At 37.5% G+C, this 60,795-nt stretch overlaps 4 protein-coding genes and 1 non-coding gene across 6 annotated transcripts in view; 2 read left to right on the top strand and 3 right to left on the bottom strand.

The window, feature by feature from the left end:
- LOC109230808 (cell differentiation protein RCD1 homolog) overlaps nt 1–4,236 on the bottom strand; it is a 16,824-nt gene extending 12,588 nt beyond the window's left edge. The window contains exons 1-2 of the mRNA XM_019396245.1: nt 3,972–4,236; nt 858–929 (exon numbers count right to left, since the gene is read on the bottom strand). Coding sequence (XP_019251790.1) covers nt 858–929; nt 3,972–4,160 — 261 coding nt within the window. The 5' untranslated portion in view covers nt 4,161–4,236. The remainder of the gene's footprint in view (nt 1–857; nt 930–3,971) is intronic.
- LOC109230807 (proline synthase co-transcribed bacterial homolog protein-like) lies at nt 8,099–12,092 on the bottom strand. Its single transcript, XM_019396244.1, has 7 exons — nt 11,799–12,092; nt 11,388–11,454; nt 10,467–10,513; nt 9,984–10,071; nt 9,559–9,692; nt 9,053–9,151; nt 8,099–8,539 (listed from the first exon to the last, which is right to left on the bottom strand). The coding sequence occupies exons 1-7, from the start codon at nt 12,066–12,068 to the stop codon at nt 8,465–8,467; spliced, it is 780 nt and encodes a 259-aa protein (XP_019251789.1). The 5' UTR covers nt 12,069–12,092; the 3' UTR covers nt 8,099–8,464.
- LOC109230806 (splicing factor, suppressor of white-apricot homolog) lies at nt 33,429–38,384 on the top strand. 2 transcript variants are annotated; one of them, XM_019396243.1, is made up of 5 exons: nt 33,429–33,819; nt 34,742–34,908; nt 35,061–35,152; nt 35,396–36,229; nt 36,520–38,384. In XM_019396243.1, the coding sequence occupies exons 3-5, from the start codon at nt 35,129–35,131 to the stop codon at nt 38,254–38,256; spliced, it is 2,595 nt and encodes an 864-aa protein (XP_019251788.1). In that variant the 5' UTR covers nt 33,429–33,819; nt 34,742–34,908; nt 35,061–35,128; the 3' UTR covers nt 38,257–38,384. The 2 variants fall into 2 exon arrangements, with proteins under 2 accessions (XP_019251788.1, XP_019251787.1); XM_019396242.1 differs by lacking the exon at nt 35,061–35,152.
- Nucleotides 44,807–51,567, bottom strand: LOC109231457 (zinc finger MYM-type protein 1-like). The gene is made up of 4 exons (XM_019397119.1): nt 50,708–51,567; nt 50,246–50,596; nt 45,910–46,001; nt 44,807–45,066 (listed from the first exon to the last, which is right to left on the bottom strand). Exons 1-4 carry the CDS (start codon nt 51,565–51,567, stop codon nt 44,807–44,809), a joined length of 1,563 nt encoding a protein of 520 aa, XP_019252664.1.
- Nucleotides 48,274–48,346, top strand: TRNAF-GAA. The gene has a single exon. It is a non-coding gene; the product is annotated as a tRNA-Phe (tRNA).

The following is a 60,795-nucleotide window of genomic DNA, read 5'->3' as shown; positions in this document are numbered from 1 at the left end:
GGATCTCCTCCTAGTGGTGTTTCGGCTCCCTCTTCACCATCTACCTCCGCAACAAACAAGGAAAAGCACGTTAGGATTCTACTTTTAAATCTCCCTGTATATTCATTCATGTTATAAATAGAGTTTTATTTAAGGTGAATGTCTATATATTAGAGAGATTTTAGGGATTTTACTTGGTGGCTAAGTCACTCTTTCCCCATAAATAGAGGGGTCCTATTCCATTGTAATTCATCTCAATGCAATAAGAATTCCACAATCATTTTCATTTATATCTGTTCCTACCAATAATAATCCAATCCAACATATACAAAGAAAATGTCATACATTGTCTAGTTTCAGAAATTGCTATGAGCTGAGTCCAAATACAATGGGGGAAGAAACCCATGGGCCGATGAAGGACTAGCTCCCACTGCCTCCCCAGCCAGAAAATTTCACAAACATCCTAAGACTCTACAAGACACACACCCCCCCCCCCCACACACACACACACACACTTTTTTTTTAAAACTAAGCGCCTAGGATTTTACAAGATATTTTAAATTTTAACAATTTGAATTCCACACTAAACCCCAATCAAAGGTCATTAAGATGTTTTATTGATAGCTTTGCTGTAAAAAGTCATTCAGATGTTTCCTTCCGTCCTCACTTTTTTTTTTATAAGGTAAATTGTATTAATCAAAAGGGGCCAGTCCTCACTTTTAATAGTGCACAGTGTGAAGCATTTGTAATCACTGAAGAAATATGCACAAACAGAGAAGATATCTGGAATTACAGTACGGACTGGTACTTTTAGCATGCATGTGCATCTGAGAAATGAGATCAACTCTAGAAATATGATGAAACAATTCTCGGAATACCTGTAGAAGTGCAGCGATAGTACCAAATGAGTTCCACAACAAGGGGGCCAAATCCTGGAACAGTTCCCTCTTCTGGAAAAGGAAAAGAAAAATAACAAATCTTTTTAGGTAAATCTCAATACTACCAGTAGAACAACAAATTGGTACCCAACCCGAAATGCCAAATTATATGGTGTCCCGCATATATACAAATATGAGCACATTTCTGAAGAGGATTGAGCAACAAAGTAGAGTATTGAGGCAGAGACCAACTATTCAACCATTGCTCCAAAAGAAGAATTTATAATTCTCCCCATCCATCAAATGAGTTATGCAGCCTGAGGGAGAAGACTGAGTTAAAAAATCCCATTAGGGCAGATTGATAAAGTAGAATATAACCGCTAATCCACTAAATAGCATGAGGAGAAGACTGAGTTCAAAAATCCCATTACGGTGGCTTGATAAAGTAGAATACAACCACTAATCCATTAAATCAGTTATGCAGCCTAAGGTAGAAAACTGGATTGAAAACCAGGAACTAATGCTGTTTGCCAGGATTCATCACATAGAACCACCAATTCGGCAAAATTTCTCATAGTATTTGACAGTTCACATAGCCAGCAGGAAAGGTAGAAAAAACATTGCCTTTGTAAGCACATCTGCAGTCGCTAGCAAAGGTAGAAAGAATATTGTCTTTGTAAGCACATCTGCAGTAACTATTCCAGTAAGAGTGATAGTAGGAGCAAGATGGTAATTCCAAGTTTATTTACTATACAGCGGTAGCAAATTTTCAACTTTCTAATTTTGAAGCTATCGGCATTGATTGGTTTCCTTTTCTCCAGAATTAAATCTTCTACATTGTTAAACAGATAGATACTGATGCAGATTATTTTTGAACCATTGTGATTATAAAATGGATGTCTATATTGCTAACTAATAGCACCAGCTACTTAACTGTAAATATAACAAAGGGAATTGCTCAAACCAGTGCGAGAAATATAGCATGCAATAGGTAATTCTGTTTTTGGACTATGTTAACACGATTAGAATTTCCTTCCTTTTTTCTTTGGAAGGTGCAACTTCTACCTACAGTTCTTAGTTGTTCTTCAATTTGGTATCTATCTTCTAATATTACTATACTTAAAAATAATATTGATATACCAAAGAAAAACATAAGGAGATAATTGGAGTCTTTTTCCGAGCACCATTATCTTTTGCAGGATGGAAACAATTGAATGCTTCTCACTGCACTAAAGGTAAAGGGATTGAGTGAGGTGACTGCTTTCTGAAAAGTTGGACAAGGTCACCTCCTCTGTAAAAATTGTGGCAGCAATCTCCTCTTTTCAGGAAAACAAAGCAAGGACGTATGGGATCTTGTTGGTTCTTTCCAGAAAAAAAGGAAGAAGCGAAAGCCGTAAGGCTCGACCTAGCTGGGAGAAAGAGAGCTAATCCAGGACTTTTACCAAAGTTGCGCAAGGTCTTTCTGAAGTTTAACAAACCCCTCTTCCATCATATCCATCATTCAGAATTGTAATGGTCGTTATTCCTTATGAATGAGTGAGTTCCATCAACTTGAATCAACATTCACAGAGTTAAACTCGTTAGATAGCTGTGAAATGACTATAATAGCCTAATTAGCACTCACGTGATCTGGAATCTTAAACTACCAAAACAGAAACTACTTTTAGAGAAAGTGTGCAATGACTATCATCTGAATCGAAGAGAAGAATATACAAAGTAGGATAGTTTATCTGCTAACCCCTACTAACAAAAAAATTAAGAAATATCCAACAATACTCATGACCCCAAATTTGGTAGCCTGACAACTGTCAAATTGAGCTACTGAAGCTAGCAGCCATGTAGATGCTATTTGAGCTGTGAAAGAAACATATCTAAGTTAACAAAAAAACTAACAGCTTGCACACAACAAAATGCCTTAAGGTACATTTGGCAGTCGCTTGGTCATTTGGCATCCGAAATTTTCCGAATCCAAATTGCTCACTTTTTACAATTCGACCAGTATCTAAAAGTTATCAAAACCTACTATTTTTGTTCTACTAATATTCTCAACAAGCATCTAATAAGTACATTTGGCAGTTGTCGACATTAGTTACTATCTCAAATTTCCGGAATCCAGAAGATCAAATGCCTCATAATTGAATTCAATTCTCTGAAGCGACAAGCATCTATAAGTTACTAAAACCTACAATATTCATCCTTCAGCTACTATCCTTAACAGGCATCTAATAGGTAGAATTGACAGTCAGCGACATCAGTCCCTATCCCAAATTTCCCGAATCCAAGCTCATTTTAGAATTCAATTCTCTGAAGCTGCAAGCGTCTATTAGTTACCAAAACCTACAGTATTCCTCCTTCAGCTACTATGTTAACAGGCATCTAATAGGTACATTTGGCCGTCAGCGACATCATTTCCCATCCCAAATTTCCTGAAGCCAAAAAACTTAAATACCAATTCCAACGTTTTAAAATTCAACTTTATGAGGCAACAAGCATATATATTCAGGGGTGAATCTAGCAAGAGAAAAAGGGGTTCAACTAAATCCTTCCGTCAAAAATTATACCAAGCAAATAGGGTAAAAATAATTTATTTTGGTTATAAATAAAATTCTAGCGTAGTGGTAAAGGGGGTTTCAATAGTTGCTTTAGGTTACATATCAAATCCCAACTAGTATTTTTTTTCTCCGTATATAAATTCCTCACTCCGCCACCACGTATACTCATCAAAGCCTACCATTTTCTTTCTCCTACTATTCTCAACAAGCATCTCATAGGTAAATTTGACAGTCATCAACATCTTTTCCATCCCAATTTTCGGTGAATCCAAAAATTCCAGTTGCTGTTTTTTTTTCCTTTCCATTTTACAACTCAACTCACTGAAGCGACAAGCATCCAGTATTCATCAAAACCTAGTATCTCCATTCTCCTACAATTCTCAAACTTTAGCCCTAGGACATCAAAAAAAAATCCTAAGCTCTTAAGTTATATAGAATTTTACGGTTTTCCAGAACTGAATTACACAAAAATCATGCCACGGAGTCGATAGAATCACACCATATGTCAGTACAACGAAAACATAAAAGCAAAAACTTTTGAAGTGAGAAAAAAAAAATAAACCTTGGAAAGTTCTAGGAGAGCGTTTTCTCGAAGATCAGGATTGCTGAGATCAAGCACAAGCTGTTCAGCGGATTGCATTTTGCGATCCTTATCCGCCGGAGCTCCGACTGCAGAGGAAGAGGATGCTGCCGCTCCGCCGCTACCGAAACCGCCAACGCCGATTGAGAAAGACTGAGGTAAGTTTGCCATATCAGAGGCTCAACTGAAAGCTTTTGTTGTTTATGTTTTGCCTTTTTCTTCTGTTCCGAACTGAACGAAGTCAGAATTTCACCGTTTGATTTAAAACCGTGGCATCATATTATGAAACGTGCCACTCACGTGCTGCTTCCCTACTACCTCTAAACATTTTAATTTTCTTTTTCTTTTTCTTTTTATTATGACGACGATGTTCACGCTAGCTTTATCATTCAATATTTCATAAATTGTAATAAATTTTTGTAAATAAAGATTGACTTGAAATTAAGTTTGTTCTTATGAAACTTATAATGGCAGTTATTGTATTATATTTTAATCATGTTTGACTTAAATCTTCAAACTATAATAACGAAACGTAAAATGATCGTGTTTAGATTTCTCTTTAATGTTGCAATAATGATTGTAAGTGTGTATTATAGATAAAGTTTAAACATGAAGGTTGAATTCTCTTATACAATCAAAGTTTATTTCTTCTTTTTATGCATTTCTTCTTTCTTTTTTAAGTTTTCTTGATCATATCGCCTTAAAATTTCAAATTGTCGAGAAAAAAAATTACTTGTATTTGATATTTTATTTTTATATTTAAAAATAATTAACCCAAGATTACCAAGATACCCCTAAGCCACTAAAACAATGGATATAGGCCCAAAATTATTTAGGCCTCAATATTATTCATATTACATAATATGTATGAAATTATTTACTTGTGATAAATGAAATCTTTTTAATCATTTGTTGCCAATTTTCACCAGTCATTAAGCATATATTTTCAAAATTTATGCTATTTTGAAATATGACTATAGTAATTATGGTAGGCAATTAAAATTACAACTACTTCCTATCTTTTTGTGTGATTCACTAAATATTGAATAAATCTTGTTAACAATTCTGATTTTATAAGATTTTCTTCATTCTTTGAGTGCCTTTGTAAATATTTTTCAAGCTCACGTTAATTAGATTATTAAGCGATAATTTTGTTAAAGCATTTGTCTTAACCTTGAATATTTTCTCAAGGGCATTTGTAACAACGAGATTGATAGTTATAGCTTATTATTGGAATTGATGCGCTAGGAACAATTATATTTCACTTACTTAATCACGTAAAGTCTTAATTATTTTTCTAAATATTTTCATTGCTTATTGAATAATTTTAATAGCTTTTTATTGTAGTTGTCTCATTTGGGAAAAAAAAGATTCAAAATAAATTTAACTATAATATGTATGAAATTATGTACTTGTGATAAATGAAATCTTTTTAATCATTTGTTGCCAATTTTCATCAATCATTAAGCATATATTTTCAAATTTTATGCTATTGAAATTTGACTAAAGTAATTATGGTAGACAATTAAAATTACAGTTACTTCTTATCTTTTTGTCTGATTTACTCCAAATAGAATAAATCTTGTTAACAATTTTGATTTTATAAGTTTTTATTTTATTTTTTGAGTGCCTTTGTAGAAATTTTTCAAGCTCACACTAATTAGACTATTAACCAATGATTTGTTAAAGCATTGTCTCAACCTTGAATATTTTCTAAAGGTCATTTGTAACCATGACATTGATACTTATAGCTTATTATTGGAATTTAAGCGCTAAGAATAAATATATTTCGCATACTTAATCACGTATAATTTTAATTCTTTTTCTAAATATTTATATTGCTTATAGAATAATTTTAATAGTTTTTATAGTAGTTGTCTCAACTGAAAAAAAGAATTTTTCAAAATCAATTTAACAAAATCTTACCTAAGATAAAGAATATCTCATGGAAGATTACATGAATTGACTATTATCAACTTACAAATAAATTGACTACAATTATATTAATAAAATACTTTATTTTATATTTTTTTAAAAGCCATAAGAATAAACTTAAGATAATATATAGAATTTTATTATTAAACAAATTTAAGTCCTCTTTGTAAATCTTGGCTTTATGCCATGTATTCAATTAAATTGCCCCTATTAGATGATATAGGCTTTAGTTGGAGATGGTAAAAAAATGTTGAACTGTGTTTTAAAATTTAGGGATTTTTTCCTTCCTATATCATATATGAAACTTTATGACGAAATATGTGTATAGTATCTAAATTACCCGCCTAGTCCATATTTTTCCTACAATTTCTGTACCATTCGTTTATTAGGAATTAATAGGGCAGAATCTTCCCTGATGAAGCTACAGTGTGTTTCAACTTAAAGCTATGAATCACGATTGATCTTCAAACATCCATACACTTAGGCAAACTTCACGTTACAATATGGCAGTAACTTTGAATTTGGGTAGAGAGAAGACGTCGCTACAGTAAGTCTTAAAAACGATTTTAAGATCTGTTGCAAATGATTGTAGATTTTAGGGAAAAAAAACAAAAGGACATTGTTAACAATGAGAAGGGTGTTCTTTTGGGACCAATTTTGAGATGTTACCTTACCGGATGCCGGAATTATGGCCGATCCAGATATTTTCCACCATTGATAGCCATTAAAAAGCTTGAAAGCTTTGAATTCAAATTTGAATTTTCAAAAATCATTATTTGTTTGGATTGGGTGTTGTTGAAAATAATCGGGAATATGGTTTGGAGTTTATATCTCAATTTTGAGGGGTTTTGGTGAAGATTAGACTTGGTTTTGACTGAATTTCAGTTTGAAACTCGAAGAAGAAGAAGACGACATATTGCAGAAATTGTAGATTATTTGTATTCTGATTGTAGATGCTTTATTTTCTGTTTTCACAAATAAAAAACGGCTAAAACTTCTACAAATCTTCTGAAAAATGCAATTATGTCAAAAATCACAATTATGCTACAATTGAATGGGAATTGGGATATAAAAATTCAATGTACCCAGTTTGTAGATATTTTGTAGATAAATTGTAGATTATTTGTATTCCAATTGTAGATGCTTTGTTTTCTGTTTTCACAAATCAAAAACGACTAAAACTTCTACAAACCTTCTGCAAAAAACGCAATTATGTCGAAAATCTCAATTAAACTACAATCAAATGGGAATTGGGATATTAAAATTCAATATACCCAGCTTGTAAATATTTTATAGATGAATTGTAAATTATTTGTATTCTAATTGTACAATCGAGATGAAATCTTTTTTGTCTAACGTTTATGCGTCACACAATTATGTACTACCATGTGGGTGGGTTTTCGAAATGCAAGATGGTAAAACTCCTCCCTGCTACATGTTTGAAAATACTGTATAAACAATAATCAATTACTATTACACTAAATATTGTATACGTGATGTTCATCTGTAAAAATAACATGACAATGCTAGGTTTCAATCCTGAATGAGGGAATTGCCAAGGGATTTAACTTATAACATTTATATGGTGAAAAGTTTTTTTATTTTTTACGATCAAAGTAAATTAATCGGTTATAGCCTAGCTACCTTATGTTTCGGATTACTATATAATTCCATTTATTTTCGAGAATATGAACGTATATGTCCAATTGAAAAGCAGCAGTCGACTCAATAATGCAAAGCCTGATCAGTGGCAAAGCAAATACACTATGGTATAGAATTGGTAATTTGGTATGTTAAATATAATTATATCAAACCTTAAACATTGAGGGTAATAAGGTTTGCTATATGGCATAGGAATGTAAAAATTCCTAAAATTTAATGAATTGTATGTGATTTTATGTGTGTGTATTCGCGCGCGTGGCAACTGAAGTACAAAATAAAAGGACAAATAATGAATTAACAACGGCAAAATCTTCATATTTCTCCCTTTTAATTCCCTCAGTCAAGCAGAGGCGGACCTATGTATTACCGTGAGGGGTCATCGAATCCCGCAAACTTCGGTAGTAATCTTATATATATAAAGCACTTGGCACCCTAAACACTAAAAGCCTTTTAGGAGACACTGGTGGAGCAGAATATTGTGCTCCCGTTGTGCAAAAATTCTGGGGCCACCTCAGACTCAAGGATGGTAGTTTTATGTATTATATAACACATACAAAGCTTCAAAACAAAAGACTAAGCGGATCAAAGCAATTTAAGAGTAAGGGGCACTTAATTAATCCTGTTGTAAAAGTATGTTAATAGAGAAAAGAAAAATGGAACATAGTATAGAGCAATTCACCGTAAAACAATTTTGACATAACTTTCTGGTAGGGCGGGCTTCGAATTTGAATCAACAACATCCTTCTCTTGTCGTTTCTGCTTCATTCTTCTCCCTCATTGCACGAAAATTCAGAAAGGCGACACTATAACTCCCTATTGCTTTCAGCATCACAAGCATGTCGCGCAAATGGCTCTACGCGATGAAGTTCATATTGATATCATTGTCTCTTCGGATACTCCCTCGGTCCAAATATGGTGGATCCAATTCTCACATTGGTGCTGCCCATTTCTATCTGCAGCATTACCATAGACAATCAACATATTACACACGTCTACGTTCTTAAAGTCTTAACAACCAGTTTCTTAATGCAGCTTATATATTCTTGTATGAGCAAAATATAACCAGCTCATTTTTTTTCAAAATTCATGCTTATTTCGGGAACAACACAGACTATACAAATAGACAACAAAATATATTCGGAAATCCATTGGCAGAAAAGAGAAAAATGAATTACATGGTCATCTCGAACATTTGCAACTGATTCATAAACTTCTTTCGTCATTTCTGTTGAGATTAAGTTGAGGAAAATATATTTTTGCATTAGCATGCTAGAGGCCTTAATTTAAACTCAAAAGGCAATCAAGAAGATTGATGGACTATCCGCTTTCACATGATAAAAGCGGCAGTAAAATGAAACTAGCAAAGGAAATTAATCAGAAGAAGTGATTCTTTCAATCAGAATTATTACTTTTTTGGATGAAAGAGATCAGAGATTTATGAACAAGGTAAGAGAATAGCAGCTTACCGCTAGCTCAAAGTCACTAGACATGCCCATTGATAACTCACATTGAGACTCCCCCATCCCAAGCACCTTGCAAACTTCAGTTCTACAGTTCAGTAGTGTCTATTGCATTAAAACAAGAGAAACGATGATCAGCAATATGAAGAAATTGGCAAATTAGATGAAGGTCTTAATATAAGATTTTTGTCATGAAGCTTCCAATATGCATGACTCAAGGCATACGATAACAAACTTCTTAAGAATTCCATATAAAGATATTACTTAGCACAAGAAAAGCATCCCTCTATTATACAAAAGGTCAAAAAAAGGAAAAAGAACTTCCGATAACTATGAAGAAAATTTTTATGGTGACTATTATCATTGACGAAAAAGATCTGCTTTCAGCAGTTTACAAATGTTCTTCCTTTGCATCTTTCAGTACAGGGTGGGACGTCTTCAAATGGCTTAGAGAGCTTGGAATTTTTACATGTCATTTACAACTAAATTTCGGATTAATTACAGAGTATCACCTTGAAGTTCTCTGGGGTTGAAGTGTAGTCGGGCCTTCCAATTGTCATTAGGCCAGAGAACTCAAGGTTTGGGCAATCCAGCTTGACATGTTTGGCAAGCTCTACGCAATTTGATGGATCAATACCAGATTTTGCTGCAGATAGTTAATTTAACTAATTCGTCAGTTCCTCTGGAAGTACGAAGATCGGAGACCGTCCTTCATTGGCCTTGGACGTCATAAAACAAGCTTTGTACAGTTCGATCAACATGCATTACTAGCAGTGAGAAGGAAATTAAAAAGCTAAAAATTCAAAGTTTCAATGTTGGTGAGATTTCATCTGCATTCGGCACGTTTAACCAGTAATCTGAGGACTCAAAGCAATGCGTTAAAACCTTTCATAACCTAAACCGAATCGCTCCAGAAATGAGGAGGAAATATACTCACACTCTTCTCCACTGGTATTTACTTGAACCAAAACTTTCAAAGGCTGCCTGCCAATGCTTGAAACCATACGATCAAGATGATTTGCAAGCTGTAGATTAGAAAAAGGTGTTGTATGATTGATCAATTTTGTTCGATTCAAATAATAATAAGCAAAAGACTATAATCTAACAAAACAAACTTATTAAAGCTTCAACTTGTGTTTGACAATGACCAGAATGAACTCAGGAGAAAAAGAATGAAATAGCACACTCCTCATTCTTTTGATGATAACTATGAGGAGCTAAGTTATATTGATCTCAATTCTTGTTATCTTGCTGAACTCTGAAAGTAAATTAAAAATCATATTGCTGATAACTTGGTGAAATTAAAAATCATATTGCTGCTAACTTAGTGGAAATAGAAGAGGCATGTACAATTTTCGAGATTAAGTGGAGAGAATACTCCTCAAGTTCATCAAGCATTAAAAAAGCAGGTTGTCTTTACCTTCTGATTATCAACACCATGAACCATGGCTAGATTGGGAACAGCACCTGCAATAATGGAGGTAAACTTTACACAAGTGATATGATATTCTTATCCCATTTACATATACAAGCAGAAACGCTTCCTGAGAGTAAGTCGTGCGGGGGGTGGGGGGGGGGGGGGGTCTTGTTCTGTCAGAATACTAAAAACAAAAACTTTAATAGTAAGTAAATTCTTTCAGTTCCTTAGCAAAAACATTCTTTAAGTAAAACAAAAACATTCAACTCTCATCTTTCAGTTCCTTAGCACTAAATAACAAATTCTTAGTCGAAAAGGTAAAAGTAAGTAAATGACTCTCTTATAGATATAAGACAGAAATTCAAGAGCTTCAAGCTTATAGATTGAGAAGATCGACTCAAGAACCACTTTCATTCTGAACTTGATTGTAGAATTCTGATAGAAGATAATACACTTGGGAGAAAATATGCACGGTTTGTAGTTCACCAAGTTAAGCATCAAAATGCAATTTTGGACCTGTTAGGATACTGCAAAAGAAAAGCTTTTTATACTCGAGTCAGACACTTCGACCTTATCTTACAGGAAATTAGCACAAACTAACAAACTTTTAGTTGGAAACAGTTAGAATATAATACACTGACGGACAAAAATGCAGACTTGTATTTTATAAACATCACAACTGGAAAAGAATCAACAACAAACAACAACCCAGTAAAATCCCACAAGTGGGGTCTGGGGAGGGTAGTGGGGAGTAGAGAGGTTGTTTCCGATAGACCCTCGGCTCAAGAAAACGAAAAGAGGCAGTATATCAGTATCAATCAACAGAAACAACTGGAAAAGAATCAAATTAACTAAATATAAGATCCTATGGAAGCTGGATAATAACAAAACTAAATTCGCACATATATTTGAATAAGCTCGTACTCAGGAGTTGCTTCACTTTGTTGCTCTGCAAATGCCCAATATAATGCCATTCAATGTCCTCAGGAAGCTGCATTTCAACAACACATACTCAATATTGCAACCCAAAAAAAATCAACTACTCAATTACTCCTTCTATATTACTAGAAAAAATTTAATTTTAATAAGATGATTTATAGCCACGCAAATATATACAACTTATTTTAAAACACAGTTTTATTTTTTCGTGCTCAGTCAAACTATGCCACATAAAATGGGAGGGAGGGAGTATGTCTCAATCCCAAATTAACTCAGCTATATGAATCCTTTATATCTATCCAGCTCAATTTACATCCAATTTTTTTTCTGGAAACAATTTGTCACAACCTAAAATTCAATTAGCGTAACCAATACTGAAATGGAGCAGATGAGTACCTCGGGAGCCTTCTGGATAATCTCTTGGACATAATTTTCACCGAAACAGCGGTGACCAGCATCATAAACTTGGTTAATTAGAGAAATAGGTTTGGTCTTGCTCACGGCCACCACTCTCACATCATCAGCACGGCGGCCGGACCTTTCCGCAGCTTGCCGGACCCGGTGTAATACCGACCGGAGCGCCGTAACGGCCAGACCCTCGGCAGCCGGAGCAGCCATCGCTTTGCTTTCTCTATTTGACTCCTGATTCTCTCGCGCGCTAATCATTGTTTATTATAGTTTCTGTTTATAATCACCAAAGAATGGTCGGTAATTGTTTACGTCAAGAAACGGAAGCCACACACGATAAACAATAAAACCTCACCATTTTTTTTCCCTGTTATAGATTAATTTGCATTTGAGAAATAAAAATTATTTAAATTTGTTTATTTTTTTAATGTTATAACGATAAAAATAGTTTAGATTAAAATTACAAAATATATTCATCTTATTACCAATTATTTTTTAAAAACTAATATAATATTAATAAATTCATAACTAGTTGTACGAACTCGAAGGCACATAGATTACTTACAAAATTATTGAAGTTATGTCTCCAACAAAATAATTTAGAGAGTGATACGATCCGAGATAAATAAAATAGCGGAATATGAAAATAATAATAATTAAAGCAAAAGTATGATAGGTTTGATTAAGATAATCAAAAGTAGTCTAAACGATGATATATTGAAGAAAATCTAGAACCCTAAGTGAACGTCTCAAGCAATAATCGAAATACTATATGATCGCCTCCCAAGGACGACAAATCAGAAACCCTAGATATAAAGAAAGGAGAAGAAGATTACCCTCAAGAACCCAAGTCTTGTCAGGTAATCCAAAGTTGAACTCGAACCAAGAGGTTCCAAATCCCTCTCAAGAGTTTTCTTATGTCAAATTATGCTAAGTTCCTAACTAAATAACCCTATGGAGTAAAACATGAAGTAGAACTTTCGTTAGAAGCTCTCTTTTTGGAAGGCTTCCATGCTTTGATGTTATTGGGTAATCAAAAGAAACAGATTTTCCTCTCCTGTAAGCCTCATTCTTCTTGTGCCCCATATCTTTTAAACTCAAAGGTGCAAACTTGCTTCTCAAATGAAACTACTAGCCCGTTTGGCCAAGCTGCAAAAATCAGNGTTTGGCCAAGCTGCAAAATTCAGCTTATTTTGAGAAGTTGACTTTTTTTCAAAAGCGCTTTTCTCAAAAGTACTTTTGGTGAGAAGTAGTTTGTGTTTGGCTAATTAGTTTGAAAAGCACTTCTGAGCAGCAATTAATGTTTGGCCAAGCTTTAAAAAACTGCTTCTAAGTGTATTTTTCTCAAAAGTGCTTCTCAAAAAAAGTATTTTTGGAGAGAAGCTACTTTTTTCTGCTTCTCCTCAAAAGTACTTTTTTTCCTTCCAAAAGCTTGGCCAAACACCTCAATTTTTGGCCAAAAGTGTTTTTGGCAAAAAAAAAAACACTTTTGGCCAAAAAGAAGCTTGGCCAAACAAGCTATACATTGTATTCGAAGCTTCAATGGATGGACAGGAAGTGCCTTTAAAGGTAGTGTTTACCCTAAAAACGGATAACAATTAAATTTATACTGTGGTGTCAAGGACACGTGATTTTACTTGGCAAAAACTGAGACAAACGCAATATTGTTATTGAAATTAACTGCAAATAGAAATAAAGCATACCAAAGGAGATGTATAGTTTTGATCCTCGAGCTAGGTCGCCTTCGAATCAAACAAGTACTTCACTGTAAAGTATGAACAGAATAACAGAGTATTGAGAGCTTAAGAAGAAGATAATATATTGCTTTATGTAACGTGAATATGATATCTTTTACAAATGATCAGACCCCCGTTATATAGTAGGGGAGTCCTACTCTTGGTACAATTCTAAATATGGTAAGAAATCCCATGATAAGCTGATTAATCGTCCTCTTGTAGATAAGTGCCGAGAATTCTGCCGTGATCCTCGCTTGATCGCGGATATCTTGGCTTTCCATTATTTGGCTTGGCAGGCTTCCCTCGATCTTGCTCGATCTTTTTCCCACTCGGTCTCGATCTTGGCTGGTCTCGATCTCGATCGGTCCTTGAGTCATGAGTTTGGCCATCTAACTTCGTGTCTCGGTCCGGAATGACATGGGGTCGAACCCTGGCCTGTTACACCCCGGTCTCGATTAATCATAAAAAGGGGCAAGCCCAAGATAGTCCCCTCATTTTTTGGAGAGTAATGACAAGAAACGATTTGAGACCTCGATCTTCACCATGATGTAAGCAACAGAGGTAACCGATACGTCTCATCGGTACAGTTTCCCAGGCATTTAATGCGTGCCAGTCGACGGTCGGGCATTATCGGATTTTAACCGTCATTTTAAACCCATAAATATATCTTTCTTCTTTTGCCCAAACTTTACTTTCAATTCTTCTTTGCTCTAATCTTCAAAATCCTTTGCCTTCCCTAAAGCTTTGTATTTTCAGATCTCTGGTGTTTCTTCGCCTGTTTCATCACAAAATACCAAGTTTTTCTTCTCACTTTCCATTCTTCTTCATTCGCAAAAATTTCTAAGACTTCAAAAACTATTCCGCAAAAGGAAATCGCTTCTTCATCAAGGCCCGCCGCCGACGGAGCTGTGGTGGAACCTCCCCTAGAGGACTTCGTTCCGACAAAGTGCCCCACTGCTGTTGATTTTAAGGTAGAGAATACACCCTCGGTACCGGGTCGATGCAAACCGATCTCGAGGTACATATGCACAATTACCAATGATCTCCTCAACCAAGTTAAAGAGGACTACAACTGGGTTAACAAGTACGTGGTGGTGCCCTCGCCTGTGGAATCGATCACTACCCATGTGGAAGGATTTCTAAATATTTACACTTACCCTTTCATATTGGGTCCTTTAGACCCCATGATCGTTGCCTTCTGCAAGAGGTATGATGTGACTCTTGGCCAGATCCATCCATCTTTCTGGAGGATTGTGATCCTCCTCCGATTTTTTGTAAACAAGATAGAGGGGTGTCCTTTTACCCTCGATCACCTTATGCGTCTTTACAGTCCCCGGCTTTATTAGGAGGATTGATAAAGCTTTACCGTCAAGCCACCAAGCCCCCATTCTCGAGCATAGACAAGACCCGAGACCGAGGTTGGATGGGCCGATTTGTCCGAATAAGGACTTCGGATCTAATCCCTGCTGAAGACATGACGTTTCCTGAAAAATGGAACATGAATCGTAAGTATCACTTCGCCTTAAATGTCTGACTTTGTCGTTTTACTTCTTATCTTCTTTCCTCATCTATGTTTTTTGTGTTGCAGTTGTGGCCCATGTGCCGGAAGTAATCCCCGATCTCAGGCAATGGGTCGAGGGCTTAGTGTCGCAGAAGTTATACTCCTAGCATGCTTGGACGGAGTTATCAAAGGGTCAACGGGAGGCCCGTAACCACGGTAATTTTCTTTCTTAGAATGGTTATTGTTCGGATCTTGTATCGAGCTTACTCGTCTTTTTCATTTGTAGGGCTCGGGAAGGATGTAGCAATGAGGCCCCCATCTGCTGAAGAAGAGGCACTTCCCTCTCCATCTGCCCCGAAGTAGGCCAAAGAGAAGAAAAGAAAAGGGACTCCGAGCTCTCCGGGCCGGGAAAAGAAAAGACCGTTGATGAGGCCCCGTAAGCCTAAGGGGGACACCGGTGCTATGCATCCGGACTCGATCCATAAACTAAGAGATGAGTCCGAAAAGGAAGAAGGATCCGATCTGATAGCCCGTGTGCGGGCTGGTGTTTCGATACAAAAGTCCCCCGAACCAGAGGAGGTTGAGAAGGGAGCTTCGGCCAAAATTTCGGAGCCAAAAAAGGTCGAGGCCGCTCCGTCCCAAACTGAGACGATCGAGGAGGGAACTGGAGGCAAGGATTCTCGAATAGTTGAAGATTTTTCGAGGGGACGATCTTGGAGTGATTGATATCTCCGAGTCCCCTCAATTTTCGGATTCCATGATCCGCAAAGCTGCTAACTTGGTAGGTCGCCCTTGCGAGGGTCTTTAGGGGCCAGTTGACATCCACACCTTCCTGGATGGAGTGGAGTTTGAAGTTTCGGGTGATAATACCGGTTTTTGTGACTTATCGGTGCCGAACAAAACACCGTCATCGGATGTCGTTGGGTCTTTATCGAGCCCGAAACTAGCGGATCGGTTCCCAGCCCCCAGTGCTAACCCCGATCGTAGGCGTACCATAGTGCTTACTGTCCCGGAAGACGCTCGGGTCTTCTCTCCCCCCGTGGGAATCGCTAGCTACCCGAGATGCTTGGTGACCAAAGAGGACCAAGACGCGATGGATGCGGTGGGAGCCGCTTGTTTGTTCAACGAGGCTCGGCATGCTCTGAATCGGGTAAGTTCGAGGGCCATTCCATTATCTTTTTAAAACTTTGAATTGTAGACAATTCTAACATTTTCTTCCTTACTTGTAGGCTTCAGTATTGCATCACGAGGCCTTCCTTCGCATCCGAGAGGAGCGCAAGGCTGAGGTTCGGGGCCTCACTAAGAAAAGCGATACCTACAAGCTTCTCAGTGAGAAGCTTCAGGCAGATTTGGTAACGGCTCGAGATGAGCATACTGAGATGGCCGAGCAAGTATTCTGAGTGCATCATGATAGTGAAGATAAGTTGGAGATAACAACTAACGATCCGATTTTGCAGGTTCAATAGAGGCTCAAACGGATCAGGGACCTTCAAAGATAAATAGATGAAATACGAGCCGAAGCTGAAAAGTTCAAGGGGTGTATGGACATCTTAGCTTCAAAAAAGGAGGTCGTCCAAGTAGAGCTGGAGTCGGCCGAGTCTCAGCTTCGGGCTTCAAGGGACAAGACCCCGGTACAAGCAAAGAAAATTGAGGAGCTTCAGTCCAATTTAGCCAACTTGGCCAAAGAGCTCGAAGTGGCCAAATTTGAGGCGGTAGTGGTCAACACCAAGGCCCAAGCTAATGCGACCCAATACAAGGTCGATGTCGAAACTTCCCAAGCACAGGCCAGGAGCATGGTGGATCATACTAAGTGGCAAGCTTGAAGGGAGGCCCTCGAGGGAACCCGTGTGAAGGGTTTCGATATATTCGCTAAAATCGAGATTGCCAGAGCAGAAGAAACAAGGGCTCGAAAACTGGCTTTTCCTGAGGAAGACTCCGAGAGTTTGAGTGAATCCGGTGAGGAAGACTCCAAGGGCGAAGATGCTTCCTCCGATAAGGACCATGTTGCTTAGGCTTTGTATTATTTGCTTTTATGTTGAGGCTGATCGGCCTTTGTAAAGAATTCTTGATCGGGCGATATGGCCCTTGTAAAAAGGCTTTTGTATAATTTTTTCCCTTCTATGGTTTCCGAATCTGTTGCCTTTTCATTAATTCATACAAAGGTCAAAGTGCCTTAGCATGAAATAATGGGGTCGCATTCGAAGCTTTGAGATGGTAAGGACCGATGGTAAGTACTGTCCTCGACCATTTCTGATCGGTAGTCCTCGATCGAAAGCTCAAATTCGAACTGAGGCAATTTTGTGCCAAGTGAGATCATTTATTTGCACTTGGATTAAGGTAACCCTTAAGCTTGATAGCTGAGTGAGAGTGGTTTCTCGGATTTGAAAATAAAAATAGCCCTTAGGCTTTAATAGTCGAGTGAGGTTTCGCTTGAACTCGAAATAAGGTAGCCCTTTTTCTAATCGAGAGAGAATGATCTCTCGAACTCGAAGTAAAAGTAGCTCTTAGGCCTTTGTATTTTGCTTTCTTTTCTTTTTGGCCGATCCGGCCTTTGTAAAAAGATCCTTTATATATACATACATATATATATATATATATATATATATGTATATATAAGACTTTATACCCTTTTCGGCTCTAAAATTTTTCCTTTGTTTTATTGCTTGTATTCACAAAGGTTGGAATGCCTTAGCACAAAATAATAAGGTTGTGTTCGAGGATTCGAACAAACCTTGCCCTTCTGGGTTAAGGAGTTATCGGGGTTCGGTGTTGCCGAAGTTTTTTCCCGAAAATATCTTAAGTTTAAGATTCTGCCGTGGGTAGCCTTAAGAACCGGTTGTGAAAGAATTTTTCTTTTCCCTAGGCCTATATTTGTTACAGATTTCGGACGTCTCCAAACTGCGTTAAATTGGCCGTAGCCTTTTAGCTCGGGTGTAGCCCGGTGAGCTCGCTTTATCGAGTTATCCAGGCTTGCCTAAGATAACGGTCCCCGAGTGGGTATGGCCGTAGCTTTTAAAATTCAAGGGTTGCCTAAGAGGTCTTATGCCCTCGACGTTCAATAGTTTGATCTGTTCGAGTTTATTTTATGGGCGGCAGTCCTCGAGTGTGGGAGTGATTATCCGAACTCTGATTACAATCGATCCTTGGGCTCGTTTCCATAATAGATCAAAAGTATAGGGTTGTAAAGTGGAAATCTTTCCAAGATAGTAAATAGTTGCAAGGAAAGTACTTCTCTTTATTCTTGTCAAAAATAATCACACATGCATACATGTTTTATGTCAGGGCTCGAGCAATCTATGTGGGCACGGTTCGTTTTGACCGTTTGGCCTTACAATAAATCCTACCTATTAAGACCCTTTCATTTCGAAAATAATTTTCTTGCTAGAACAATTCAATATCCGAGGGTAATCCCCCCCCCCTAGTATTCGAGGTTGATTGTAGAGAAATCTCGGATACTATAAACATAGTCTTTGATACCGATTCGTGATCGGTCTTCAATTCTAAGGTAGCACGATCAACTGTTGTCTCGTTAAGAACCTTGCCGGAAACCCCAATTGGTACAAAAACGGTTCAAGGGAAAAAGAGTGCAATGTGTGCTTTTAGACCTTAAGGCTTCGTGTCGTGTTAGTCAAAAATAGAGAGAATTGAAACAGGGTCGTACCTCAGCAGTAATACCGTTTGAGATGAGTTACATTCCAATTGTTCGGTAGTTGTTCTCCGTCGATCGTTCCGAACTTATAGGATTCTTTCCCTGTGATCTCGAGAATCTGGTATGGCCCTTCCAAGTTCGGACCCAATTTCCCTTCATTTGGATTTTGGGTGTTTAACATGACCTTCCTCAGTACAAAGTCCCCGACACTAAAATATCGAAGGTTGGCCCTTCGATTGTAATACCTTTTGATCCGTTGTTTCTGGGCAGCCAATCGAACAAAGGCAACTTCACGTCATTCATCTAATAGCTCCAGGCTTGTATTCATGGCCTCGTCAATCGATTCCTTCATTGCATATCAAAATCTGATGCTCGGCTCCACGACTTTGACCGGTATTAAAGTTTCGGCGCCATAAACCAAAGAGAATGGGCTGCCTCGGTACTGGACTTCGAAGTTGTGCGATACGCCCAAAAGACTTCGGGTAGGATTTCTCTCCATTTTCCTTTGGCGTCGGTCAACCTTTTCTTGAGGTTTTGTATTATGGTTTTGTTGGTCAATTCGGCTTGCCCATTCCCACTAGGGTGATAAGGTATTGATAAGATTCTTTTGATCTTAAGGTCTTCGAGAAATTTGGTCACCTTGCTGCCAATAAACTATTTTCCATTGTCACATGCAATTTCGGATGGTATTCCGGATCGACATACGATGTGGTCCCAAATGAGGTCGATGACTTCTTTCTCCCTGGCCTTCTGGTAGGCCTGTGCTTCAACCCACATAGAGAAATAGTCGGTCATAAATAAAACAAATTGAGCCTTACTTGGTGCCGATGGAAGAGGGCCAACGATGTCCATCCCCCACTTCATGAACGACCATGGGGATAAAACCGAATGCAGCAACTCCTCGGGTTGATGAATCATCGGAGCATGTCTTTGACATTTATCACATTTTTGCACAAACTCCTTCACATCTTTTTCCATATCAGTCCAGTAATAGTCGGCTCTGATTACCTTTCGAACCAGTGATTCGGCACCTGAGTGGTTCCCGCATGTGCCTTCGTGGACTTACCTCAAAACATACTCGGTATCTCCTGGTCCCAGACATATTGCTAGCGGACCGTCGAACATCTTTCTGAGTAAGGTTCCATCTTCGGACAGGCTAAATCGGGATGCCTTTGTGCGCAGGGCCCTCGACTCCTTTGGATCTAAGGGAAGCTTTCCGTTCTTCAAATACTCTATGTATTTATTTCTCCAATTCCAGGTCAAGTTTGTGGAGTTTATCTCGGCGTGTCCTTCTTCGACCACTGACCTCATGAGTTGTACGACAGCCCCCGAATTGAGTCTGTTGTCTTCGACCGATGACCCTAGGTTTGCGAGGGCATCGGCTTCGCTATTTTGATCTCGAGGCACATATTGCAAAGTCCATTCCTTGAATCGGTGTAGAGTTACTTGTAGCTTATCCAGGTATCTTTGCATTCGTTCCTCTCGAACTTCAAAGGTTGCGTTAACCTAATTCACAACGAGGAGGTAGTCGCATTTGGCTTCGATCACCTCTGCTCCCAAGCCTTTGGATAAAAGTTCGAGACCTGCAATCATGGCCTCATATTCAGCCTTGTTGTTAGTCAATTTTACAGTTCTAATAGATTGTCTGACCACGTTACCTGTGGGTGGTTTTAGCACGATGCTGAGTCCGGACCCCTTTACGTTCGAAGCACCATCCGTAAAGAGGGTCCAAATCCCCGAAGATGTACTCGAGTTGACTAATAATTCTCTTTCAACCTCGAGCATTAGGGCCGGCGTGAAGTCAACCACGAAGTCTGCCAAGATCTAAGACTTAATGGCTGTTCGAGGTTGATACTTAATATCGTACCCGCTGATTTCTACGGACCATTTGGCCAATTGTCCAGAAAGCTCGAGTTTATGCAAAATATTTCGAAGAGGATAAGTTGTTACAACACATATGGAATGAAATTGAAAGTATGGTTTTAGTTTCCTAGTTGCACTTATCAAAGCGAGTGCTAATTTTTCTAGATGAGGATACCTAGTTTCGGCTTCACCTAGGGTCCGACTAACATAATAGATAGGGAATTATGTACCTTGTTCTTCTCAGACTAGGACTCCACTTACCGCTTTCTCCGATACTGCCAGATATAAGTAAATTGTCCGTCTGCCCTTGGCGTATGAAGCAGCGGCGGGCTCGACAAGTACCATTTAAGCTCCTTCAAGGCATGTTGGCATTCTGGAGTCCATGTGAAGTTATTATTCTTCTTCAGCAACGAAAAGAATAGATGGCTCTTAATGGAGGACCTCGAGATGAATCGCCCGAGGGCGGCTATGCGCCATGTTAACCTCTGCACGACCTTTACGTTGTCTACTAGCGTGATGTCCTCGATAGATTTGATTTTTTCGGGGTTGATCTCGATTCCTCGATTGGATACCATGAAGCCGAGAAATTTGCCAGAGCCGACCCCAAACGCGCATTTTTCTAGGTTGAGCTTCATGTTGTATTTCTTCAGTATATTGAAAAGTTTCCTACAAATGCTTCAAATGGTCCTCTGCTCGCAAGGACTTAACTAGCATGTCATCAATATAAACTTCCATAGATTTCCCTATTTGTTCTTTCGAACATTCGGTTTACTAGGTGTTGATAGGTTGCACCAGATTTTTTAATCCGAAGGGCATTACATTATAGCAATAGGTACTATATTTAGTAATGAACGAGGTCTTTTCCTGGTTTTCCAGGTTCATCTGTATTTGGTTGTACCCTAAATAGGCGTCGAGAAAACTGAGAATCTCGTGGACGGCCATGGCATCGATCATGTGATCGATATTAGGCAAAGGAAAAGAATCCTTGGGGCATGCTTTATTTAGGTCTTTGTAATCTACACACATTCTAAGTTTGTTTCCCTTCTTAGGGACTACTACTACATTCGCTAACCATTCGAGATATTTTACTTCCCGGATGGACCCTATTTTGAGAAGTTTGGTTACCTCGTCTTTGATAAAAGCGTGTTTGACCTCGGATTGGGGCCTTCTTTTTTACTTCACCGGACGGAATTTCGGGTCCAGGCTCAGTTTATGGGTGGTAATTTCCGGTGTGATCCATGTCATATCGAGATGGGGCCAAGCAAAGTAATCCATGTTAGTTTTATGGAATTGAATAAGTTCTCTCCTAAGCTCGGGGGCTAGACCCGTGCACAGGTATACCTTTCACTCGGGCTGATGTTCGACTGGTATGATTTGTTCCAACTCTTCGATCGTTGACTTGGTGGCGTCGGAATCATCTGGGGCTATGAAGGATCGAGGAACCCCGTAGTCATCATCCTCGTCAGTCCCCTGCTTCTCTGATTGGGTCGAGGTCAGTGTTTGTGGTTGCTATTTGACCTCCTGTTTTCCCTTCTAATTTGACCCTTTCGTTGATGAGATCGCATATTGGTATCACTTCGTCGACGAAAAACATTTCCTTGGTGGCGGTTTGCTCCCCGTAGACAGTTTTAACTCCCTCTGGCATCAAGAACTTTAGAACATGATGAAGGGTCGAGGACACTACCCTCATGTTATGGGTCCACGGTCTCCCGAATAAGGCATTATACCTCATATCGCCCTCGATCACATGAAACTTCATTTCTTGGATGGTCCCGCCTACGTTTACCGGAAAAGTTATCTCGCCTTTGTTGGTTTCAAATGCCATTTTGAAGCCGTTTAGTACTCGGGCCGCGGGCACAACCTGATTCTGTAGGCCGAGTTGTTCTACGACCCTCGATCGAATAATGTTGGCCGAGCTACCTGGATCAATTAAAATACGTTTAACTTGAGTCTTATTCATAAGTACAGATATTACCAGTGCGTTGTTGTGGGGTTGTACGATCCATTCTGCATTATCGTCATTGAAAGACAAGGTTCCTTCTAGTACGTAATCCCGAGTTCGCTTCTCCCTTGTGATCGACACCTTGGTGCATTTTAACACTGGTCCTTGAGGAATATCTACCCCTCTAACGATCATGTGAATTACGTTCTGTGGCTCTTCTAGCTCGTTCTGTCTATTTGAATCTTTGTTTTTGAAGTGATTCTTGGCCCGATCACTTAAGAATTCCCGAAGGTGCCCCTCAATGAACAATCGGGCTACCTCCCCCCTTAGGTGTCTGCAATCTTCTGTTTTATGGCCATGAGTGCCATATACTTGCATATTTGGTTGGGATTTCTCTAGGCCGGATCGGTCTCCAGAGGTCGAGGCCATCTAGTATCTTTGATACATTCGATGGCTGATACGATGGCGGATGCATCTACGTTGAAGTTATGTTCTAACAATTGCGGTGCTTCTTTGAAGTTTGGTGTCCATGGTGGGTGCCAAACTGTTTACCATAAAAACGGATAACAATTGAATTTATACTATGGTTTTAAGGACACATGATTTTACTTGGCACAAATTGAGAAAAATACAATATTGTTTTTGAAATTAACTGCAAATAGAAATAAAGCAAACCAAAAGAGATTTATAGTTTTGATCCTCGAGCTAGGTCGCCTTCGAATCAAACAAGTACTTCACTGTAAAGTATGAACAGAATAACAGAGTATTGAGAGCTTAAGAAGAAGATAATATATTGCTTTATGTAACATAAATATGATATCTTTTACAAATGATCAGACCCCCTTTACATAGTAGGAGAGTCCTACTCTTGGTACAATTCTAAATACGGTAAGAATCCCGTGATTAGTTGATTAATTAGCCTCTTCTTGATACGTGCCGAGATTTTCACCATGATCCTCGCCTGATCGCAGATATCTTGGCTTTTCGTTATTTGGCTCGGCATGCTTCCCTCGATCTCTATCCAGCTCGGTCTCGATCTTGGCTGGTCTCGGTCTCGATCAGTCCCTGAGTCACGAGCTTGGCCATCTAACTTCGTGTCTCGGTCTAGTATGACATGGGGTCGAACCCTGGCCTGTCACGCCCCGGTCTCGATTAATCATAAAAAGGGGCAAACCCAATTTTGACCATATACAGGTAGTTTCACGGTTGTACCACCACAAAGAAGCATTCCCATGAAGTGCTTTAATAACCAGCTCAATCTTTTTACTTTCCAAACATGGATATGATGCAACGTCATCGTCCACCTTGCTCTCCCAATTAAGGTAGGCATTCAGACCATGAATTCCTTTAAAGAATGGTATTGATATCTTATAGTTTCCAAGGATCAAACTTACCTCACTACCCTTGTAACTTATTTTTCCATGTTTTTCTTTCAAGTTCCTTGATTCAACTCCATATATTCCATGACTAGCATGATGGTTATCATACTTGTTAGTAACATACTCGTACAAATCATAACAATATGAATTATGATAAAGAACATACCATGTTTTGTCATCACTTGATTCTTCACCTAAATCATGACAAGGAATACACTCATTGTAATCCCCACAAGAATTGCTTCCTCCATCATCTTCATCATAGGAATCTCAATATTCGTCATCACTATATTCAACCATCCTTTCACCCCAATCACTTGAATCTGCAGAAGACGTGCTTATAGAAAAAATAATTGATTAGTAATAAGAGGATCCCATAATAGCACACCTCCTGTAGTTTGATTCAAGCAAGCTCACTCAACGTTTTGTGTTTTATCTCACATTTATAATATAATTCCTGCCTCATTCCTTGGAAATCCTTAAAGTTCGAGCTCAATTCATAGATCACCTATCCAAGAATGAGTTATTCTTGAAAGTAATTTAAGAGTGGAGTTTATGTAATCAAGAACGGACTTTTAAACACTAAGGACGGAAACCAAGAAACTTCTATGAAAATAACGAGAAAAACGCGAACGAATTGGCACGAAAGAAATAGTTAGTTTCAAATATTAAGAACGATTTATGCGAACTAGCACTAGTTCGTCCTTAACAAGAATCCCCAATGAATCTTTCTTACCCAATAGTAATCTTCCTCCAACAATCAACAAGAACACTTCAATAATTTCTTTTCTATTTTTTTAAACTCAAGAAAAAAAATAAAAAATAAAAAATCAACTCGACTTGGATTTAGTCGAAAACAAGAAGTATATATTTTTGCCTTTCTTTTACTATTTCGGATCTTGATTTCTAGACTTGGGAACGCGGGTTTGTTAGAACAATACCCGAGCCTTCGCTCTGATACAAACTGATATGATTCGAGATAAACAAAACAACAGAATATAAAAATAATAATAATTAAAGCAAAAGTAATGATAGGTTTGATAAAGATAATCAAAAGTAGTCCGAATGATGAGATATAAAAGAAAATCTAGAAACCTAAGTTTACTTCTCGAGCAACAATCGAAATACTGTCTGATTGCCTCCCAAGGGCGAGAAACTAGAAACCCTAAATATAAATAAAGGAGAAGAAGATTACCCTCAAAAACCCAAGTCTTGAAAACTAGTAATCCAAAGTCGAACCCGAACCAAAAGATTTCGAATCTCTCTCAAGAGTTTTCTTATGTCAATATATGTTAAGTTCCTAATGAAATAACCCCAGACTGTTATGAATACTCAATGGGTAAAATAGAAAAAGTTTCAAAGTTAATTTTCCAAAAACAATCTCGCCAGGCCAAACCGTAGCCCCAACCGTAACGAATTCCAAAAGCTTATTTTCTTCAGTTCTTTAGGACCCACTTAAACCGTAGCCAACGGTTGGTGAAACCGTGTCACACGGTTTGACTTGGGGTCTTGATTCTTCAATTCTCAAGACTCCAAACATGGTCTCTTTGCATGAATCCTTCAAGTAACTCTCCAAACATCTTCCAGTCAATTGTTGAAGATCATGCAGCTCCTTAGCGTGCATCCCTTGGACGTTATTGGACTTGGAGCGGGTTAATGGTTCACTAGATAATTTGGGGTCATTCTCAATATTCTCTGTTTTACCCGGACTATCTAGATCATATCATAGAGTAATTTTTTTTAATTATTGTTGTTATCATAAAGTAATAAATATATAGATATTTGAGTAAGACTATTATAAAGGCGTATTCAAATAGTATATCATTATAATGATAGTTATTACTGTTATATATGAAAAGTTAATAACAAAATATGTTTTAGAAAATTGAAGATTTATTGCTTATTTGTAGTTGTAATTGGTGATTAATATTCCGTTGAACTTGTATTGTCTATCCTTAACGATTTGAATTGGTTTGGTTGTAAAAAAATAAAATATATTATCGTTGAGTTTTATTGAGCTTGTACAATATTATTGAAGAAGACAATATTGAAAATTATTTGTATTAAAAAGTTGCATATCAAATTTGGAGTTGATTTGAATCAATTATGAAGCAAAAACATGTTGTAGATCTCTACCCACGTGTTATGGTGCTCACTAAGATTTTCGCTAGAAATCCTAACGACCACTAGGATTTTCAGCAACAAATGTTGAAAAATCCTAGTGATCCATCGAGATTTGTGTTAATCACTGTGATCTTGAAATTTTCCCCCAATTATTATCAAATTAAAATTGTAGTAATCGCTAGCAGTGTGCTTTAAAATGAGAAATTTATAAGGACTACCTATTAAACTTAAACTAATTATCCGGTTGTACCTACTTGGATAATAATTACTATACATACATATTCCTTATAAAATTATTACTCGTCCATCCATTAAGAAAAGTCTTTAAAGGCTTCAGGGGCAATGAACCTATACCTAACCCACACGTGATCTTCCTTCTTTCAACCCAATCGATTTCTCTCTTTGTTCTTGATTTTATTTTCATAAGTAAAATTATTTATTTGATAGAAAATATTTTTATAATATTCACAAAATAAAATATTGACAAATTAATGGGTGCAAGGAGTAGCAGTTTTTGTTAGTTATGTGATGATTTTGTGTATACAACAAAAGAGGTTTGCTCAATATTTACAAATTACAATTCAATTAACTCACTATGCGCATGTAGTTTAATTTCTCTTGCTGAATGAAATCTTCGCCTATTGAATACCTTTCATTGCCAGAAAACACTCTCCCCCTCCCTACAAATTATATATTTTCTCATCACTATTTGTTCTAGTTCGGGTCATTTCCCAGAATCTAATTTGATTTCGGTGCTATTAAATATTGGTTACAATACCTTTTAGAAGCTTATACTGAAATTTGATCGCAATTGGAGCTGATTTGAAGTGATTGAGATCGAAATTTTCAGCCGAAAATCGAAAAAGAACACAGTTACCCAATAATATACCACTATGGTATACAATATGTTGTAGAACCTAGCTATACTGTAATAGTATACAATATACTACAACGGTGTACGAGAAGAAAAACACAATTACCTAACAGTATACCGCTACGATATACAATATACTATATGAGTATATAGCTATACTGCAACAATATAGTGTTATAATATACAATATACGGTAATGGTATACTGTAATAATATGCAATATACTGCAATAATATGTTGTAATAGTATACAATATACTATAATAATATACTCGACTGCTATTTGTTGAATCATATAGGTGTTATTTTGCAAAGCTAAAGTCATGGTTTTAGTAACATTATACCGTTATAGTATACAATATATCATAATAAATAAGTTATTATTGTTTTTAAATTTTTCCACTAGGTCCTTGCAAACATTTTCTTAAATGAATTTTTTGATAAAGTTCCATAAAAATAATATTCATTGTATAAAAAATAGGTGTTAGAAGACATAAAAAGTAATATGGGAAAAAAAGGGAATTTAAGAAAAAAGTTGAATGAAATTAGAAAAGGAACACAAAATTAAAAAAATAAACAAAAGGAAAGAAAAATAAAAAAAAATGAAAAGAAACGAGCCAAATTGAGTATATAATCAGAATATGGAGAATAAAGAAAATAAAGAATAATACGTTTATGGAAAAAAATATATGAACAGAAAAAGAATAAAAAGAAAAAAATAAATAAAAACGAGAAAAAATAAAAGGAGAAAAGAAAGAAAAGAAAAGAAAAAATAAAGAAATAAAAAAGAACATGAGAAAAATAAAATAAACAATCACCCACAAAAGCTACAATGGGTAGGAAATATAATTAGTTTGGTGGGTAAAAAAACCAATGGGTAGGCAAGGGTAATTAGTTTTGTTTTTGTGGGTAAAGCTATGAAACTCCCCTTTAAATTTTGGTGCAGGGTAGTTATTAGCTCATAAAGCATATATAATTTTTTCTCTCAGCGCATGCTAGCGTGCTCTTGCTAACATACGCTGAACAACAATGGGGAGGGAATGACCGAGGAAAAATGCAACGAACTGTACGGGAACTGGTAGCTCGCAAATTACGGAAACGCAGAGCTTGGAATCTGCAGATGTAACGAGAATTTCAATGGAATAGTGGCCACCATTATCAGTCGCAAAGGAAGGTTTGAAAACGCCACATGCAATGAGTCCTATACCGATGATTGAGAATGCAAAGGTAATTTCTGGTAATCAACTGCAAATCGGAAGACCTAGCTTAGGAGAAATTTCTATGCATGCAAACAATTTAGGAACACAGACTGGTAATTAGAGGGCAAATGGTAATACTAGTGTAGAGAAAGCTAGATTGATTGCGAGTATTTCTGAAGAAATTGTTGGTAATAGTGGAAAAATTGAGGATAAATTGGAAACTGATAACAGTAAGGTAAAATTAGCAGATGAGAACGCAGAGGTAGGTCAGAAGAATTGGGCTAACTTGTTTGTGGGGAACAGATTGGCGGCAAAAGGCATGGATCTAAGTTTCATTGCACCGACCATCAAAAAATGGAGAAGTAATGATTGAATTGTGTAAGGAAGAAGTAAAGGAAGAGACAAGGAAATGGAAGCAAGCGTTGATCCTTTATGTTGTTGGAACAACTCCAACAATAGGAGCTATGGAACGGTTTATTGCCTCGGCATGGAATTTTACACTAAGCCAAAGGTCTACTATCACAATGAGGAATATTTTGTAGTAAGATTTAACTCCATAGAAGACAGAGATGAAGTATTATACTCAGGGTCACATATGCTGGGTACTAAGCCAATAATCATGAAGCCTTGGTCAGAAAAGTTTGATTTTAGTAAGGACGTTCTGCAAACTATTCCTGTGTGGGTAAAATTTCCTAACCTTCCATTGAATTGTTGGGGAGCTAAGTTTCTAAGCAGGATAAGTAGTGGATTAGGGGTTCCACTATATGCAGATGCTTGTACTATTCAATTGGAACGAATCACATATGCTAGAGTGTATTGAGACGGATATAACCAAAGAGCTTCCTAAGGCCATTAAGGTGACAAATCCAACCGGAAGAGAATTTGTCCAAGGAGTAGCTTATGATTGGGTTTCGTAATTTTGTCAAGTTTGTATGCAAGTTGGACACAAATGTGGTAAAGATGAGCAACCTATGCAGAAGACTAAGCCCAAGTAGCAAAAGCAGAAACAAGAATGGCAACCTAAAGATAGAAATAGCGACAAGGTGGAGCAAAAAGATGTAGCACCTGCAAAAAGGAGTCAAGTAGTAAGGGGCGATGAGGAAACTAGTAAACCTGCTCAATCAACTGTAAGGATAGCTAGAGGAGAGGAGGAGCAGAATTGGAGAAAAGCCACATGGAAATCAATAGCTCGAAGCAAGAAAAAAGCAGGGGAGGGTTCAATCAGCATCATAAATGGGTTCAATATATTAGTAGAATCTGGATTGCAGCTCATAAACCCAAGGCAATTACGTGAAGGCTCGAGTAGGCACAGAGGTCAAGCTGGTAACGTGGAACATTAGGGGTCTGAATAAGCTTCCTAGGCAGAAGGAGGTCAAGAGGTACATAAGAAGCAATAAAGTAAATATGATAGCAATACTTGAACATAAAATAAAGGAGCAGAAGGTTGATCAAATAATAAGGAAAATCACTATAGGGTGGCACTGGCTAGCAAACTATGAGCACAACAGCAAAGGGAGAATTTGGTTATTATGGGATGCTAATGAGATAGAATGTCTGGTGATGGGGAAGTCTTCCCAACTTATTCATGTTGCAGTTCACATCAAAAGCATGAATATGAGGTTTGAATTCATTGCAGTCTATGGCTTGCATACACTGGATGATAGGAGACATCTATGGAGAGACTTAGCATATATTAACAATAGACAGCAAATACCATGGTTAATCATGGGTGATTATAATGCCATAAGATCTGGGGAGGATAGACCAATTGGTATTCATGTCCAAGATGTGTAGGTGAAAGACTTTAATAGCTTTATAGATGATACTGGTTTGGTTGAAATGAGACTAAGGGAAGAAATTTCACATGGACATTTAGGCACACATATAGCAGGATAGATAGAGCATTGGTTAATGCAGAGTGGATACTGAAAATGCCTTACTTAGTGGGTAATGGATCCAGGATGTTCTGATCATTCACCTTTGAGTGTTACACTTAAAGGAAAGGAAGAGATAGTCCCCAAGCCTTTCAAGTTCTTGAATCATCTAGCTGAACATAAAGATTTTTTAAAGATAGTCAAAGGAGCATGGAAAGGGAATAATGAAGATATGTAATGAAAGATGTATGGAATAAATTGAAAAAGGTGAAACAAGCTATGAAAGAATTAAATACTAAAGAGTACAATGCTGTAGGGGATAAGATTGCAGACTGTAGGAAGCAACTATGTAAAATGCAGGAACAAATGAGGAATCCTAGACAGCCCGAGAACATGGTTATAGCAGAAAAGGAATTAAAGATGCAACTGGAGAAATGCTGAGGGTGGAGGAAAGTATCATGAAGCCAAAATCGAGAGTAAAATGGCTAAAGATAGGTGATGATAACACTGCATACTTCTATGCAAGCATGAAGAGTAGATATTCCCAGAACAAGATTAAGAGCTTAACAAGAAGCAATGGGGAAGTAATACAGACAAACTAGGATATTGAAGAGGAAGTAATTGGGTTTTATAAACAACTAGTGGGATCAACAGCTGAACGACTTCCTACTATCAATCCAGTGATCATGAGAGAAGGTCCAATGGTAAACAGACAACAGTAGCTGCAGTTGACAACAACAGTATCTGAGGAAGAAATACACAGGGCTCTAATGGGGATCAGTGATAGCAAAGCACCTGGATGCGATGGATTCAATGCACTCTTCTTCAAGAAAGCATGGTCTGTGGTTGGGGATAAGATAACTGAAGCAGTACTGGATTTTTTCTCAAAAGACAATTTGCACCAGCCTATCAATAGTACAACAGTGACATTGGTTCCTAAGTTACCAAATCCATCTAGAGTTACTGATTTCAGACTAATTTCTTACTGCACTCTCATCTATAAAATCATATCGAAGGTGTTAACTAATAGATTGCAAGATATAATGGATGACATAGTAGATAAAAGCCAATCCACATTTGTCCCGGGGAGATTGATCAGTGATAACATAATAATGAGCCATGAGCTTGTTAAAGGATATGGTAGAAAAGATATATCACCTAGATGCATGCTGAAAGTGGATATGAAGAAAGCCTACGACTCTATTGAATGGAATTACATGGAGCAAGTGCTGAGGAATCTGCAAATGCCAGGGAAGTTTGTAAAGTGGATTATGAGATGTGCGAGGACTGTCTCATATTCCATCATTATAAATGGGCGGCATTCAGTACCTTTCAAAGCTAAAAAGGGGTTGAGACAAGGTGAACCATTGTCTCCGTACTTATTTGTATTGGCTATGGAGTATTTTACTAGGCTGCTTAAGACATTAAAGAGGAACCCAGATTTCAACTTTCACCCTAAGTGTGCCAAGATGAGCATAATTCAACTAATTTTGCTGATGATTTGCTACTATTCTGTCGAGGTGATACTATATTAGTAAAGCTATTGTATCAATGTTTTCAAGAGTTCTCACAAGCATCAGGATTAGTGGCCAACAATGACAAAAGTTCAATCTATTTTGGAGGAGTCAGAGATGATATCCAGCAGGAAATTCTGCAAATATTGGGTTTCTCCAAGGGGATTCTTCCAGTGAGATATTTGGGGGTACCCTTGAGTACTAAAAGGATGTCATTACTGCAATGTCAACCACTTCTTGAGAAAATGACAGGAAGAATTCAATCTTGGACTACTAAGTTCCTATCTTATGCAGGAAGAGTCCAACTTATTAGAAGTGTGTTACTCTCCATCCAAGTGTATTGGTCTCATATATTCTTATTACCCAAGAAACTAATCCATTTGATTGAAAGTATGTGTAGAAGATTCTTATGGACAGGAAGTGTTGAGGCTACAAGGAAAGCACCCATAGCCTAGGACAGATTATGTTGGCCAAAAGCAGCAGGTGAATTGAATTTGATGGACATAGGCTTATGGAATAAAGCTGCCATATGCAAGTTATTGTGGAATTTATGCAAGAAGAAAGACAAAATGTGGGTGCAATGAGTTCATGTGTACTATAAGAAATATAATCCAAGGTGGGGAGATAAGCCAAAGCAATCATCTTGGGTGGTTCAGAAGATTTTTAAAGCCAAGAAATACTTTGAAGAAGCTGGGTATACAGAGGAAGATGTGCTTAGACTGGAAACATTCCCGACCAAAACTATGTATCTGAAGCAAAAATGACAATTTAGCAAAGTTTCATGGAGAAGACTTATTTGTAACAATATTGGACTACCCAAGTGGATATTCATCATGTTTCTGGTTGCTCATAGGAGACTCCAAACAAGAGAAAGGTTGAAAAGACGGGGCTGTGTAGAAGATGATACGTGCCCACTATGCAACACAGAAGTAGAGACTACTGGTCATCTCTTCTTTACATGTTCATTCTCTACGCAAATATGGACTGCTATGCCGGAATGGCTGAGGATCTATAGACAAGTGATGACATGGGAGCATGAGCTGAAATGGGCTGAGCAACACTGCCATGGAAGAAGTGCAAATGTTGAAATATACAGGATGATGCTAGCTGGGAGCATATACTACATATGGCAAGAGAGGAATGCAAGAATTTTTCAGGCAACGCAAAGAAATGCTGAAACTATTACTAGATTACTAGCACAAGATCTGCATTGTAGAGGGAATGTGAAGCAACGATTGAAGGGAAGATTACTAGAATTGAATTACTATCCTATTGTTCATTGAAATGTATAGAAAATTGTTTTAGGAGGAATAGAGATACAGAAGAAATAGCTTAGTCTGGGGCTTATGTCCAGAACAAGCTATAGTAAGAAACTGCGTGTAAAATATTACTTGGTAATAAAATTGTTTATTACCAAAAAAAAAAAAATTCTGGTGCAGGGCTAGGGGTGGCAAAATGGTTCAAAGAAAATAGTTAACCACCCATATTATCCATTAAAAAATGGGTTGGTTAATGAACTATTTAAAAATGGGTCAAATATGGATAAAAACCATATTATCCATTTAGAAAATGGATAACCAACGAATCTAACTTTTACATTTGTAAATCCTCAAATTGTGAGTTCTTCAAGTTAGGGTGACTAAGAATTCTTCCAAAAGTGATCATATGCAAGAAGTCATGGATAATATGGTTACCCATATTATCCGTCGGTTAACCCGTTTTTTATCCGTATTAAATATAGGCCGGATCGGATAATTTACCCATTTTTTCATTACCCATTTTTGAACCGAACCATATCCGACCCGACCTACCCGTTTGCCACTCCTATACAGGGCTATTTTTAAAAAACTGTGCTTAGTTGATCAAAAATTAAAAGGTGGCACTAGTCCTATTTGTGCAAATCTCCCTTTAGTATTGGCCCAAGTCTGACCGACGTGCCAAATTCAATGGACTCAGACAGCTAATTGCTTCCAATTCGCAAATTTCACCAAAGGGTCCTAACCAACTCTCTAGGGTTTCTCAGTCGAACCGCATTGTGAAACGGACGAGTAAAATCGAGACCATAGAGATTAAGCCAAATTCGGCGGTTTCCGATGGATCTAGAGGTGGTGGGCCGCCATGCCCTCCTATTCGACGACGACGCCATGGCGGCGTTCGTCAACTCCAGCGACGCTCTAGTCGAATGGAACTCTCTCCAAATTGATCGTTATGATGTCCGCCACCTTCTCTCCGCACCTCCACCTTCCCGCCGACGGTCTCACTCTTCTACGTCTTCGAATCTCGTCGATGCTTCGATTCAGTTCGAGCTCGATCATGAACGTTACCTCGATCTTCCTTCGCCTTCAGATGAACCAGGTATACTTAACTCTTGTAGTCTTGTTTCCTTCTTTTTTTATTCTACCATTGCGTGTATAATTTTTCATGTATTGTATTATTTTTAATTTAGCGTTAGTAATCAGGAAGCTAACAATCCGATAAAACGTAATGATTCGCTAGCTGATTTTAATATTATCAAGTGGTTTATTGTGCTAAATAAGTTTCAATTATCCTGATGTGTGCTCATTGTGTTAGATTCATTTCTCTTGTGCAATACATATATTTATGCTAAGTTTGTAAACTTAATATGCTGGATCTGCATCCGTAATAGTTTGTTGCGGTAGCTATATTTGATGCTTCTAAATAGGATTTGCTATGCATGGACTTCCCAGGGAAAAAAAGGATTTGCTTGCTGTAGTATGACATCGCGAAACATAAAATAGTATTATAAAACAATCTTGTTGTATAGTTGAGGGTTCCTCCGCACCTGTCATTGGTTTTCTGGTCGCCTTGGAAACTTCCTCTGATGGTACGCCTTTCTGTTTTAAATAATATTCACTTGCAACTTCAAGGGGACAGCTGAGAATACGATTTATTGTTATGGAAATAATGTTGTTAGCAAATGTTTTTATAGGCAGGCAGTGCTTCCTAGAGGTAATATTTTGGTGTTGGCGTGTCTTAAAATAAGGTAGATTGAGGAAATGTAGCATGCTGGCTGCCTAGTTAGTGGCTGTAAAATGTTCTTTTTGCAACGTGTTTTTAGTTACTGGACCTTTTAATTACACATTTTCTGTATCTCACAATGAGTAAGATCATCTTTACTTATCCATGCAAGTATCATTATTTTAACCTAATCTTGTTCTGTCTGGATTCTTTTTCCTGTAGCTTTGCGTTAGTTATGTTGCTCTTGGTCTTGGATAATACGTCAATATTAATATGATTTAATGATTTCTTCCTTCAGGAGTGGAAGAAGACGAAAAGTCGGTGGATGCTGGTGCTTATCGTGCTGTTGGTTTCTCATATGGACATACTGATGATTCTGCTGACAGAAAAAGTTCTGAGGCGGGCCAGGAAAGCTCCGAGTTTCGTCCCTCCTTTCCAGTGCCGGAAGGCCTACTTCAATGCTTGGTAAGCTTATGCTCTTCGATTTGGTTTTTTGTCTGCTTTCATGAAGCTTGGATATTGTGTTTACATGCTAACGAGGTTTTCCCCATGTGGCCAATGCTACTAGTTGTCTAAAGCTTATGTTATTCTAAGGCTCACCATGTCTAAGTTTTCAGATGCTCGGAGCAGGGATGGAGTTCTTTTCATCTAAGGTTGCCATTCACAGGCACCTTGTTCCCTTTTGATGCACGACCAAGGGGCAGTGCAGGTGGGATTAGGAATATTAAGAAGTTATCTTTATAAGGACAATTCGTTGCTAGTTGAGAGGGATCTTCTCTTAATTTACTTAATATTGCTCTTTTAATTTCACTAATGGGCACACATTTTTGTGGATTGGTATGTTTGAAGCTTTGATTGTATCTAAGGTTCTAGCTTATTTTTTATCCAGGATTGTGAATTCTACATTTTAATGGGCTCTTTGTTGCTTTTGGTGCTTTCTATCTTCTTGCAGCCACCAACAGAAAAGGTACATCAGATAATTGCAAGGACTGCGCTGTTTGTGAGCAAACACGGTGGGCAGTCAGAAATTGTTCTGAGGGTAAAGCAGGGAGACAATCCAACATTTGGGTTCTTAATGCCTGACCACGATCTTCATGCATACTTTAGGTTTCTTGTTGATCACCCTGAACTTTTACAACCTGGTAGTGATGTGAAAGCTCAAAATGAAGGAGGAAAGGATTCCGATGAGCAGAAGGAACATGATGGTCGTGGAGGTGCTTTATCTTTGCTTGGTTCTGTATATGAGTCCGGAGAGGACGAGGAGCTTGCGAATGGGGATGATCCTGGACCCAAAGTTACCAGTGCAACACTTGATACCTTGAGTGCCACAAATGTTTCCAGTCCTCTTGAAAGGGCTGATAGTTCCAAGGAATTTGAAAACGATGAGAAAGAAAAAGACGAGAGAGTTTCTACAAATTCACTTCGTTCTAGTAAAGATAAAGAAAAGGCTACTGCACTGAAAAAGAATAATTTGATTAATGCTTCCAAGAGCGGAATTAGAAGTAGTATGCGGAAAGAAGATGACGGTGGTTCTTCTGCTGCATCTAGAAAGACAAAGGCAGAGGTGTCTGGTCTAGGAGCGGTGTCGAAGACTTTACCTTTGGTGGAGCCTCCATCTGATCTGAAGAAATTGATTAATAAGATTGTGGAGTTCATTCTGAAGAATGGTAAGCAGTTTGAGTCAACTCTTATGGAACAGGACAGCAAACATGGCAGATTCCCATTTCTCCTCCCAACCAACCAATATCATCCTTACTATCTAAAAATACTCCAGAAAGCTCAAGAGGTGAAAGCTCTCTCTCTGTCTGGGAAAAACATGTGTTGTCCTGCAGTCACATGGTTGAAGTTTTTGTATAAACTTAAATTTCAGCATATTAGTTTATTTTCCTGAACTTATAGCACTTGCTTCTTTCACAATGTATTAACACAAAAAACCAATGAGCAGTATTTTTCTGTGGTTTTGGCATATTGGTGTAGCTGATGCATGCGAAACTGGTTATACTACTTTCCCTTTGGATAGGGAGTGTGTGGAATTGCTTTAACATTGTGGCTTTTGCTCTTCTCTTTGTTGTGCAGTCAAAAGTCCATGGATCAGAAAAAAGAGCTTCTTTGAAGGAAAGTGATTCTCCCTCCAGGTCTGCCGGGTATGATCTGCCATATGTATCTGATAAGAAAGAGAAGTTTAAAATGGTGATTGGTAAATCCAAGAAGGAAATGCAGGACTCCCTGACCAGAACTTCAGAGCAAGAGGTTGGAGTCAATGTGGACGCTGCTGCTGCTGCCGCTATCCTTCACGCAGCCACCAGAGGTATCAAGAATCCCAATTTGAATATCATCTCAGGCTCATCTAAGAATGGTGATAGTCAGGGTCACAGCAGTGAGGGTGGCCAAGCCTCATGTTTCCTCAATGTCCCTCCATTTGGTCAGAGGTCTGACCAGAGGATGAAAAATAGTGTTTTGCTTCCAAAAGCGAAGGAAATCGCAAAATCTGCTGCTGCGGAAGCTGCGAGTGAGGCAGACTCCTCTGAAGCACACTTGAGCAAAGAGCAGAAGCTGAAAGCAGAGAGGCTGAGAAGGGCAAAGATGTTTGTGGCCCTGTTAAAAGGTGGAGCAGCTCCTGTCAAAAGAGATTCTTCACATGGAGGGTTAGTGGAACCACAGGAATCTGCCTTGTCAGGTTCCGGCACAGAGGTTAATGCTGCTGCTCTAGAAAGAGAAGGCAGTGCAGCACCTTCAGAATTGACTGCTCTAGGGAGAGAAAGCAGTGCAGCTCCGTCAGAACTGACTGCTCTAGAGAGAGAAGGCAGTGCAGCTCCATTAATTAATAATGTGTCGAATGAAAATGAGAAATCTGAAATAAAACATAATGCTGAAGAGAATGAGCGGCGATCAAGAAGGAAATACCGGTCAAGATCTGATAGACCTGAAGAGGAGGATGAAGAAGAAGAGGGAGAGGGAGAGGGAGAGGGAGAGGAGGAGGGGCAGCGGTCCAGGAAGAAGCACCGCTCTTCAAGAGAAGATGAAGAGGAAGAAAGTGGAGAGGTAAGGGATGATCGACGATCCAAAAAAAAGAAGCATTCACGACGTCGTAGACACAAAGATAGTGGCAATGCATATGAGGATGAAGATGATGAAGATAAACGATCAAGAAAGAAGCACCGCAGGCGGCATTCATCGCCTGAATATGATGAAGATGATAAACGATCAAGAAAGAAGCCCCGCAGACGGCATTCATCCCCTGAAGATGATGATGATGATGAAGATGATAAACGATCAAGAAAGAAGCACCGCAGACGGCATTCATCCCCTGAATATGATGATGATGAGCGAAGAGATGCCGAGAGACATCATAAGCATGGAAGGAAAAAGCATTCAAGTCATCAGTCTTCACGTGAAAATAGGAAAGATGATTATGAGGAGGATTATAAGCATTCCAAGAAGAAACATAGATCTCATAGAACCTCCCACCGTAGTAGAGAGAAACTCAAACACAGGCCAAAGCATTCCAGTGATGATGAGTCTGAACATGAGCATAAGCGCCCGAACTCTTCAGATGATGAAAAGCAGCGCTATGGCAGGGCCGATAAGAATGAAAATGGGACCAGAGAAAGAGAAGAACTGGAAGAGGGTGAGATCGGTACCAAAGTGTCAGATCAATCAAGAGGAAGTCTGGGAGGTTCCGTCAGCAGAGAAGCTTCAGTGGATGTATCTAGTTCCCATCAAAGAGCAGCATCTCAGCAGTCTGAATCTACTGAGATATCAGATGATCTTCGGGCTAAAATCCGTGCAATGTTAATGGCAACTAGGAAATAGTTGATGAACTGCCAATATTGGTACATTACCTTGAGAACCCCTTGCAGTGTAAAGGGCATTGTAAAAGTCATTGTTGAATCTTGATATACTATTAATCTTGATTTTCATGCTCCTCCTTGCTATTTAAATTTCTGCCTCTTCTGTGTTACCTTCCTATATTTTTAGTTGAAGAATGGATTCAGTTTCAGGGAACTCTCCCTACTTTTCCTCGCTATGCCGATTGAATATCTGAGTTCTCTCAAGTTCTTTCACAATTACATTGAGTTGATTCATCTGATTAGAATTTTTCATAAATTGAACGTCGCCTGCGTATAATTATCAAGAGATGTAGTGAGATGAATGAGATCACCTTGACCTTTAACCAAAGTTCTCGGGCTCGAGTCATGAGAAAGGATATTCCTAGAAAGAAGCACTTCCCCTATGTAACCCGAATTTGGATTAGTTCGACCAGTGGATTTTGAATATCAACATAAAAATGTACACTAATAAGTAACATGGTAACCGAATAAATATATAGTTTAGTGTAAAAAAATTATGTTGTTAGTCTATTTAAGTAAAATCCTGCGCTAGTTGGACGATAACATTATCAAGTTATATGATATCAAGTCTCCAATTGAAAAAGATTAGTTCATCACTTGCGTGTTATTTCAACTCTAAAATAATTCGGACATGAGTGTCGACAATATTTTTTAATTTACATTACGACTCAGTCGAACATAATTTACTTCAGCTTCTAAGAAACAATAAATTTGCAAAATACTTCAAAAGAGTAATAAAGGTTGTTAGAATGTGTAACAACTCACAAAAGCAACCCAAAAAAAAAAAAAACATTCTCTGTGTTCTATTTTAGTCTTTAATTTGTATCCACATCTTGCTCTTATTGCTTTTAATTGCTCCAAATAAAATTTTCTTGGTTGAATATTAGTGTCTTAATCTTCTTAAAAGAGTATTAATTTTTTCAAAGAATATTAATTCAGTAGAATTTCAGTTTGGAGAAAAAGACAAAAAGAAAAGATACTTTGATGAAGAAGATTACAGTTCAGAGTGTCTAGAGATCATAGCAAAAACCCAAAGGTGGCTTTCTAAAACCTTTACAATATCTAAAGAGCATGTAAAATATATTTTATGGCGCATTTGTTTATTTTTTCTGGTAAACTTAGTTGTCACAAAGCTAATAATAAAAAAATAATAATAATTTGCAACATCGGCGGATGCATATTTACACTGGTCCAAGTAATCGCCTATTTTTTTTTCACAAAAGTTATATGTAAAATAAAAATAATTTGGATTAGGCAATATTTTTATGAAAACAAATAATAATTCAAAGAATAATTTACTTGGCTTCAACATTCACTTTCTGTTTGTTACTATTAATGGAGATAGCAACCGTACCCTATATTTGTGCAACTCTATTTTTAAAAATTATTGATTTGGTAGCCAGCTGACAAAAAATCCGTAATAGTATGACAATTATTACCCTTGACAATAAATTAAATCGCGTGATCTGCAACTTCATTCGTGAAAAAAGATCTCCTCCTCTCCTTTCAGCAGCTTTATCAAAAAGATCAGAAACTTGAACCAGATTTTCACGTTGAAGCTAAAACTTCATGCTAAATATAGCATGAAGTTGTTTCACATTGAAGCTAGAACTTCATGCTAATATAGCATGAAATTGTTTCACATTAAAGCTAAAACTTCATGCTGAGGTTATTTATCATGAAGTCTACAATTTTGTCATCAGTTTTATCCGAAACAGCAGTCTAAACATGCTGAAGTTTTTTAGTTCATTTGCTAAAACTTCAATCTAAACATGCTGAAGTTTATGTCTCGCAATCAGAGGCGGATCCAGGAATTGAATATGACGGGGGCACCATTGCTATTAGAGTGACTTACCCAAAATTGTATTAGCCAATAAAATAATATATATATATATATATATATATATATATATATATATATATATACACACACACACACACACACACACACTCTAGGATAGATCAGTAAAAGCAGCATAATCCACTATATATAATATAAACTTGCTAAGCCCAAAAAAAAAAGGCAAAATAGCCTCCGAGCCACCTAAACTTGCACTTGTTTGTTAACCCGGTAAATAAACTTAAATTTTCCCATTTGAACACCCCAACTTGATAAAAAAGCAAATATTAAACACCTCCGGTTGAGCGTGTCTCTCAAACGCCGTGACATGGCTGACATATCATATTCTAAGCCTATTATTATTTGACATGTATGATTAGTGGGTCCAAACTTATTTTCACCAATTTATCAAAAATTCTACAAAATAAATCTCTTTTTCTTCTTCTTCTTCACCGGAGCAACCGCCAATACCATTAATCTTCCAAAAACACCATCCTTCTCCACTCTAAAGTATTAAATCAATACATAAGCAAAGTCAAAATTTTAACTTATTTTCACTCTCTTCCTTTTCACCTTTTTTCTTCAGTTTCATAGTCACTCGTATCACCATGCCTGCTACCTATCTCGTCGGAATTTCTGTAAATTGTAACAAGTTTCTCTTATTACTTTTTGTTTAGCAAAATATTAAAAATTTGTATCATATTCCCTTCAAATAGGGATTTCGTAACCTTGTAAATTGGATTTCATCCATCTGAACTTTTTCCGGTGCTAGCGAGCCTGCCGGACAGAATATGGACTTGGGCAGATTCGAAACCTTCCTTACCTAGGTCATTTGTGGTATAAAGTCACTTGACTGATTCGCTAGCAAGCTTGCCGTATTGATCTGACCAACCCCTGATTTCTTTCTTCAATTTCACAATCGCCATCGTCTCTAACCCGTCCATCTATGTTGTCGAACTACCTGAATCTTGTAGAAAAAATGAGCTCTTGATATAAATAGCTGGGAGTGATATTTGGGATTGCAAAGAAAATTGTGACGTCTAAGGTGGATTTTGAAGAAATTAACAGTGGGGGAACGGTGGAGAAGGCAGTGCTGAAGTGATGGGGGTTTGGAGAAGATGGGAGAGTGCGTGGGGTGGATTTCCAATTTCTTTTTCATATTTTAGAATTGTTGTACCCAATTAAATTATACTCACGCGCCTAAATAGGGTGAATTGCACACAGTATTGCCACATCGCAAATGTGGTTGCCACATAAGCATAGTCAACGGTCAAAGTGACTTATTGATGTGTAAGTAATCAAGTTGAGGTGTTCAAATGAAAAAGTTCTAAGTTTGTTTACCGTGATGAAAAATGGACGCAAGTTTAAGTGGCCAGGAGACCATTTTGCCAAAAAAAAAAAAAAAACATAAAGTAAGAAGAGCTTACACTTCAATTTCATCAGACTTCCCAATTGAACTGCAAACGCAAATTTTAAAATAAGCTTTCCAATAAATAAAAAATATTTTTTCTGCACATCCTTACGCACACTTGGACTAAACTAGAATAAACTTTAAAATATAAAACTAGCTTAGTGGCCTTAATAGCAATTCGCAACATACAATAATATCTACGTTTTTCCCAGAAAGAAAATTAAAGAAGGCATAACTTACATCAAAATACAAACTTCAATGTTATAGAATACCTAGTTTGATACTAATGTTACCTATACACTATATTCCAAAAGTTAATCACATTATCGACAGTGAAATTTTTTAAAGAGTTATCTAATTTTCAAACATGTTGTAAATTAAAATCCATAAAAAGAATATAGCCCATAAATCAAGAGACCACTCAATTTCAGAGAAAATGGGAGCTCAACCTAAACAATATCATTTGGATAATTGATTTGGGGTCTACCAAGAATGTCTTCACTAGCTATTGTTGAACCAAAAATTTGAAAGCTAAATAAAATCATATAACCTCCATCTCCGATTCTTCATGCTCTTATAAATAAAAAATAAGTTTCAAACTAAGAGAAGCACTAACGAGAGATTTGGTCCATGCTATTTTTTCAAAGTAATGAGAAGAATTGAGGAAGAAGGGCTTTATTTTGGAGTGAGGAGCAACCGGTTTGGGTTTTGGCCTTTTGGGGCTAGGATTTTGTATTAGAATAAAATAATAGAGTTGACAATTATGTATAACTATTACAATATAATTAAATTCAGAAAAGGAAAAATAAAAAATATAAATTAGTCCACTTTTCACTACTCGTTCATAAATGTCACTATTGTACGGTAGTACTAGTACATAATTCTCGTCGTAAGAAATAAACAAGTTAATGCATGACACTGGTTTCGAACCCGGGTCGTCAAGTAGGGGAAGGAACCCATGCAACACACATGACCAACGCTCCAGCCCGCCTTTTATTATTGAGGGGGCCAAAAGAAATATTTAAGGGGTCCCAAAGTATGTATGTATGTATATATATATATAGGGTTTTTGCCGAGGCTAACGGGTTCCCGTGACCCCCCAAGTCCCTGTGTAGGTCCGCCTTTACTTGCAATATGTAATATTCTAATGAGTTTTTGCTAATGCATGCTAAAGTTATTTAGTTCATTTGCTAAAACTTCATACCAAAACTTGGTGAAGTTTTGTCCTGTAGTTTACAGTATTGTCATGAGTTTTATCGAAAACTTCAGCCTAAACAAGCTGAAGTTTTTTAGTTCATTTGCTAAAACTTCAGACTAAACATGCTTAAGTTTTTGTCTAGCATTATGTAATTTTCTAAGGAGTTTTTGCTAATGCATGCTGAAGTTATTTAGTTCATTTGCTAAAACTCATATCAAAACATGCTGAAGTTTTGTCCTGCAGTCTATAGTTTTGTCAATAGTCTTTTATTAAAGAAGGGCAAAATCGTCTTTTTAAAACTCTTTTAACAAAAAAACGGGTACCGATGCAAATGGAAAAATAAAACGGGTACAACTTAAAAAAGGGCGACCAAATAGGGCGCCTCATGCAATTTTTAGCTATTAATGCACTATTAGTGGCGACCTATCATAGTCGCCACCAAAGGTAATACTAGCCTCTCGAATTGGCAACTGACCTAAAATTAAGGTTTTTGGCGCCGCCTTTTAGGGCGAACTTTTTAGTCTCCACAAAAGGTGTACGACGTCTTTGGCAGTAGCAACTAGCTTAAGGTTTTTGGCGACTCCTTTCGCATTGGTGACGCACCTTAAGGTTTTTGGTGACGCCGTTTACTGGCGACCCCTTGAGTCGCCACCAAATGTATTATGATAGGACGCTTTTTCATTAGCGACCAACCTAAAGGTTTTTGTGACGCCGTTCGTATTGGCGACCCACCTCATGTTATTTGGTAAAGCCTTTCAGTGGCAAGAGTTGGGTTGAGTATTATAATGTTTAGTTCTTCGTAATAGTGACTTACCTAAATTTTTTTTGTTATTTATTTATTATGGAAAGTTTTAGTCGCCAAAAAACTAATAATAACAATTCAATAAGGGCGAATACACATTTTCATTGGTCCAAACCTTAACGGAAAACTTTCACAAAAATTATATGTAAAATAAAAATAAAAATAAAAATAGTTCTGATTGAGAAATATTTTTTAGGAAAAAATAATAATTTAAAGAATAATTTACTTGATTTCAATTTTCAACGACTTACTTTCATGTTTGTACCTATTGAAGCACTAAAGAAAGTAAAGCTTGTTTCAACATTCGTGGCGACCTTGTTAATCGCCACAAATGGTAAAGTTCTATTGTGCTCTTTGTGGCAACCAACCTAAAATTAAGGTTTTTAATGATGCCTTTCTGTGGCGACCTCTAGATTCACCACCAAAGTACTGCTATATTTAGCCCGAGTTCAACATAATTAATGAGTGGTAATATCAGATCTCATATTTTGTCTATATAGAACACTGATGTTGGAGATTCTCCTGAAGTCTGAGTTCCTTTAAATTCTATTTAAAATTTCTTTTTACAATCTTACAATTTTCTTAAAACCAAGTTGCAATTTGACAAATTTAAATTCGGTTTCAGCTATTTATCAACTCGAAATATTATTTGGTTCCAACGATCTCATTCGAGTACCACGACTTGATAATTTCTAAATCGAATTTAACTTTTTCTTAAATTCTTTTTCCATTACATATGAGATTAGGGAAGGAAATAGTGGGAATCGAACTCACAATTATTGTGTAGAAATTCTCACCGGTACTATTAAACTATATGTATTGATGGTAAATAGGTTTGAATTATATATATTGATCGCAAAATTTTCTTATACGAGCAGATGTATTTTAACCTATGGTATCAAATTATTTGTCTTGTTTCTAGTTAACTAATCTCACTTTTATAAGTGTTTATTTATAATTAGTTATTTTTTAAGTAACAAAACAGTACTGTCAATGTATAGAAGTTATACTCCTCTAAATATCATAGCAACAAAACATTGATCATATGATAAAGCAAAGTAAAATACATTAGACTTAAAAATACCCCTAAAACCAATAGAAGTTCTTTAGGTGGATCACTATTAGCATCTCAACTCTGAATTTTCAAATCATGCTAGGTGTTCGACAAATGTCAAGTAGAGGCAGAGCTAATAATTTTCTAGCTCCGCCCCCATTTTCAAGTAGAGGCGGAGCTAATAATCTTCTAGCTCCGCCCCTGTGTTCAAGGTGACGAGCCAATGTCACTACCAAGTTCAGCGCCGCCAACTCCTCCATCAAGGCCGCCATTGCCACCACCAAAGCCAGTGTTTGCACTAATTGGTCCAATACTTCGTCTGAATCCCCCACCAATTCCGACTCCAAATTGACCTTCGATTCCTTCACCACTTGGTCCTGCCTCAAAACCCAACCTCCCCCCTATTCCAACACTAGCACCCCCACCAATTTCTCCTCCTAGACCAATCCCACCACCAATGGCACTTCCTGTTAGAAAAGAATAAATAGAATCAAAGAAAGGCTTCGAGGCGTGAAATCAATATTCTTAAAAGTATATTGTTCGTATATTGGTTTGAAAAATACAAGCAAGTCGCTTCAGGAATATTCAAGAAACCCTATGTGTATACTCCCAGTGGCGCACCCACATGTAAGCAGGGCGGATGCGCAGCGATGTCGAGTTCATCCGAACCCAATACTTTCGACACGGAGCATAAATTCATGTATAAAAATTATTTAAAATAGGAACAAAAAGTAGATATTAACCCATAACTTTAACAGTATAATGAGTTCAATACTTAAATTTTTAGAGGTTGAATCCATAAAATTCAAATTCTGAATCGGCCTATGCATGTAAGGAAGGAAATTCATCCAAATTATACGGGTATAATTATTAATATATATTTTTTTTTTGTATATGTAGACACAACCTTTGAATCCCTTGAAATAAAATATAAAATACTTTGTGTAGCGGTAAAAGTGGTTCAAAAATATCAAATATAGCATTTTTGTTATTTTTGAATCCTATAATTACTATATATTTTTTTTAAAATTCAAATGACAAAATATTCTGTTAAAGAAACAAAATATAAATAAAACCACACTTTCACACAAATCCAAGGCGGAGCTACAGTATTACGTACGGGCTCGAACGACAGTAGTTTTGTTTAGATCCTGTATTTGTATTAGTAAATGTATTAAATATGTATAAATATTTAGTTACAGACTCAATAATTAACACGAGCTATAAATTCGATAACAATTTCAGAATTCATAAACTTCAAATCTTAAGTCCACCCCGCTACAAATATAAACAAATTGCAATTACATTACCTGGTGCAACCAATCCACCACCATTGTCTTCATAATCATTAGACATATTTGCATCCTTAATAGAAACTTTTGATAATTTTCTTGCACTTATGCTGCCAATTAAATCTCCAATTAAGAGTATAAAAAGCAGAGACAGAATTTTAGTAAACATTTCCAAGTATATGCATAAAGTTTTTCAAGCCTAAAGTATATATGAAATGCTAGTTTTGCTGAGAAGTGAAGAACTGAATAGAAGGGATTATATAGATAATTTCCTTCCAATAATAATTAAGTCAACAGCCCAACTGTTACGTTGAGTATAATGTTAATGATCAAAATAGTTCATGACTTTCACATATGCTTCTGAAAATTATGCATTTTGGAAAAGTATTTAAGTTATATACACGGATAGTATAAGATTCTTTTACAATATTAGTGAATTTTTACCTGTAATAGTAGGTTAGTCGTCATTTTTATCAGATAATCAATTAATATATATAGTTTTGAAGTGCCTTAGACAACGGTAAAGTTATTTTCATGTGACATATAGGTCAGTGGTTCAAACCATGGAATCAGATACTTGCACCAGGGTAGGTTGCCTACATTACACTCATTGGGTTGCGGCCCTTCTCTGGATCCTGCATGAATGTAAAATACGTTGTGCATCGGACTGCCCTTAGTAATGTATAATAGTCCCTCATTTCACTTTTACTTGTCCACTATACTAAAAATACATTTTCACTTCTACTTATTCACTATACTAAATCAAGAGAAAGACAGATTTTTGTTTTCTTATCTTACCCTAATTATCATTAAATACTTATTCTCAAATTATTTTCCAAGACCTTTTGAGATACTATCATTGTTAGGAGTTATATGGTATAATATATTACACTTATTATTTTTTAATGGACGTAAAAATTAGTCCAATATGGACAAATAAAAGTGAAGGACAAAAGTACTTATCAAGACATTTTTACCTATAATTATCCAATAAATGACGTAACTTTCTTTTTTGGTGCCTGAACTTAAATTCTTTGGAAAATGGTGTTTATTACGTGCATGTTAAAGAACTCTCTCTAACTGTATTATATGAAAATGAGAATTGACTCTCCTGAAACCAAAGTTGAGGACCATTTAATTTCTTAGGGAGAAGGAAAATGATTCATTATCAACTAACTGCATATAAAAGTTTAATGGAAAGTTTACGCGACACATCAAATATATATACTGTATTCATCATTCGTAACTATACTTTTAAAAAAATTACCATTCGTAGTTGTATTTGAATTTTATAGCAAATCCACCTATAGTACTGAAACAAAAGATCAATTCTCTTGAACTAAAACAAGAGAGCAACAGATTAGTTGGTTAAAGCACCAAATTAGTAAGTAGAGGTCTTGAGTTTGATTCTTAACAAGAGCATTTTATTTTTTGTATTTTTGTATTTTGCTTTGGTTGTATTTGTTGCGTGAACGAATACAGTTGATACATGTTGTATATATATTTTGTATTGTGCGAACAAATACAACTGAACAACAGTTACGAATCGTAATTAGACAAACTGTAGTTACTTATAATAATTATGCTCTAAATTGTAGTGTTTTATGAAAATTCTTCAAGTTTAATTTCATCGGCCCATTGAACGGCTATAGTTTCAATGAATTTTGGGGTAACTTTCTTGCAGTTGCAAGGTTGGTGTGGCCTTGGGGAGTGTTGAATTAACCGGGGAGAAGCTATGTATAGTCAAGGGTGGTCAACTGAACACCTTTCGCCGTAAATTATACTATGTATAGGGTAAAATATTACTCCCTCCGGTCCAAAATAAGTGATTTTTTGGATGTTTTCACACGAATTGAGAAATCCACCTTTTAGCATTAATTAACAATGAAATTGACCATATTAACCTTTACTATCTCACATAAACACTCCTAACACATATTCCAACACCATTTACTTCAAGGACAATGTAGGAAAAAATAATTAATTCATTCTTGAAATCTGGAAAAATCACTTATTTTGGCCACAAGAAAAAGGCCAAAAAATCACTTATTTTGGACCGGAAGGAGTACTTGTTATTAATTAAAAAAACATGCTTGAATACCTTTGCATAGCCCACTGGCAAAAGATGTTCAAAATTTGAACACTTCTATTAAATTTCCTAGCTTCGCTACTGATTGAATAGCAACAAAATCTTACTTTGAGCTTCACATAACTGGCACAAGTTGTATGGATTTGTCTATAATGTTTGACAGCTAAAATAAGTAGATCCAAAATCTTGGATGTAATGTAAATTTGGGTCAAGTTCTACTTGCAAGCGTGCATAGAGTAAATTTTAGCTTAGTGTTACGTTAAAATATAAAATATTCATATTCAAACAACAAAGCGGGGATAGCTCAGTTGGGAGAGCGTCAGACTGAAGATCTGAAGGTCACGTGTTCGATCCACGTTCACCGCATTTTTCTTCTTTTCAACTTTTCATTTATTTACCAGACTATGAAATTGAATTATCGGGCTGACAACATGGAGCTATAAGTCTGTGTGGTCCACTGCAGCACAAGAAAATAATATTTTTTAAAATTTTAATGTATATCACATATTGTGTCGAGAAATATGAATTTGATTAACCTAATAAATTACATCCGCCATTAGAATTACACAACATTGGAAGTTCCAAGTTGCCGCCCAGGAAGATGGTATACATGTCGGGGCCGCACTACAATAAGGTATGATATAAGCAGTTTCACCTTAATATTGAATTAACGTCTCGAACTCCTATAACTCAAAGAAACAACTTTATTGTTGTTCCAAGCTCCCTTCATTCATTCGTGATGGTTAGCGACTACAATAAAAACTGTCTAATTATGATTATGAATAATGAATAGAACGTCGAATTCACATAACTGATACTCCAGAAGCCAAAGCTGTTTAATACTTGGAGAAAGTATATAGTATATACTATCTACAATTTAAAGTCGAAAGAAAAAATTGGCTAATTCCAAAATCTTAGACATATTTTACATAAAGAATATATGATGTATATTGGTATATACAGTGAAAGGAAATTGCACTTGAAATGAATATCGAACCCGAATTTCGTAAGAAACGTGTGATATATAGGAAGTAACAATTTGATGCGAATGTTTATAATGAAATCTCAAAATCTTTCGAAGAGTCTTTTAAAGTTGATTACTTTTATACATAACAGACAATGCTTTTTTTTCACTTCAAAATAGATTTGAACAATTCGAAGCGTATGCAAATATTTTTGATTTTCTATTTGGCAGTAAAAACTAAGATCACTAGATGTTGGAAATTTGAAAAAATATTACCTTAATCTTGAATGTTCCTTAAAGCATAATAATCAATTCGATATTGATGGTTCAGATTTATTTTCTGAATTAAAAGTATTAAGAAAAATAGTACAATTAGAAGATAACAGTTTAACTGATACACCTAATCAAATAAAAAGATATAATTCTTTTCCAAATGCCTAAATTGCTTATGGAATAATGTTCATAACTCATGTTACCGTTGCTTCAGCGGAAAGGAGTTTTCAAAACTAAATTAATAAAATCTTACCTAAGAACAACAATGTCACAAGAAAGGTTAAATTAATTAGCTATATTGTCAATTAGAAATACTTATTAGGAGTTATTGATTATAAGAAAATTATTAATAACTTTGTATCTAAGAAAAGCAAAAAAATAAAAATAAACTTCAAATAAATAATTAAAAAAATTAAAAAGTTAAGGCCCCTCATTAAGTTGGCTTTAGGCCACAAAATTCGGCGGGCCGCCCCCGCAAACATTGATCACATGATAAAGCAAAGTAACATACGTTACACTTAAAAAGACCCCTAAAACCAAAAGAAGTTCTTTAGGTGGATCACTATTAGCATCTCAACTCTGAATTTTCAAGTCATGCATGTTAGGTGTTCGACAAATGTTCAAGTAGAGGTGGAGCTAATAACCTTCTAGCTCCGCCCCTGTGTTCAAGGTGATGAGCCAATGTCACTGCCAAGTCCAGTGCCGCAAGAGGCGGAGCTAGGATTTGGAGTGTGTGGGTTCTAAAATTTAAAATAAGACTATGACCTAAAACTAATATACAATATCAAACTGACTAAAGAATGAGTATCGACATTTAATATATATTTAAAAAGTAACGAAAGACAAACACAATATATGAATATAAACATTATCATTTCAATTGCACTCGACGAGTTGTCATGTTTTGAAAATGATCAATGATCGCATCATTAGATACACTTTCAAATACTTCATCCTCTATAAAACAAACTAAACAATCATTCAAAAAGTCATCACCAATCCTGCTTCGCAAATCATTTTTAATAAACTTCATTGAAGAAAAAGCCCTTTCAACCGTTGCAGTAGCCACAGGTAATATCAAACTCAGCTTCACAAGCAAATAAATAAGTCCCCATGTCTTGTGAATATTTATTTTAACCAATGTCTTCGACAGATCACCAAGACCTTTCAACTTAGAGAATGCATTTTCCATTTCTCGCACATAGTCAATATATTTGTCAAGCTCAAAACTAAGATCTTCAAGCTTAGAAGCAGTGAACTCATTTGGATAATATGTAGCAAGTTTCATAATCTTGTTTTTATCATAATTCGCAAAAGAATCATCAGGACTCAAACTAGCCATACCAAGAAGCAGAGCAGTATTCACTTCACTAAAACGACTGTTAAGCTACGAAAGTTGCAAATCAATAGCAGCACAAAAAACCTCTATGTACAAATGATGGGAATATGTAACAGTTGAGCTTTAACGCTTCGACTTTCCAAGTGCATACTTCTCATCCATTTTTGGGATTACAATACCATTCTTATCACAAAACGAAGAGACATCTTCTATCAAAGGACTCCATTTAGATTCTCTCATTGTTTGCAATTGCCTCTTTGTGAAATCAACAAGTTTCATTGCACTAACAATATCTTGATCTTTTTTTTGTAGGGCCATATTCAAATCATATGTAATTGCCAATAGTTTTAACATCAAATGTAATATACAAACGAACTCATAAGATCTTATATCTTCCACTAGACTTTTGGCTAATGCTTTCTCCTGATAATTTGAACCCTCATTTGCAAGAACTCCAAGTATATGAACAATCGATGAGAATAAAGAAATAAAGTTACGCAATGTCTTAAAGTGAGATCCCCAACGGGTATCACTTGGTCTTTGAAGCCCAAGTTCTTGATTTAATCCACTTCCTATATGAACTTCACCAAGCACTAATAACTCATCTAATTTTTCAGCTTGATCATCTCTAAGCATCTCCCTATGCTTATAAGAACCTCCAACAACATTCAAAACATTAGCAAGAGTGTCAAAAAAATTATTTACATCATGGTGTTTCTTTGCAATAGCTACAAGAGTCAATTGCAACTGATGAGCAAAGCAATGTATGCAATGTGCCGAAGGATTATCTTTCAGAATCAAAGTTTTAAGACCATTGATGTTTCCTTGCATGTTACTAGCTCCATCATACCCTTGTTCCCGTATTAGAGATGAACTCAATGAATGTTGTAAAAGCAAAGAATATATTTCTTTATGTAATGCATGTGCAGTTGTACCTTTAACATGAACAAGACCAAGGAATCTCTCAATAAGTTCACCCTCTTTATTGACATAACGCAGAACAAGAGCCATTTGTTCCTTATGAGAGACATCCTTTGTAACACCCCATAAATTTGGCTTAGGTATGAATGAGCTAAAGGAGTATTAAGGTTATATGTTGGACATGTGAAGTCCCTTCGGGATGATTATGGGTGAAAATAGTTGTTTCAAAATCAAGATCGAAAGTGAGGTGCATAAGATTCGACAAAATCGACTAAGTTTGCAGAAGGTCTGTCTTCCAGCAGGGTTTAGTAAAAATGTATAAGGAACTTAGGAAAACTCAAAGCATAAAAGTTGTAGGCCTTTAAAATATCTTTCCAACGATATATTTTGGAGCCCAAACGGAGCTCTGTGAAAAACGTTATGCCCGTGTTATAGAATAGTGCGCAACCACCGCGCCTGGACCGCGACCGTGGTCGTGAGGCAGTGTTCCTGCTTTTACCGCGGTCGGGCCGCGGTCAGGCCTACAGGGGCGTGGTGGCGGACATGGAGAGTCATTTTTTAAGCCATATTTCGTCCCCCACAGCCCCAAAACATAAAAACTTGCTCTAGAAAGGAAAGCTCTCAAAAACCTAACTCCTTAAGGGTCCCTCCACCCAAGGTAAGTTCTAATGGTGATTCTAAGTTAATTTAAATTTTCCAACATATTATTAACATGGGTAAACCCTCCATATCATTAGATATTCGATTGGGACATCATTGATGAGAGAAGGAACCCTAGAACTCGAATTCAAGGGGATTGAACTTCAAAAAGGTAATGTCTTCACCCTCTAATTGATTCTAGCATTGGATTAATAATTATAGACTCTAGCTCATGACATATGAGTTGATGGGTTTGATTGAAAAGTATGAACGATTATAGATTTTGGGTATTGATTGTTAATTATTGGTTAAAGGTGTTGTTACCTTATGGGTGACAAAGAATAATGTTGATTATAACCATTTGAGACTTTAGAATTTATCTAAGAGCAAGAAAAGGGGTTATTGGGTTTAGAGACGCCATTAATGACTATGAAGCTTTATTCTCACCAAGTGTTTGATAAGATGCTTAAGTGACAAAAACATGAGTATCATAGCTATATGGAATCCCTTTGACTTGTATTGCTATAGATTAAAGTTGAAAAGATTGACAAATGTTGTATTACGCTCAAGAGCAGGAAGTTAAGGTATGTGAGTTTAACTCTCTATGTTTGGGAATGTTAATGATTCCCCCTACACTATGTTCTTTTACCACGTTATCAATTGCCTCAGAAATATAGTTAAGCCTAGTTCCTTGAATAGTTGTAGAACTTCTATTCTCTAGCTTTATCACTCGTTCATGACTTTCATCCTGAACGTTGTGAGCTTAGTTCGTATTCTATATAGACTTGGGTTTGATGTCCCTGAGTCTCAGTATAGCTTACTCAGCATGTCATAAAAAGTTGAAGTTTCAGTGTTCATAATCAGTTCAAGAATACATGTCTCAATCTAATCCTATTCAGTATTCCAGTATTATGTAACCCAGTGTGATCCAGTATTCTAGTATCATGTAACTCAGTATGATTCTCAGTTCCTGATNTTTGGGCCTGAGGCCGCAGTTAATGCTTTATGCATCTTTGAGCCTGAGGCCGCAGTTTATGCTTTATGCATTTTTGGGCCTGAGGCCGCAGTTATGTATACGTATACTTGGGCCCGAGGCCGCAGTTGTGCACACACATATATATATATATATATATATATATATATATATATATATATATATATATATATATATCTGAAGCCACGTTTTAATATTCAGATAAACATGTTGTTCATCATTCAGAAGAGGGAGTATTCATAACCTTACTTCCTATGTTTAGTTCAGTTATCAGTTTTCAGTTTCGGTTACAGTATTTACAATTCTTTCCTTTAGTTGTTTTACATACCAGTGCAATTCAAATGTACTAACGTCCCTTTTTGCCCGGGCCTGCATCTCGCGATGCAGGTAACGGTTTACAGGTTGACGATTCTGCTTGCTAGGACATCTCGTATCAGCTATTGGTGAGCCCCAGTCTTTCGGGGCATTACCCCTCCCTTTTTCAGTCATTATAGTATTTCCGTTAATAAGGTATACCGGGGACCTTGTCCCGGTAAACAGTTAGCATTTTCAGTATTCTTTAGAGGCTTCGTAAATTATAACCCTGTCAGTCAGATATTAGCAGGCTTTCAGGTGTTAGCCTTGTCGGCTACTTGTTTATACTTGCAGACCTTTCAGTATTTTTCGCATCTATGATAATTCAGTCAGACTCTTTAGTTGATTATCATGTTTTATATTTACCTCTAGCTCATAGTTATACCACATGTTGATCCAACCATACAGTTGGTTCTCTCGGTCATATGCAGTCAGGCACCGAGTGTCGTGTTACGCCCAGACCATGGTTCGGGGCGTGACAAAGCTTCATATCAGAGCCCTAGGTTCAAGAGTCCTAGGGAGTCTATGAAGCCGTGTCCAGTGGGGTCACTTTTATGTGTGTGTGTGCGCGCCACACGTGTAAACAGTTGACCATCACGACATTTAGGATTATTCCATTTCTTTCATACTCTAGATCGTGCAGTTAGAGCTATGCTTTCAGGAATCTTTCTAACTCGTGCGAATTGCGGATTTCAGAAAAATGCCTGCAAAAAAGAAAGTACACCAGGAGGGCCTTAGCTACTAGCCAGGGGGCCACGACTAATGCTGCTCAAGAGGAGGACACTCCGGCCTAGAGGGTTGCATTGGGCTCAATGCCCAGTGCTTCAGACATGGATGTCAGGGAAGCTATCCAGTTGCTCACCCAGATTGTTGCTACTCAGGCTCAAAGGCAGGGAACAAGTGATGTTCATGAGACGGGTAGTTCCAGGTCTAGGGAATTCCTCAACATGAGACCTCCCGTCTTCATAGGGTCCAAAAAGGATGAGGATCCGCAAAACTTCATTAATGAGGTTCAGAAGATATTTCGAGTGATGCATGCTACAGACACTGAAGCAGCGGAGCTTGCTGCGTACCAGCTGAAGGATGTTGCCAACACTTGGTATGAAACATGGGAAGAGTCCCGAGGGGAGGATGCGGCTCCTGCGACTTGGAAGGAGTTTGCAGATGCGTTCCTTGAGCATTTTCTACCCATTGAGGTCTTGGAAGCTAAGGTTTTGGAGTTTGAGAGACTCAGAAAAAATGATATGAGTGTGAATGAGTACTACCTCAAGTTCGTCTCTCTGGCCAAGTATGCTCCGTAAATGGTACGTGATATGAGGGCCAGAGTTAGGCGGTTTGTGTTGGGACTTTCAGACGATTTGTTTGCTGATGCTAATATAGTTGTTCAGAATAATGACATGACTATCACTAAGATGGTTGCCTTTGTTCAAGGGAACGAAGACAGGTTGAAGGAAGAAGAGCAGCTACAGAAAGAGAAAGATAGGGAATTCAACAAGAGAGCTAAGTCTGTGGGAAATTTCAGCCATGGGGAATCTCAAGTAGGAGGCAATCGCCAGTTCTTCAAGAAATCAAAATCAGGACCCGCTCCATCTTCAGCTAGTGCACCGGTTCAGAGGTCCAAGTTTAACAAGAAAAACCAAAATTTTAGAGCAGCAGGCTCACAATAACAGGCTAGTATGGGCTACAGAGTCCCTGGTTACCCTATTTGCAACACGTGTGGTAAGAGGCACCCAGGGTTGTGTCGTTCGGGCACAAATAGTTGCTTTGGGTGCGGTCAGCAGGGCCACTTCTTGAGGGATTGTCCATCGGCAAAGCAGAACAATGGAGGCAATGTAGCTCAATCGCTAATTCAGCAGCCCATCATAACTCTCAGGCCCAACAAGGGCGCGGTGCAGCAAAGTCTAGTAATGCAGGCGGTGGTCAAAACCGCTTGTATGCACTGGCAGGCCGTCCGAATACAGAGGCCCGTGGAGATGTTGTCACAGGTATGCTAACAATATTCACTTTTGATGTCTATGCTCTTATAGATCCGGGATCTACCCTATCTTATGTAACCCCATATATTGCTAAGAAATTTGGGATAGAACCAGAAAAGTTGTGTGAAGCCTTTGAAGTCTCCACTCCAATTGGAGAATCAGTTATAGCAAGGTGTACCTATAGGGGATGTCCAGTCAAAGTGTATCATTATCTTACTGTAGCAGACTTAGTAGAATTGGAGATGGTAGACTTCGATGTGATCATGGGCATAGATTGGTTAGAGTCCTGTTATGCCACAGTGGGTTGTAGAACCAAGATAGTAAGTTTTGAATTTTTCGGTGAACCAGTTTTAGAATGGAAGGATGATGTAGTAACACCTAGGGGTAGGTTTATTTCCTATCTTAAAGCCAGAAAGATGATCTCCAAAGGATATATCTATTACCTGGTTCGAGTTAAGGATGTAGATGCTCAAATTCCCACTCTCCAGTCGGTACCAATTGTAAATGAGTTCTCGGAAGTGTTTCCCGAATATCTCCCTAGAATCCTTCCCGATAGAGAGATTGACTTTGGAATTGATCTACTCCCAGGCACTAAGCCAATATCTGTCCCGCCTTATAGAATGGCTCCAGCAGAGTTGAAAGAGTTAAAAGTACAGTTGAAAGATCTTCTAGATAAGGGATTTATAAGGCCAAGTGTTTCACCTTGGGGCGCACCGGTCTTGTTTGTCCGAAAGAAGGATGGGTCTTTGCGCATGTGCATTGACTATCGTCAGTTGAATAAAGTCACCATCAAGAACAAGTACCCTCTTCCCAGAATAGATGATTTATTTGATCAACTTCAAGGTGCTAGTGTTATTCCAAGATTGACCTCAGATCGGGATACCATCAGTTGAAGGTTAAGGAAGTTGATATTCCAAAAACAGCTTTCAGGACTCGATATGGGCATTTCGAATTTTTGGTAATGTCATTCGGTTTAACGAATGCACCAGCAGCTTTCATGGACCTTATGAATATGGTCTTCAAGCCTTATCTTGATTTGTTCGTTATCGTGTTTATTGATGACATCTTGATTTATTCCCGTAGCGAGACTGACCAAGCAGAACATCTCAGAATTGTGTTGCAGACACTGCAAGATCACAAGCTATATGCAAAATTTTCTAAGTGTGAATTCTGGTTGAAATCAGTAGCATTTTTGGGTCATGTCATCTCAGGGGAAGGCGTGAAGGTGGACTTTCAAAAATAGAGGCAGTGAAGAATTGGCCTAGACCCACTTCAGTATTCGATATAAGAAGTTTCTTGGGTCTAGCAGGCTATTATAGGAGTTTCGTAGAGGGATTTTCTTCTATCTCATCCCCTTTGACTAGATTAACTCAGAAGAAAGTCAAGTTTCAATTATCGGACGAGTGCGAGAAAAGTTTTGAGGAGTTAAAGAAGAGGTTGACTTCAGCTCCAGTCCTGGCACTACGGGAAGGAACCAAAGGGTTTGTTGTTTATTGTGATGCTTCAGGGGTTGTTCTTGGGTGTGTATTAATGCAACAGGGTAAAGTCATAGCCTACGCATCGAGACAACTCAAGGCTCACGAGAAGAATTATCCGACTCATGATCTTGAATTAGCAGCTGTGGTGTTTGCGCTTAAGATATGGCGTCATTATTTGTATGGGGTGCATGTTGACATTTTTACAGATCACAAGAGTCTCCTGTACATCTTCAAGCAAAGAGAATTAAATCTACATCAAAGAAGGTGGCTCGAATTACTTAAAGATTATGATATTGATATAATCTATCATCCGGGGAAAGCAAATGTTGTAGCTGATGCTCTCAGTCGGCATTCTATGGGAAGCTTAGCTCATGTTGAGGCAGATAAGCGAACTATGATGAAGGAAGTCCACCGCTTAGCAAGTCTAGGAGTTCGACTTTTGGACTCCGAAGATGGTGGCGTTGTTCTCCAGAAAAGGGTTGAATCCTCCTTAGTAGCCGAAGTGAAGGAAAAATAGTTTAGTGATCCCTACTTATTGCAGCTGAAGGAGGGAATTCACAGACATAATACTACGGCTTTTGAATAAGGGGGAGATGATGGTACTTTGAGGTATAGAGGCAGACTATGCGTTCGAGACGTAGATGGGCTCAGAGAGCGGATTATGTCAGAAGCCCACAATTCCAGGTATTCTATTCACCCAGGTTCCACAAAGATGTATCATGATCTTAAGGAGGTTTATTGGTGGAACGATATGAAAAAGAATATAGCAGATTTCGTGGCTAAGTGTCCAAATTGTCAGCAGGTGAAAGTCGAACACCAGAGACCTGGCAGTTTAACTCAGAATATAGAAATTCCCGTTTGGAAATGGTAGATGATAAACATGGACTTCATAACAGGTCTACCTCGCTCGTTTCGGAAGCATGATTCGATTTGGGTGATTGTAGACCGACTTACCAAGTCAGCTCACTTCTTGCCAGTGAAGACTACAGATTCGGCCGAGGATTATGCCAAGTTGTATATCAAAGAAATTGTCTGATTGCATGGCATTCCTTTGTCCATCATCTCAGATCGTGGTGCTCAGTTCACAGCGAACTTTTGGAAATCCTTTCAGAAGGGATTGGGCTCAAGGGTGAACCTCAACACCGCTTTTCATCCTCAAACAGATGCCAGGCAAAACGCACCATTCAGACTCTTGAGGATATGTTGAGGGCGTGTGTTATCAATTTTAAAGGTAATTGGGATGATCATCTACATCTCATTGAGTTTGCTTATAATAACAGCTATCACCCTAGTATCAAGATGGCACCGTACGAAGCTCTATATGGGCGGAGGTGTAGATCACCAATTAGTTGGTTCAAAGTCGGAGAAGCGGAGTTGTTAGGATCCGATTTGGTCTATCAGGCTATGGAGAAAGTCAACTGATACAAAGGCATTTGAAGACGGCTCAAAGTCACCAAAGTCCTATTCGGACGTGCGGAGTAGAGACTTAGAGTTCCAAGTTGATGATTGGCTGTTTATGAAAGTATCGCCCATGAAAGGCGTTATGAGATTTGGAAAGAAGGGGAAGCTTAGTCCCCGCTATATTGGGCCATATAGAATCCTGCGAAGGATCGGACAGGTGGCTTATGAGTTAGAATTTCCACAAGAACTAGCTGCTGTACACCCAGTGTTTCATGTGTCCATGTTGAAGAAATTCATGGGAGACCCGTCACTTGTGGTTCCTACAGAGATTATAGGGGTTAAAGACAGCCTGTTTTACGAAGAAATTCCAGTGGCTATTCTTGATCGTCAAATCCGCAAGCTCAGAACTAAGGAAATTGCTTCAGTAAAAGTGCTTTGGAGAAATCAAAGGTTGAAGAGGCTACATGGGAAGCCGAAGAGGACATGAAGTCTAGATATCCCCATCTCTTTGAAGAGCAAAAGGAAAATGTGGAAGGTAATTAGCCTTTCCATTCGGGCCTTATATTATAATCTCCATATCCTTCAATATTTACTCAGCTTAGTATTTAGTGATCACGTGCTCGTTCAGTTTGATATACATGTATTAATAATACTTCAGATTTCGCATATCTCCATCACGCCCGTTTAATGTCCATAGATAGTCGTAGTTGCAGCCAGGACCATCATTCGAGGACGAATGATTCCAAGGGGGAGATAATGTAACACCCCGTAAATTTGTCTTAGGTATGAATGAGTTAAAGGAGTAGTAAGGTTATATTTTGGACATGTGAAGTCCCTTCGGGATGATTATGGGTGAAAATAGTTGTTTCAAAATCAAGATGGAAAGTGAGGTGCAAAAGATTCGACAAACTCGACTAAGTTTACAGAAGGTCCGTCTTCCAGCAGGGTTTAGTGAAAAGGTGTAAATAATTTGGGAAATCTCAAAGAATGAAAGTTTTAGGCCTTTGAAATAGCTTTCCAACGATATATTGTGGAGCCCAAACGGAGCTCTGTGCAAAAGGTTATGCCCATTTTACAGAATAGTACGCAACCACCACGCCCGGACCGCGACCGCGATCGTGAGGCACTGTTCCTGCTATTTACCGCGGTCGGGCCGGGGTCAGGCCTACAGGGGCGCGGTGGAGGACTTGGGGAGTCATTTTTAAGCTCTATTTCGTCCCCCACAGCCCCAAAACATAAAAACTTGCTCTAGAAAGGAAAGCTCTCAAAAACCTAACTCTTTAAGGGTCCCTCCACCACCCAAGGTAAGTTATAATGGTGATTCTAAGTTAATTTTAATTTCCCAACATCTTATTAACTTGGGTAAACCCTCCACCTCATTAGATATTCGATTGGGATATCATTGTTGAGAAAAGGAACCCTAAAACTCGAATTCAAGGGGATTGAACTTCAAAAAGGTAATGTTTTCACCCTCTAATTGATTCTAGCATTGGATTAATAATTATAGGCTCTAGCTCATGACATATGAGTTGATGGGTTTGATAGAAAAGTATGAACGATTATAGGTTTGGGGTGTTGATTGTTGATTATTGGTTAAAGGTGTTGTTTACCTTATGGGTGATAAAGAATAATGTGGATTATAACCATTTGAGACTCTAGAATTTATCTAGGAGCAAGAGCATGGGTTATTGGGTGTAGAGACACCATTAATAAGGACTATGAAGCTTTATTCTCACCAAGTATTTGATAAGATGCTTAAGTGACCAAAAAATGAGTATCATAACTAATATGGAATCCCTTTGACTTGTATTGCTATAGATTAAAGCTAAAAAGATTGACAAACGTTGTATTACGCTCAAGAGCAGGAAGTTAAGGTATATGAGGCTAACTCTCTATGTTTGGGAATGTTAATGATTTCCCCATACACTATGTTCTTTTACCACGTTATCAATTGCCTCAGAAATATAGTTAAGCCTAGTTCCTTGAATAGTTGTAGAACTTCTATTCTCTAGATTCATCACTCGTTCATGACTTTCATCCTGAACGTTGTGAGCTTAGTTCGTATTCTATATAGACTTGGGTTTGATGTCCCTGAGTCTCAATATAGCTTACTCAGCATGTCATAAAAAGTTGAAGTTTCAATGTCAATAATCAGTTCAAGAATACATGTCTCAGTCTAATCCTATTCAGTATTCCAGTATTATGTAACCTAGTGTGATCCAGTATTCTAGTATCATGTAACTCAGTATAATTCTCGGTTCCTGATTTTAAATCCTTGAATGTTGAACACCTGTATTTGGGCCTGATGCCGCAGTTTATGCTTTATGCATCTTTGGGCCTGAGGCCGCAGTTATGTATACGTATACTTGGGCCCGAGGCGGCAGTTGTGCACATATATATATATATATATATATATATATATATATATATATATATATATATATATATATATATATATATATATATATATATATAT

The sequence above is a fragment of the Nicotiana attenuata genome, chromosome 8 (assembly GCF_001879085.1).
Source record: "Nicotiana attenuata strain UT chromosome 8, NIATTr2, whole genome shotgun sequence".
NCBI classification, from domain to species: Eukaryota; Viridiplantae; Streptophyta; class Magnoliopsida; order Solanales; family Solanaceae; genus Nicotiana; species Nicotiana attenuata.
This window is presented reverse-complemented; position numbering and strand designations above follow the sequence as displayed.

Excerpts from the sequence above, each read along its gene's own strand:
- LOC109230807 (XM_019396244.1), bottom strand. The coding sequence starts at position 12,068 with ATGATTAGCGCGCGAGAGAATCAGGAGTCAAATAGAGAAAGCAAAGCG. Across the intron at positions 10,072-10,466 it reads ATGGTGTTGATAATCAGAAG|CTTGCAAATCATCTTGATCG; the intron begins GTAAAGACAACC and ends TCTAATCTACAG. Across the intron at positions 8,540-9,052 it reads CTAGTGACTTTGAGCTAGCG|ATAGAAATGGGCAGCACCAA; the intron begins GTAAGCTGCTAT and ends GTAATGCTGCAG.
- LOC109230806 (XM_019396242.1), top strand. The coding sequence starts at position 33,558 with ATGGATCTAGAGGTGGTGGGCCGCCATGCCCTCCTATTCGACGACGAC. Across the intron at positions 34,909-35,395 it reads AAGGCCTACTTCAATGCTTG|CCACCAACAGAAAAGGTACA; the intron begins GTAAGCTTATGC and ends ATCTTCTTGCAG. Across the intron at positions 36,230-36,519 it reads TACTCCAGAAAGCTCAAGAG|TCAAAAGTCCATGGATCAGA; the intron begins GTGAAAGCTCTC and ends TTTGTTGTGCAG.
- LOC109231457 (XM_019397119.1), bottom strand. The coding sequence starts at position 51,567 with ATGGCTCTTGTTCTGCGTTATGTCAATAAAGAGGGTGAACTTATTGAG. Across the intron at positions 50,597-50,707 it reads ATCCCAAAAATGGATGAGAA|TCGTTTTAGTGAAGTGAATA; the intron begins GTATGCACTTGG and ends GTAGCTTAACAG. Across the intron at positions 45,067-45,909 it reads TGGTGGATTGGTTGCACCAG|GAAGTGCCATTGGTGGTGGG; the intron begins GTAATGTAATTG and ends CTTTTCTAACAG.